Genomic DNA, 71438 nt, shown 5'->3' with positions numbered 1-71438 from the left:
GAATACTCCACAGGGACCCTCCACATAAGCAGAGGGTACTCCACAGGGGCCCTCTACATGAGCAGGGGGTAATCCACAGGGGCCCTCTACATAAGCAGTGGTGGGAATACTCCACAGGGGCCCTCTACGTGAGCATGGGGTACTCCACAGGGTCCCTCTACGTGCGCAGGGGTACTCAAAAGGGGCCCTCTATATGAGCAGGGGCAGGAATACTTCACAGGAGCCCTCCACATGAGCAGGGGGTACTAAACAGGGGCCCTCTACATGAGCAGGGGTGGAAATACTCCACAGGGGCCCTCTACATGAGCAGGGGGTACTCCACAGGGGCCCTTCACGTGAGCAGGGCTGGAAATACTCCACAGGGGCCCTCTACATGAGCAGGGGGTACTCCACAGGGGCCCTCTACGTGAGCAGGGGTGGAAATACTCCACAGGGGCCCTCTACATGAGCAGGGGGTACTCCACAGGGGCCCTTCACGTGAGCAGGGCTGGAAATACTCCACAGGGGACCTCTACATGAGCAGGGGGTACTCCACAGGGGCCCTCTACATGAGCAGGGGGTACTCCACAGGGGCCCTCTACGTGAGCAGGGGTGGAAATACTCCACAGGGGCCCTCTACATGAGCAGGGCGTACTCAACAGGGACCCTCTACATGAGCAGGAGTGGGAATACTCCACATGGACCCTCCACATGAGCAGGGGGTACTCCACAGGGGCCCTCTACATGAGCAGGGGGTACTCCACAGGGGCCCTCTACATAAGCAGTGGTGGGAATACTCCACAGGGGCCCTCTACGAGAGCAGGGGGTACTCAACAGGGACCCTCTACATGAGCAGGGTGGGAATACTCTACAGGGGCCCTCTACATGAGCAGGGGATTCTCACCAGGGGACCACTACGTGAGCAGGGGTTACTCAACAGGGGCCCTCTACATAAGCAGTGGAGGGAATACTTCACAGGGGCCCTCTACGTGAGCAGGGCGTACTCAACAGGGACCCTTTACATGAGCTGGAGTGGGAATACTCCACAGGGGCCCTTAACATGAGCAGGGGGTACTCCACAGGGGCCCTCTACGTGAGCAGGGGGTACTCCACAGGGGCCCTCTACGTGAGCAGGGGGTACTCCACAGGGGCCCTCTACATGAGCAGGGGTGCTCTACAGAGGCCCTCTACATGAGCAGGGATGGGAATACTCCACAGCGGCCCCTCTAGATGAGCAGAGGGTACTCCACAGGGGCCCTCTACATGAGCAGGGGGTACTCGACAGGGGCCCTCTAGATGAGCAGGGGGTACTCGACAGGGGCCCTCTAGATGAGCAGGGGGTACTCCACAGGGGCCCTCTACGTGAGCAGAGGGTACTCAACAGGGGCCCTCTACATGCGCAGGGGTGGGAATACTTCACTGTGGGGCCTCTACAGGAACAGGGGTGAGAATACTCAACAGGGGCCCTCTACATGAGCAGGGGGTACTCCACAGGGGCCCTCTACGTGCGCAGGGGTACTCCACAGGGGCCCTCTACATGAGCAGAGGCGGCCAAAAATCGGGCGAATTTTGCCCTCTAATGGCAAAATTCGCTCTATTTTTGGCCGCTACCGCCGAAAATCGCGCGATTTTTGGCCGCTAGCGGCGAAAATCACCCGGTTTTTGGCCGCTAGCGGCGAAAATCACCCGATTTTTCCCCGCTAGCGCCGAAAATCGCGCGAATTTTCACCGCTAGCGGCGAAAATCGCCCGATTTCTGGCCGCTTCTTGCGAAAATCGCCTGATTTTTGCCTGCTAGCGGCGAAAATCGCGCGGGTTTTGGCCGCTAGCTGCGAAAGTCGCGCAAGTTTTTCCCGCTAGCGGCAAAATTCGCCCGATTTTTGGCCGCTAGCGGCGAAAATCGCCCGATTTTTGCCCGCTCGCGCCGAAAATCGCGCGACTTTTCCCCGCTAGCGGCGAAAGTCGCGCGGATTTTGCCCTCTAACGGCAAAATTCGCCCTATTTTTGACCGCTACCGCCGAAAGTCGCGCGATTTTTGGCCGCTAGCGGCGAAAATCGCCCGGTTTTTGGCCGCTAGCGCTGAAAATTGCCCGATTTTTGCCCGCTAGCAACGAAAATCGTGCGAATTTTCCCCGCTAGCGGCGAAAATCGCGCGGTTTTTGGCCGCTAGCGGCGAAAATCGCCCGATTTTTCACCGTTAGCGGCGAAAATCGCCCGATTTCTGGCCGCTACCTGCGAAAATCGCGCGATTTTTGGCCGCTACCTGTGAAAATCGCGCGATTTTTGGCCGCTAGTGGCGAAAATCGCGCGATTTTTGGCCGCTAGTGGCGAAAATCGCGCGATTTTTGGCCGCTAGAGGCGAAAATCGCCCGATTTCTGGCCGCTACCTGCGAAAATCGCCCGATTTCTGGCCGCTGCCTGCGAAAATCGCCCGATTTCTGGTCGCTGCCTGCGAAAATCGCCCGATTTCTGGCCGCTGCCTGCGAAAATCGCCCGATTTCTGGCCGCTGCCTGCGAAAATCGCCCGATTTCTGGCCGCTGCCTGCGAAAATCGCCCGATTTCTGGCCGCTGCCTGCGAAAATCGCCCGATTTCTGGCCGCTGCCTGCGAAAATCGCCCGATTTCTGGCCGCTGCCTGCGAAAATCGCCCGATTTCTGGCCGCTGCCTGCGAAAATCGCCCGATTTCTGGCCGCTGCCTGCGAAAATCGCCCGATTTCTGGCCGCTGCCTGCGAAAATCGCCCGATTTCTGGCCGCTGCCTGCGAAAATCGCCCGATTTCTGGCCGCTGCCTGCGAAAATCGCCCGATTTCTGGCCGCTGCCTGCGAAAATCGCCCGATTTCTGGCCGCTGCCTGCGAAAATCGCCCGATTTCTGGCCGCTGCCTGCGAAAATCGCCCGATTTCTGGCCGCTGCCTGCGAAAATCGCCCGATTTCTGGCCGCTGCCTGCGAAAATCGCCCGATTTCTGGCCGCTGCCTGCGAAAATCGCCCGATTTCTGGCCGCTGCCTGCGAAAATCGCCCGATTTCTGGCCGCTGCCTGCGAAAATCGCCCGATTTCTGGCCGCTGCCTGCGAAAATCGCCCGATTTCTGGCCGCTGCCTGCGAAAATCGCCCGATTTCTGGCCGCTGCCTGCGAAAATCGCCCGATTTCTGGCCGCTGCCTGCGAAAATCGCCCGATTTCTGGCCGCTGCCTGCGAAAATCGCCCGATTTCTGGCCGCTGCCTGCGAAAATCGCCCGATTTCTGGCCGCTGCCTGCGAAAATCGCCCGATTTCTGGCCGCTGCCTGCGAAAATCGCCCGATTTCTGGCCGGTAGCGGCGAAAATCGCGCTATTTTTGCCCGCCAGCTGCGAAAATCGCGCGATTTTTGGCCGCTAGCGGCGAAAATCACTCGGTTTTTGGCCGCTAGCGGCGAAAATCGCGCGATTTTTGCCCGCCAGCTGCAAAAATCGCATTGTTTCTGGCCGCTAGCGGCGAAAATCGCGCGATTTTTGGCCGCTAGTGGCGAAATTCGCACGATTTTTGGCCGCTATCGGCGAAATTCGCACGATTTTTGGCCGATAGCGGCGAAGATTGCGCGGTTTTTTGCCGCTAGCGGCGAAAATTGCGCGGTTTTTGGCCGGTAGCGGCGAAAATCACGCGATTTTTGCTCAACTGCTGAGAAAATCGCATGGTTTTTGGCCGCTAGCGTCGAAAATAGCGCGGTTTTTGGCCATTAGCGGCAAAAATCGCGCGATTTTTGCCCGCCAGCTGCAAAAATCGCATTTCTGGCGGGCAAAAATAGCGCGATTTTCGCCGCTACCGGCCAAAAACCGCGCGATTTTTGCCGCTAGCGGCCAAAAACCATGCGATTTTCGCAGCTGGCGGGCAAAAATCGCAATTTTTTGCCGCTACCGGTCAAAAATAGCGCGATTTTCGCCGCTAGCGCCCGAAAACCGTGCGATTTTCGCCGCTAGCGCCCAAAAACCGTGCGATTTTCGCCGCTAGAGGCCACAACGGCGAAAACCGCGCTATTTTCGCCGCTAGCGGCCAGAAACCATGCGATTTTTGCAGCTAGCGGAGAAAAATCGCGCGAATTTCGCCGCTACCTGCCAAAAACCGCGCGATTTTCGCCGCTAGCGGCCAAAAACTATGCGATTTACGCAGCTGGCGGGCAAAAATCGCGTGATTTTCGCCGTTACCGGCCAAAAACCGCGTGATTTTCGCCGCTAGCGGCCAAAAACAGTGCGATTTTCACAGCTAGCGGGGAAAAATGGCGCGATTTAAGCCGCTACCGGCCAAAAACCGCGCGATTTAAGCCACGAGCGGCCAAAAATCGTGCGAATTTCGCCGCTAGCGGCCAGAAACTATGCGATTTTTGCAGCTGGCGGACAAAAATAGCGCGATTTTCGCCGCTACCGGCCAAAAACCGTGCGATTTTTGCCGCTAGCGGCCAAAAACCGTGCGATTTTCGCCGCTACCGGCCAAAAATCGACCGATTTTCGCCGATAGCGGCCAAAAAAAGGGCTATTTTCGCCGCTAGCGGCCAAAAATGGGGCGATTTTCGCCGCTAGCGGCCAAAAACCGCGCGATTTTCGCCGCTAGCGGCTAAAAACTATGCGATTTTCGCAGCTGGCGGGCAAAAATCGCGATTTTCGCCGCTAGCGGCCAAAAACCGTGCGAATTTCGCCGCTAGCGGCCAAAAATCGCGCGATTTTCGCCGCTAGCGGCCAGAAACTATGCGATTTTTGCAGCTGGCGGGCAAAAATCGCGCGAATTTCGCCGCTACCTGCCAAAAACCTCGCGATTTTCGCCGCTAGCGGCCAAAAACCATGCGATTTTCGCAGCTGGCGGGCAAAAATCGCGTGATTTTCGCCGCTACCGGCCAAAAACCGCGTCATTGTCGCCGCTAGCGGTCAAAAACCGTGCGGTTTTCACAGCTGGCGGGCAAAAATCGCGCGATTTAAGCCGCTACCGGCCAAAAATTGCGCGATTTAAGCCGCTAGCGGCCAAAAATCGTGCAAATTTCGCCGCTTGCGGCCAAAAATCTTGCGATTTTCGCCGATAGCGGCCAGAAACTATGCGATTTTTGCAGCTGGCGGGCAAAAATAGCGCGATTTTCGCCGCTACCGGCCAAAAACCGCGCGATTTTCGCCGCTAACGGCCAAAAACCATGCGATTTTCGCAGCTGGCGGGCAAAAATACCGCGATTTTCGCCGCTACCGGCCAAAAACCATGCGATTTTCGCAGCTGGCGAGCAAAAATCGCGATTTTCGCCGCTACCGGCCAAAAATAGCGCGATTTTCGCCGCTAGCGGCCAAAAACCATGCGATTTTCGCAGCTGGCGAGCAAAAATCGCGATTTTCGCCGCTACCGGCCAAAAATAGCGCGATTTTCGCCGCTAGCGGCCAAAAACCGTGCGATTTTCGCCGCTAGCGGCCAAAAATCGGGCGATTTTTGCCGCTAACGGCCGAAAACCGCGCTATTTTCGACGCTAACGGCCAGTAACCATGCGATTTTTGCAGCTGGCGGGCAAAAATCGCGCGAATTTCGCCGCTACCTGCTAAAAATCGACCGATTTTCGCCGCTAGCGGCCAAAAAAAGGGGCTATTTTCGCCGCTAGCGGCCAAAAATTGGGCGATTTTCGCCGCTAGCGGCCAAAAATCATGCAAATTTCGCCGCTAGCGGCCAAAAGTCATGCAAATTTCGCCGCTAGCGGCCAAAAATCGTGCGAATTTCGCCGCTAGCGGCCAAAAATCGCACGATTTTCGCCGCTAGCGGCCAGAAACTATGCGATTTTTGCAGCTGGCGGGCAAAAATCGCGATTTTCGCCGCTACCGGCCAAAAATCGCACGATTTTGGCCGCTAGCGGCGAAAAATCGTGCAAATTTCGCCGCTAGCGGCCAAAAATCGTGCGAATTTCGCCACTACCGGCCAAAAATTGACCGATTTTCGCCGATAGCGGCCAAAAAAAGGGCTATTTTCGCCGCTAGCGGCCAAAAAATGGGGTGATTTTCGCCGCTAGCAGCCAAAAACCGCGCGATTTTCGCCGCTAGCGGCTAAAAACTATGCGATTTTCGCAGCTGGCGGGCAAAAATCGCGATTTTCGCCGCTAGCGGCCAAAAACCGTGCGAATTTCGCCGCTAGCGGCCAAAAATCGCGCGATTTTCGCCGCTAGCGGCCAGAAACTATGCGATTTTTGCAGCTGGCGGGCAAAAATCGCGCGAATTTCGCTGCTACCTGCCAAAAACCTCGCGATTTTCGCCGCTAGCGGCCAAAAACCATGCGATTTTCGCAGCTGGCGGGCAAAAATCGCGTGATTTTCGCCGCTACCGGCCAAAAACCGCGTCATTGTCGCCGCTAGCGGTCAAAAACCGTGCGGTTTTCACAGCTGGCGGGCAAAAATCGCGCGATTTAAGCCGCTACCGGCCAAAAATTGCGCGATTTAAGCCGCTAGCGGCCAAAAATCGTGCAAATTTCGCCGCTTGCGGCCAAAAATCTTGCGATTTTCGCCGATAGCGGCCAGAAACTATGCGATTTTTGCAGCTGGCGGGCAAAAATAGCGCGATTTTCGCCGCTACCGGCCAAAAACCGCGCGATTTTCGCCGCTAACGGCCAAAAACCATGCGATTTTCGCAGCTGGCGGGCAAAAATACCGCGATTTTCGCCGCTACCGGCCAAAAACCATGCGATTTTCGCAGCTGGCGAGCAAAAATCGCGATTTTCGCCGCTACCGGCCAAAAATAGCGCGATTTTCGCCGCTAGCGGCCAAAAACCATGCGATTTTCGCAGCTGGCGAGCAAAAATCGCGATTTTCGCCGCTACCGGCCAAAAATAGCGCGATTTTCGCCGCTAGCGGCCAAAAACCGTGCGATTTTCGCCGCTAGCGGCCAAAAATCGGGCGATTTTTGCCGCTAACGGCCGAAAACCGCGCTATTTTCGACGCTAACGGCCAGTAACCATGCGATTTTTGCAGCTGGCGGGCAAAAATCGCGCGAATTTCGCCGCTACCTGCTAAAAATCGACCGATTTTCGCCGCTAGCGGCCAAAAAAAGGGGCTATTTTCGCCGCTAGCGGCCAAAAATTGGGCGATTTTCGCCGCTAGCGGCCAAAAATCATGCAAATTTCGCCGCTAGCGGCCAAAAGTCATGCAAATTTCGCCGCTAGCGGCCAAAAATCGTGCGAATTTCGCCGCTAGCGGCCAAAAATCGCACGATTTTCGCCGCTAGCGGCCAGAAACTATGCGATTTTTGCAGCTGGCGGGCAAAAATCGCGATTTTCGCCGCTACCGGCCAAAAATCGCACGATTTTGGCCGCTAGCGGCGAAAAATCGTGCAAATTTCGCCGCTAGCGGCCAAAAATCGTGCGAATTTCGCCACTACCGGCCAAAAATTGACCGATTTTCGCCGATAGCGGCCAAAAAAAGGGCTATTTTCGCCGCTAGCGGCCAAAAAATGGGGTGATTTTCGCCGCTAGCGGCCAAAAACCGCGCGATTTTCGCCGCTAGCGGCTAAAAACTATGCGATTTTCACAGCTGGCGGGCAAAAATCGCGATTTTCGCCGCTAGCGGCCAAAAACCGTGCGAATTTCGCCGCTAGCGGCCAAAAATCGCGCGATTTTCGCCGCTAGCGGCCAGAAACTATGCGATTTATGCAGCTGGCGGGCAAAAATCGCGCGAATTTCGCTGCTACCTGCCAAAAACCTCGCGATTTTCGCCGCTAGCGGCCAAAAACCATGCGATTTTCGCAGCTGGCGGGCAAAAATCGCGTGATTTTCGCCGCTACCGGCCAAAAACCGCGTGATTGTCGCCGCTAGCGGCCAAAAACCGTGCGATTTTCACAGCTGGCGGACAAAAATCGCGCGATTTAAGCCGCTACCGGCCAAAAATCGCGCGATTAAAGCCGCTAGCGGCCAAAAATCGTGCAAATTTCGCCGCTTGCGGCCAAAAATCTTGCGATTTTCGCCGATAGCGGCCAGAAACTATGCGATTTTTGCAGCTGGCGGGCAAAAATAGCGCGATTTTCGCCGCTACCGGCCAAAAACCGCGCGATTTTCGCCGGTAACGGCCAAAAACCATGCGATTTTCGCAGCTGGCGGGCAAAAATAGCGCGATTTTCGCCGCTACCGGCCAAAAACCGCGCGATTTTCGCCGCTAGCGGCCAAAAACCATGCGATTTTCGCAGCTGGCGAGCAAAAATCGCGATTTTCGCCGCTACCAGCCAAAAATAGCGCGATTTTCGCCGCTAGCGGCCAAAAACCGTGCGATTTTCGCCGCTAGCGGCCAAAAATCGGGCGATTTTCGCCGCTAGCGGCCAAAAATCGGGCGATTTTTGCCGCTAACGGCCGAAAACCGCTCTATTTTCGAATCTAGAGGCCAGAAACTATGCGATTTTTTAAACTGGCGGGCAAAAATCGCGCGAATTTCGCCGCTACCTGCTAAAAATCGACCGATTTTCGCCGCTAGCGGCCAAAAAAAGGGTCTATTTTCGCCGCTAGCGGCCAAAAATGGGGCGATTTTCGCCGCTAGCGGCCAAAAATCATGCAAATTTCGCCGCTAGCGGCCAAAAGTCGTGAAATTTCGCCTCTAGCGGCCAAAAATCGTGCGAATTTCGCCGCTAGCGGCCAAAAATCGCGCGATTTTCGCCGCTAGCGGCCAGAAACTATGCGATTTTTGCAGCTGGCGGGCAAAAATCGCGCGAATTTCGCCGCTACCGGCCAAAAATCGCACGATTATGGCCGCTAGCGGCGAAAAATCGTGCAAATTTCGCCGCTAGCGGCCAAAAATCGTGCGAATTTCGCCGCTACCGGCCAAAAATCGACCGATTTTCGCCGATAGCGGCCAAAAAAAGGGCTATTTTCGCCGCTAGCGGCCAAAAATGGGGCGATTTTCGCCGCTAGCGGCCAAAAACCGTGCGATTTTCGCCGCTAGCGGCTTAAACTTTGCGATTTTCGCAGCTGGCGGGCAAAAATCGCGATTTTCGCCACTAGCGGCGAAAAACCGTGCGAATTTTGCCGCTAGCGGCCAAAAATCGCGCGATTTTCGCCGCTAGAGGCCAGAAACTATGCGATTTATGCAGCTGGCGGGCAAAAATCGCGCGAATTTCGCCGCTACCTGCCAAAAACCTCGCGATTTTCGCCGCTAGCGGCCAAAAACCGTGCGATTTTTGCAGCTGGCGGGCAAAAATCGCGTGATTTTCGCCGCTACCGGCCAAAAACCGCGTGATTGTCGCCGCTAGCGGCCAAAAACCGTGCGATTTTCGCAGCTGGCGAGCAAAAATCGCGATTTTCGCCGCTACCGGCCAAAAATAGCGCGATTTTCGCCGCTAGCGGCCAAAAACCATGCGATTTTCGCAGCTGGCGAGCAAAAATCGCGATTTTCGCCGCTACCGGCCAAAAATAGCGCGATTTTCGCCGCTAGCGGCCAAAAACCGTGCGATTTTCGCCGCTAGCGGCCAAAAATCGGGCGATTTTTGCCGCTAACGGCCGAAAACCGCGCTATTTTCGACGCTAACGGCCAGTAACCATGCGATTTTTGCAGCTGGCGGGCAAAAATCGCGCGAATTTCGCCGCTACCTGCTAAAAATCGACCGATTTTCGCCGATAGCGGCCAAAAAAAGGGGCTATTTTCGCAGCTAGCGGACAAAAATGGGGCGATTTTCGCCGCTAGCGGCCAAAAATCATGCAAATTTCGCCGCTAGCGGCCAAAAGTCATGCAAATTTCGCCGCTAGCGGCCAAAAATCGTGCGAATTTCGCCGCTAGCGGCCAAAAATCGCACGATTTTCGCCGCTAGCGGCCAGAAACTATGCGATTTTTGCAGCTGGCGGGCAAAAATCGCGATTTTCGCCGCTACCGGCCAAAAATCGCACGATTTTGGCCGCTAGCGGCGAAAAATCGTGCAAATTTCGCCGCTAGCGGCCAAAAATCGTGCGAATTTCGCCACTACCGGCCAAAAATTGACCGATTTTCGCCGATAGCGGCCAAAAAAAGGGCTATTTTCGCCGCTAGCGGCCAAAAAATGGGGTGATTTTCGCCGCTAGCGGCCAAAAACCGCGCGATTTTCGCCGCTAGCGGCTAAAAACTATGCGATTTTCGCAGCTGGCGGGCAAAAATCGCGATTTTCGCCGCTAGCGGCCAAAAACCGTGCGAATTTCGCCGCTAGCGGCCAAAAATCGCGCGATTTTCGCCGCTAGCGGCCAGAAACTATGCGATTTATGCAGCTGGCGGGCAAAAATCGCGCGAATTTCGCTGCTACCTGCCAAAAACCTTGCGATTTTCGCCGCTAGCGGCCAAAAACCATGCGATTTTCGCAGCTGGCGGGCAAAAATCGCGTGATTTTCGCCGCTACCGGCCAAAAACCGCGTGATTGTCGCCGCTAGCGGCCAAAAACCGTGCGATTTTCACAGCTGGCGGACAAAAATCGCGCGATTTAAGCCGCTACCGGCCAAAAATCGCGCGATTAAAGCCGCTAGCGGCCAAAAATCGCGCGATTAAAGCCGCTAGCGGCCAAAAATCGTGCAAATTTCGCCGCTTGCGGCCAAAAATCTTGCGATTTTCGCCGATAGCGGCCAGAAACTATGCGATTTTTGCAGCTGGCGGGCAAAAATAGCGCGATTTTCGCCGCTACCGGCCAAAAACCGCGCGATTTTCGCCGGTAACGGCCAAAAACCATGCGATTTTCGCAGCTGGCGGGCAAAAATAGCGCGATTTTCGCCGCTACCGGCCAAAAACCGCGCGATTTTCGCCGCTAGCGGCCAAAAACCATGCGATTTTCGCAGCTGGCGAGCAAAAATCGCGATTTTCGCCGCTACCAGCCAAAAATATCGCGATTTTCGCCGCTAGCGGCCAAAAACCGTGCGATTTTCGCCGCTAGCGGCCAAAAATCGGGCGATTTTCGCCGCTAGCGGCCAAAAATCGGGCGATTTTTGCCGCTAACGGCCGAAAACGGCTCTATTTTCGAATCTAGAGGCCAGAAACTATGCGATTTTTTAAACTGGCGGGCAAAAATCGCGCGAATTTCGCCGCTACCTGCTAAAAATCGACCGATTTTCGCCGCTAGCGGCCAAAAAAAGAGTCTATTTTCGCCGCTAGCGGCCAAAAATGGGGCGATTTTCGCCGCTAGCGGCCAAAAATCATGCAAATTTCGCCGCTAGCGGCCAAAAGTCGTGAAATTTCGCCTCTAGCGGCCAAAAATCGTGCGAATTTCGCCGCTAGCGGCCAAAAATCGCGCGATTTTCGCCGCTAGCGGCCAGAAACTATGCGATTTTTGCAGCTGGCGGGCAAAAATCGCGCGAATTTCGCCGCTACCGGCCAAAAATCGCACGATTTTGGCCGCTAGCGGCGAAAAATAGGGCTATTTTCGCCGCTAGCGGCCAAAAATGGGGCGATTTTCGCCGCTAGCGGCCAAAAACCGTGCGATTTTCGCCGCTAGCGGCTTAAACTTTGCGATTTTCGCAGCTGGCGGGCAAAAATCGCGATTTTCGCCACTAGCGGCGAAAAACCGTGCGAATTTTGCCGCTAGCGGACAAAAATCGCGCGATTTTCGCCGCTAGAGGCCAGAAACTATGCGATTTTTGCAGCTGGCGGGCAAAAATCGCGCGAATTTCGCCGCTACCTGCCAAAAACCTCGCGATTTTCGCCGCTAGCGGCCAAAAACCGTGCGATTTTTGCAGCTGGCGGGCAAAAATCGCGTGATTTTCGCCGCTACCGGCCAAAAACCGCGTGATTGTCGCCGCTAGCGGCCAAAAACCGTGCGATTTTCGCAGCTGGCGAGCAAAAATCGCGATTTTCGCCGCTACCGGCCAATAATAGCGCGATTTTCGCCGCTAGCGGCCAAAAACCATGCGATTTTCGCAGCTGGCGAGCAAAAATCGCGATTTTCGCCGCTACCGGCCAAAAATAGCGCGATTTTCGCCGCTAGCGGCCAAAAACCGTGCGATTTTCGCCGCTAGCGGCCAAAAATCGGGCGATTTTTGCCGCTAACGGCCGAAAACCGCGCTATTTTCGACGCTAACGGCCAGAAACCATGCGATTTTTGCAGCTGGCGGGCAAAAATCGCGCGAATTTCGCCACTACCTGCCAAAAATCGACCGATTTTCGCCTTTAGCGGCCAAAAAAGGGGCTATTTTCGCAGCTACCGGCCAAAAATGTGGCGATTTTCGCCGCTAGCTGCCGAAAATCGTGCAAATTTCGCCGCTAGCGGCAAAAAATCGTGCGAATTTCGCCGCTAGCAGCCAGAAACTATGCGATTTTTGCAGTTGGCGGGATAAAATAGCGCGATTTTCGCCGCTACTGGCCAAAAACCGCACGATTTTCGCCGCTAGCGGCCAAAAACATTTCGATTTTCGCAACTGGCGGGCAAAAATCGCGATTTTCGCTGCTACCCGCCAAAAATAGCACTATTTTCGCTGCTAACGGCCAAAAATAGCTACAAAGTAGCGAAATTTTGGGCTAAAAAGTAGCGAAAGTAGCGAAAAAAGTAGCGAAAGTAAGGAAATTTTGGGCAAAAGAGTAGCGAAAGTAGCGAAAAAAGTAGCGAAAGTAGCGAATTTTGGGCTAAAAAGTAGCGAAAAAGTAGCGAAAGTAGCGAAATTTTGGGTTAAAAAGTAGCGAAATTTTGGGCTAAAAAGTAGCGAAATTTTGGGCTAAAAAGTAGCGAAATTTTGGGCTAAAAAGTAGCGAAAAAAGTAGCGAAAGTAGCGAAAATTTGGGCTAAAAAGTAGCGAAAGTAGCGAAATTTTGGGCAAAAAAGTAGCGAAATTTTGGGCTAAAAAGTAGCGAAAAAAGTAGCGAAATTTTGGGTTAAAAAAGTAGCGAAAGTAGCGAAATTTTGGGCTAAAAAGTAGCAAAAGTAGCGAAATTTTGGCGTAAAAAGTAGCGAAAGTAGCGAAATTTTGGGCTAAAAAGTAACGAAAGTAGCGTAAAAAGTAGCGAAAGTAGGGAAATTTTGGGCTAAAAAGTAGCGAAATTTTGGGTTAAAAAAGTAGCGAAAGTAGCGAAATTTTGGGCTAAAAAGTAGCGAAAATAGCGAAAAAAGTAGCGAAATTTTGGGCTAAAAAGTAGCGAAAAAAGTAGCAAAAGTAGCGAAATTTTGGGCTAAAAAGTAGCGAAAGTAGCGAAAATTTGGGCTAAAAAGTAGCGAAAGTAGCGAAATTTTGGGCAAAAAAGTAGCGAAAGTAGCGAAATTTTCGGCTAAAAGTAGCGAAAGTAGCGAAAAAAGTAGCGAAATTTTGGGCTAAAAAGTAGCGAAAAAAGTAGCGAAAGTAGCGAAAAAAGTAGCGAAATTTAAGGTAGAAAGTAGCGAAAAAAGTAGCGAAATTTGGGGCTAAAAAGTAGCGAAAGTAGCTAAAAAAGTAGCGAAAGTAGCGAAATTTTGGGCTAAAAAGTAGCGAAATAAGCGAAAAAGTAGCGGAAGTAGCGAAATTTTGGGCTAAAAAGTAGCGAAAGTAGCGAAAAAAGTGGCGAAATTTTGGGCTAAAAAGTAGCGAAAGTAGCGAAATTTTCGGCTAAAAAGTAGCGAAAGTAGCGAAGAAAGTAGCGAAAGTAGCGAAATTTTGGGCTAAAAAGTAGCGAAAAAAGTAGCGAAAGTAGCGAAATTTTGAGCTAAAAAGTAGCGAAATTTTGAGCTAAAAAGTAGCGAAAAAGTAGCGAAAGTAGCGAAATTTTGGGCTAAAAAGTAGCGAAAAAAGTAGCGAAAGTAGCGAAATTTTGAGCTAAAAAGTAGCGAAATAAGCGAAAAAGTAGCGAAAGTAGCGAAGTTTTGGGCTAAAAAGTAGCGAAATAAGCGAAAAAGTAGCGAAAGTAGCGAAATTTTGGGCTAAAAAGTAGCGAAAGTAGCGAAAAAAGTAGCGAAAGTAACGAAATTTTGGGCAAAAAAGTAGCGAAAGTAGCGAAAAAAGTAGCGAATTTTGGGCTAAAAAGTTGCGAAAGTAGCGAAAAAAGTAGCGAAATTTTGGGCTAAAAAGTAGCGAAATTTTGGGCTAAAAAGTAGCGAAAAAAGTAGCAAAAGTAGCGAAATTTTGGGCTAAAAAGTAGCGAAAAAAGTAGCGAAAGTAGCGAAAATTTGGGCTAAAAAGTACCGAAAGTAGCGAAATTTTGGGCAAAAAAGTAGCGAAAGTAGCGAAATTTTGGGCTAAAAAGTAGCGAAAAAAGTAGCGAAAGTAGCCTAATTTTGGGCTACAAAGTAGCGAAAGTAGCCCAATTTTCGGCTAAAATGTAGCGAAAGTAGCCCAATTTTCGGCTAAAAAGTAGCGAAAGTAGCCCAATTTTCGGCTAAAAAGTAACGAAAGTAGCCCAATTTTCGGCTAAGTAGCCAAATTTTGGGAAAGTAGCCCAATTTTCGGCTAAAAAGTAGCGAAAGTAGCCCAATTTTCGGCTAAAAAGTAGCGAAAGTAGCCTAATTTTGGGCTAAAAAGTAGCGAAATTTTGGGCTAAAAAGTAGCGAAAGGAGCGAAAAAAGTAGCGAAATTTGGGGCTAAAAAGTAGCGAAAGTAGCGAAAAAAGTAGCGAAAATAGCGAAATTTTGGGCTAAAAAGTAGCGAAATATGCGAAAAAGTAGCGAAAGTAGCGAAATTTTGGGCTAAAAAGTAGCAAAGGTAGCGAAAAAAGTAGCGAAAGTAGCGAAAAAATTAGCGAAAGTAGCGAAATTTTGGGCTAAAAAGTAGCGAAAATAGCGAAAAAAGTAGCAAAAGTAGCGAAATTTTGGGCTAAAAAGTAGCGAAAGTAGTGAAAAATTGGGCTAAAAAGTAGCGAAAGTAGCGAAATTTTGGGCAAAAAAGTAGCGAAAGTAGCGAAATTTTCGGCTAAAAAGTAGCGAAAGTAGCGAAAAAAGTAGCGAAAGTAGCGAAATTTTGGGCTAAAAAGTAGCGAAAAAAGTAGCGAAAGTAGCGAAATTTTGAGCTAAAAAGTAGCGAAATTTGGGGCTAAAAAGTAGCGAAAGTAGCGAAAGTAGCGAAATTTTGGGCTAAAAAGTAGCGAAATAAGCGAAAAAGTAGCGGAAGTAGCGAAATTTTGGGCTAAAAAGTAGCGAAAGTAGCGAAAAAAGTAGCGAAAGTAACGAAATTTTGGGCAAAAAAGTAGCGAAAGTAGCGAAAAAAGTAGCGAATTTTGGGCTAAAAAGTTGCGAAAGTAGCGAAAAAAGTAGCGAAATTTTGGGCTAAAAAGTAGCGAAATTTTGGGCTAAAAAGTAGCGAAAAAAGTAGCAAAAGTAGCGAAATTTTGGGCTAAAAAGTAGCGAAAAAAGTAGCGAAAGTAGCGAAAATTTGGGCTAAAAAGTACCGAAAGTAGCGAAATTTTGGGCAAAAAAGTAGCGAAAGTAGCGAAATTTTGGGCTAAAAAGTAGCGAAAAAAGTAGCGAAAGTAGCCTAATTTTGGGCTACAAAGTAGCGAAAGTAGCCCAATTTTCGGCTAAAATGTAGCGAAAGTAGCCCAATTTTCGGCTAAAAAGTAGCGAAAGTAGCCCAATTTTCGGCTAAAAAGTAGCGAAAGTAGCCCAATTTTCGGCTAAAAAGTAGCGAAAGTAGCCCAATTTTGGGCTAAGTAGCCAAATTTTGGGAAAGTAGCCCAATTTTCGGCTAAAAAGTAGCGAAAGTAGCCCAATTTTCGGCTTAAAAGTAGCGAAAGTAGCCTAATTTTGGGCTAAAAAGTAGCGAAATTTTGGGCTAAAAAGTAGCGAAAGGAGCGAAAAAAGTAGCGAAATTTGGGGCTAAAAAGTAGCGAAAAAAGTAGCGAAAATAGCGAAATTTTGGGCTAAAAAGTAGCGAAATAAGCGAAAAAGTAGCGAAAGTAGCGAAATTTTGGGCTAGAAAGTAGCAAAGGTAGCGAAAAAAGTAGCGAAAGTAGCGAAAAAATTAGCGAAAGTAGCGAAATTTTGGGCTAAAAAGTAGCGAAAATAGCGAAAAAAGTAGCAAAAGTAGCGAAATTTTGGGCTAAAAAGTAGCGAAAAAAGTAGCGAAAGTAGCGAAAATTTGGGCTAAAAAGTAGCGAAAGTAGCGAAATTTTGGGCAAAAAAGTAGCGAAATTTTCGGCTAAAAAGTAGCGAAAGTAGCGAAATTTTGGGCTAAAAAGTAGCGAAAAAAGTAGCGAAAGTAGCGAAATTTTGAGCTAAAAAGTAGCGAAATTTGGGGCTAAAAAGTAGCGAAAGTAGCGAAAAAAGTAGCGAAAGTAGCGAAATTTTGGGCTAAAAAGTAGCGAAATAAGCGAAAAAGTAGCGGAAGTAGCGAAATTTTTGGCTAAAAAGTAGCGAAAGTAGCGAAATTTTGGGCTAAAAAGTAGCGAAAGTAGCGAAATTTTGGGCTAAAAAGTAGCGAAAAAAGTAGCAAAAGTAGCCAAATTTTGGGCTAAAAAGTAGCGAAAATAGCCCAATTTTGGGCTACAAAGTAGCGAAAGTAGCCCAATTTTGGGCTACAAAGTAGCGAAATTAGCCATTTTAGGCTAAAAAGTAGCGAAAGTAGCGACATTTTGGGCTAAAAAGTAGCAAAAGTTGCCCAATTTTGGGCTACAAAGTAGCGAAAGTAGCCCAATTTTGGGCTACAAAGTAGCGAAAGTAACCCAATTTTGGGCTACAAAGTAGCGAAATTAGCCTAATTTTTAACTTCAAAGTAGCGAAAGTAGCGAAATTTTGGGCTAAAAAGTAGCGAAATTTTGAACTAAAAAGTAGCGAAATTTTGGGCTAAGAAGTAACGAAAGTAGCGAAATTTTGGGCTAAAAAGTAGCGAAAGTAGCGAAATTTGGGGCTAAATAGTAGCGAAAGTAGCGAAATTTTATGCTACAAAGTAGCAAAAGTAGCCCAATTTTGGGCTACAAAGTAGCGAAAGTAGCCCAATTTTCGGCTAAAAAGTAGCAAAAGTAGCCCAATTTTCGGCTAAAAAGTAGCGAAAGCCCAATTTTCGGCTAAAAAGTAGCGAAAGTAGCCCAATTTTGGGCTAAAAAGTAGCGAAAGTAGCCCAATTTGGGGCTAAAAAGTAGCGAAAGTAGCCCAATTTGGGGCTAAAAAGTAGCGAAAGTAGCCCAATTTGGGGCTAAAAAGTAGCGAAAGTAGCGAAATTTTGGGCTAAAAAGTAGCGAAAGTAGCCCAATTTTGGGCTAAAAAGTAGCGAAAGTAGCCCAATTTGGGGCTAAAAAGTAGCGAAAGTAGCAAAATTTTGGGCTACAAAGTAGCGAAGGGCAGGGGGTACTCCACAGGGGCCCTCTACATGAACACGGGTGGGAATACTCCACAGGGGCGCTCTAGATGAGCAGGGGGTACTCCACAGGGGCCCTCTACATGAGCCCCCTGCTCATGTAGAGGGCCCCTGTGGAGTACCACAGGGGCCCGCTACGTGAGCAGGGGTGGGAATACTCCACAGGGGCCCTCTACGTGAGCAGGGGGTACTCCACAGGGGCCCTCTACATAAGCATTCATGTAGAGGGCCCCTGTGGAGTACCACAGGGGCCCGCTACGTGAGCAGGGGTGGGAATACTCCACAGGGGCCCTCTACGTGAGCAGGGGGTACTCCACAGGGGCCCTCTACATAAGCAGTGGTGGGAATACTCCACAGGGGCCCTCTACGTGAGCAGGGGGTACTCAACAGGGACCCTCTACATGAGCAGGGTGGGAATACTCTACAGGCAGCCGGTAATGCAATAAAAGAGGTACTCTCACTCGGTACCAGAAAGTGCTTAATATTTATATTTGTGAAGGTTAATAACGTTACATAATATAAAAATATATTAGATCTTGAATGAAACACGAACATAAAGACAAAATATAGTCATTTCAAAATCAAAATATAAAAGAACATTTTGTAATTGACCTTTTGTGCACTTCTTAACGTTACCCCTTAATATAACGTTTTCTCTTCATATCACAATGAAAGAAAATGTAATATAAATGTAGTGAAACTCTTTATTTTTTATCTACATTGTCCGTGGGCTATGACACCTCAGCACAGTGAGGCAAAGTCTGCTAAAACGTCTGATGACACAGTTTACATCTGGTCAGGTTTACATTGGAAGGTGATACTCCACAGGTTCCCTCTACATGAGAAGGGGGTACTCCACAGGGGCCCTCTACATGAGCAGGTGTGCTCTACAGAGGCCCTCTACATGAGCAGGGGTTGGAATACTCCACAGGGGCCCTCTTCATGAGCAGGGGTGGGAATACTCCACAGGGGCCCCTCTAGATGAGCAGAGGGTACTCCACAGGGGCCCTCTACATGAGCAGAGGGTACTCCACAAGGGCCCTCTACATGAACACGGGTGGGAATACTCCACAGGGGCCCTCTACATGAACACGGGTGGGAATACTCCACAGGGGCCCTCTAGATGAGCAGGTGGTACTCCACAGGGGCCCTCTACGTGAGCAGAGGGTACTCAAGAGGGTCCTTCTACATGCGCAGGGGTGGGAATACTTCACTATGGGCCCTCTACAGAAACAGGGGTGAGAATACTCAACAGGGGCCCTCTACATAAGCAGGGGGTACTCCACAGGGGCCCTCTACATGAGCAGGAGTGGGAATACTCCACAGGGGGAACAATACACGAGCAGGGGAGGGAATACTCCGCAGATGCCCTCTACGTGAGCAGGGGGTACTCCACAGGGGCCCTCTACGTGCGCAGGGGTACTCAACAGGGGCCCTCTATATGAGCAGGCGCAGGAAAACTTCACAGGAGCCCTCCACATGAGCAGGGGGTACTAAACAGGGGCCCTCTACGTGAGCAGGGGTGGAAATACTCCACAGGGGCCCTCTACATGAGCAGGGGGTACTCCACAGGGGCCCTCTACGTGAGCAGGGGTGGGAATACTCCACAGGGGCCCTCTATATGAGCAGGGGTACTCAACAGGAGCCCTCTACATGAGCAGGGGTGGGAATACTCCACAGGGGGGCCCTCTACAGGAGCAGGGGTGATAATACCCCACAGGGACCCTCTACATGAGCAGAGGGTAATTCACAGGGGCCCTCTACATGAGCAGGGGGTACTCCACAGGGGCCCTTTACATGAGGAGTGGGAATACTCCACAGGGGGCCTTCTACATGAGCAGGGGTGGAAATACTCCACAGGGGCCCTCTACATGAGCAGGGGATACTCACCAGGGGACCGCTACGTGAGCAGGGGTTACTCAACAGGGGCCCTCTACATGAGCAGGGGGTACTCCACAGGGGCCCTCTACATGAGCAGGGGTATTCCACAGGGGCCGTCTACATGAGCAGGGGTGGGAATACTCCACAGGGGGCCCTCTACGTGAGCAGGGATGGAAATACTCCACATGGGTCCTCTACATGAGCAGGGGATACTCCACATGGGTCCTCTACATGAGCAGGGGATACTCCACAAGGGTCCTCTACATGAGCAGGGGCAGGAATACTTCACAGGGGCCCTCCACATGAGCATGGGGTACTCCACAGGGACCCTCTACATGAGCAGGAGTGGGAATACTCCACAGGGACCCTCCACATGAGCAGGGGGTACTCCACAGGGACCCTCTACATGAGCAGGGGGTTCTCTACAGGGGCCTTCTACGTGAGCAGGGGGTACTCCACAGGGGCCCTCTACATGAGCAGGGCGTACTCAACAGGGGCCCTCTACAGGAGCAGGGGTGGGAATACTCCACAGGGACCCTCCACATGAGCAAGGGTACTCCACAGGGGCCCTCTACATGAGCAGGAGTGGGAATACTCCACAGGGACCCTCCACATGAGCAGGGGTACTCCACAGGGGCCCTCTACATGAGCAGGGGGTACTCAACAGGGACCCTCTACATGAGCAGGGGTGGGAATACTCCACAGGGACCCTCCACATGAGCAAGGGTACTCCACAGGGGCCCTCTACATGAGCATGGGGTACTCTACAGGGGCCCTCTACATAAGCAGTGGTGAGAATACTCCACAGGGGCCCTCTACGTGAGCAGAGGGTACTCCACAGGGGCCCTCTACGTGAGCAGGGGGTACTCCACAGGGGCCCTCTACATGAGCATGAGTGGGAATACTCCACAGGGGAAACTCTACATGAGCTGGGGTGGGAATACTCCACAGATGCCCTCTACGTGAGCAGGGGGTACTCCACAGGGGCCCTCTACATAAGCAGTGGTGGGAATACTTCACAGGGGCCCTCTACGGGAGCAGGGGGTACTCAACAGGGACCCTCTACATGAGCAGGGTGGGAATACTCTACAGGCAGCCGGTAATGCAATAAAAGAGGTACTACCACTCGGTACCAGAAAGTGCTTAACTTTTTTTAATATATATATTTGTGAAGGTTAATAAAGTTACATAATATAAAAATATATTAGATCTTGAATGAAACACGAACATAAAGACAAAATATAGTCATTTGAAAATCAAAATATGGAAGATTATTTTGTAATTGACCATTTAAGCACTTCTTAAAGTTACCCCAGAATTTTACGTTTTCTATTCATATCACTATGAAAGAAAATGTAATATTAATGTAGTGAAACTCTTTTATTTTTTATCTACATTGTCCGTGGGCTATGACACCTCAGCACAGTGAGGCAAGGTCTGCCAAAACGTCTGATGACACAGTTTACATCTGGTCAGGTTTACATTGGAAGGTGATACAAACTTAGATACTTATCACCAAGCCTTGCCTACCTGCCGAAGCTGTAAATCCCAAAACGTTATCGAATTTCAAAATCCAGCTCAATAAAATCATGAGGACAAATGGTGGGACCTCTGACACGCCGCCGGCTTTGTTCTCGTTGAGTAAATTCGGGTAAATACTTAGTTGGATCTGAAACGTAAGAAAAGTATAATATATAATCGTTTTGTAGGACAAGATGCCTGTGTATACATCTATTGGGTCTGAAACTTGAACAAAATATAGTTTTGTTGGGTACAGTTAATTAAGGCGCAGATAGGAACATCCCGTGCGTAGGTTCGAACCCTTATCACGGTCCTTGTGGATTTGTTCATTCATCAATCAAGCTTAATCCTAATAATAGTGCAATGTACAAGAACGGTAACAGATTACCATCTCCATAAACCTAGATTTGGCAAAACAATTCTTTATATTTTACATAACATACCTGTCAAAGAAATGTAACTAAATATATACCAGTAAGAGAGCATGGACACGTATATCAAAGGTATATTTGTGACAATATAAGGAGCACACATATAGTATATAACACTAAGCTACGTTTACAGATGGTTCGCTTACTGGAGACGAGGTTGATAGACCCCAACTCGTACAGGAGCAGCACAGCCAGTGATGGCAGCACCGGCAGGACATCGTCAGAAGAGCGGAATAGTATTAACAGCTTGATGGAACAACGGCTGTATCTTCTGACGGAGCACGTGGCCAGAATCGACAACAAACTGTCGAGCGTGCAGAAGTCGCTCGACACCAACAGCATCGTGGTGCCTCAGGACGAACTGGTGGCGGCAGCCTCGGAGAGTTACCGTGTGGGTGTTGACATTCCTAGAGTCCAGGCCCTCGATAAGGTGAGACCCTCACACCGCCGACACTTGTACCTTACAGCCCTCTCTTTCACACGCCCTCAACTTTCAAGATTAACACCTCAACGCCTACTCTCAACTGCCCCCTCTCAACTTGGACCCTTAACCCCCTCTGTAATACACACCTTCAACCTTCTGCTATCACCCCCTCACCCTCTTCCCTCTCGCCTTGTCCTATGATCTCTTCCCTCATCCTGTCTTCTGCGTGTTGCCCTTAGGTCCCAGCCCTTGGTCAGCTACAAGAGTCCATAGAGTCGGTGCGGGACTCCGTGACAGCGATGGACCGGCGCCTGCAGTTCCATATGGCTTACGTGTCCGGAGACCTGGAGCAGCTGGCGGGCTCTGTCAGGACCATTCACACTGCCATACTGGAGGATCAGAATCCCCCAGTTGACACCACCACGGAGGCTCCCAGGTGAGGGTGGATGGATGGAATGCTACATGATGTTCTCCATGTGAAGTGATAGTTTTTGGACAGTCTTATGTGACATTAAATGTATAGGGCTTATTATTGAGTGTTCCATGTGGCTTTGTTCATCAGTTTTTATCAGTGAGGGGTTATTCTCTAGTCCCCCAGCAGGTAACGTGTTATCCTCTAGTCCCCCAGTGAGTTACGCGTTATCCTCTAGTCTCCCAGCAGGTTACGAGTTATCCTCTAGTCCCCCAGCAGGTTACGAGTTATCCTCTAGTCCCCCAGCAGGTTACGAGTTATCCTCTAGTCCCCCAGCAGGTTACGAGTTATCCTCTAGTCCCCCAGCAGGTTACGAGTTATCCTCTAGTCCCCCAGCAGGTTACGAGTTATCCTCTAGTCCCCCAGCAGGTTACGAGTTATCCTCTAGTCCCCCAGCAGGTTACGAGTTATCCTCTAGTCCCCCAGCAGGTTATGAGTTATACTCTAGTCCCTCAGCAGGCAAAGAGTTATATTCTAGTAACAGTGTGGTATCTCTTGTACAGGAACGTGACGCGGGTGGCTCCCCGTACAAAGATCGACTCGCTGGTTGACCGGATGTCACCCATGGAGACTGTTTGGGAGAAGATGGAGGAAGTGAGTTGTTCCACAGTTGGGTTTAATAAATATTTATATACTTTTCTAGCCAGTCTTCGTAAGAATCACACTGAATTTACCAACTTTCTCAAATTACTTTTGCAATTATACCTTGAAAACCACGAATTATTATGATTGAAACATTTTAAGACGCTTTAATTGTACAGTAGTTTGATGATACACTAAACTGGCGAGTGTACATTGACACAACACGGCAGTGAGAATGTACATTGTCACATCATGGTAGAGTACATATGGTCATAAAACCGTGGTGAGTGTACAGTGTCAAAACACGGCAGTGAGTAGCTTATCACAGTGGTGGTAATTTGACTAAGCAAATGTGTCCAGGTGTGGGACGTGGTGGTGGGCACCAAGAGCTCGGTGGACGTGCTGGTGCCCAAGAGTGAGGCTCTACTTAACACCAGCCAGCGGCAGGAGCGGGCTATCTCCACCATCCAGTCAGACCTCACCGAGAAGGCCAACCGTATCATCCAGAACCTTGACCAGGTAGGAAGTCTGCACGCCCTTACCTGCATGTTTTCATTCATTAGTGATGGGTCTATATGGTGTTTCTGGGGCCTCTACCTTTCATTGGGTTCACTCCAAAAATTTGGGCTATGCAATGGATATGTATAGAGGGTAGAGAGAGAGGCTGGAAAACCAGAGAGTAGTGAACATCAACAACAGGAGAGGTCCCTCCTCGATGTAGCTGGTATCAAAGGCGTTGTCTCTGAAACCAAGCAAGTAATTGTCAAATTAAACAAATGTTCAAACTAGTTATATAACACCGTTTCTTTAGTTAGAAATACAGTAGTTCGTTGTTTAATTCATTTGCTTTTTGTAGAATGCCTTTAGGAAACGGATATTTGAATGGATATATTATATATCATATTATAATATATATTATTATATATCATAATAGATTATATGATGAATCCACAGTAATGTCCACTCTTCTCTCTGTGTACATGTAGCTAATGGTGGTTTTGCCCGATAAGGTGGAGCAGACGTTGAAGACGATGCCGCGAGAAGGCCATATGCATCGGGACCACATCAACCCCGTCACCCTTCTCCACCGCTCCACCAACACCCACCAGGTACAGGACGACACCCCCGTCGACGACCCCCCGGGCGATCTCGTGGACCAGGTAACAGAGTTTTCTACAAACTCTTACACTCACACATGCCTGTAGTCATTCTTTAATTAATTAACCCATCTAACCTTTCCCCTCAGCACGATGAAAGGAAATAACTTTACCGCAGGTAATATTTCTCCATCGGTTATGCTATCCACCTTTAACTTTCACTAACTCTTCGTCCTCAGAAGTATTTGTACAGATCATCTTCAGATATAATTATCATGGGGCAAGGGTAATAACATTTGGGTCTTAAAACTAACAGTGCTGAACTAATCCTCTAATTTTCCTGAGTCTGCATTTGGCATATTCTCCAAATTGCATAAGAATATTACTGACACGTTTTTTTCAATCATGTCCTCATAAACTGAGTTGAATCAGTGATATGGTTGCCTCTACTAGGCTCCCTCTCTCTCCAACCCCCCCTGTTCTCTTTAAACAGGGGGAGATTACTTTAAATCTAAAAGTAAAACGGCTCGTAATCATAATATTAACAATTATTGAGGACGATCAGTAAACAATCTGAACACATTATCAACCATACTTGCCACCAGAGGCTTGCAATTGTCAGTATTTCACAAGATAATCAAATGTTTCTTAAAAAAAATTTATGGAAATAAAGATTTTATTATCCATGGCCGGCTACATTAGTTATCAAAGTGATTGTTGTGTGTTTATACTATCATCTGAAATTAGTCAACACTACAATGACCTCGCAACCTGTAAGGTTGATGTTCCATACCCCCTTTGGTCCAAGTGGTTTAGCACCGTTCCTATGTTCCACCCCCACCCCCCCCCCACATATCCTGTCCTTGTATCTCTTTTAAATGCTATATTGCCATACATAGGCCTTTTTCGTAATAAATGCCTTGCCTTACACTGAGCATGTCAACAGAGCTTCCTGACGGAACACAACACCAGTGACATGGTAACGACGACGGAGCGACCGTCCACTCGGAGCCAGGTAGGACCCTCAGGCGTGGTCTTCCCATCCGTCCAGAAGAAACCCGTCACCATCAACAGCACCTTTGTCATAAACGATATGAATGAGCAAAGCATTAAGGTGGGTGTCACTGTCAAAAGATTTGTCTGCATGCAGACGAGGAGTCACAATAACGTGGCTGAAATATGTTGACCAAACCACACATTAGAAAGTGAAGGGATGACGATGTTCGGTCCGTCCTAGACCATTCTCACAATCAACTTGAGAATGGTCCAGGACGGACCAAAACGTCGTCGTCCCTTCACTTTCTAGTGTGTGGTTTGGTCAACATTTGTCTGCATGTAATCATGTTTGTCACGTAATAAAATTCTAATGATCTGATTATAAGAACGTTACATGTTTGACCTCTAAAAGTTCATTCTGTACAACCATGGTGAATATTTTATATTTCCTATGCTCTATGTGGAGAAGTCTGGTATGAAAGAACAATAATTTAAAATGTTTGTTTCAATCTTTTTCCCTGCAGCAAGGGTTCTCCTGTAATGACATGAGAGATAAGGGCATGAGAGAGAGCGGCTCCTACTATCTCAAGATCAGGGGCACTACTTATTGGTTCCTCAGGGTCTTCTGTGATATGGACACGGCTGGAGGAGGTTGGACAGTATGTATTCTCATCTCCCACCACTTACAACCTCTTTGTTTATTCTGCATTATATCGCTTAGTATAGGGTCACAAGCAACTGAGTCCCAGGAAGGACAAGAAGATTGAGTACATTTCTGTGCATTTAATGCTATTGTTCACCTAGTAGTAAATAGGTACCCGAGAGGTAGACTTGTGGGTCACAATCTGAGGAATGCCAATATTACACTAGGTTGACATTGATAAGCCTAACAGTCTGCCTGCCCTTGACAATGGTGAAAACCATAACAGCAAAATTACTTCTTTTCACTAAGAATAGTCCAATAAGAATTTGATGCAGATAACTCAATCTAAATTAATGCTTTAATTGAAGTCACAAAAGTCCATCATAATGAAATCTATTGCCATTTCAGGTGATTCAGCGACGCGACGACTATGGCGAGCCCCGTGAGACTTTCAACCGAGAGTGGAATGACTACAAGCATGGATTTGGCAATCCTGAAGCAGAATTCTGGCTCGGCAACGAGAACATCTACATGCTCACCAACACTGACAACTACATGCTCAGGGTCGAGCTCGAAGACTTTGATGGCAACAGAAGGTACGAGCATCAGCAGGCTTATACAGTATATATATACTGTATTACACTGAGCAAAATATATCCATAATTCACTTACTTAAAACCAAAGCTGGGAACATTTAATGACGTACCAATTATGGTACAGTACATAAAAGTATTGTTCATTGCACCACCCATAGCTCTGCTATTCAACAAATCTCTAGTGTCATACTTTTCCTAATATCCTTAAAAAAAACAAGAGTAATTCCACACCAATATAAAATCTACCAATACTATAAAAAAATATTTGAAAAAATTATATACAAACTATATACAATATTATATAAAAAAAAATCTAAAAAAATGCAGGTATAATCTCTAAAACCAGATATTATGTTCCCATTCTGCTCTCCTTTCACTATACTACTCACTAATCTATCCCTATCTTAACACATGCTATCTGTTTATTGGGGTTCAACCACTGCAAATTACCTCAAGCCCATCATCACCCCAGGAAAAATCTGTTATCAGAACAATATCAAACTCTGTCTTCAGACAACACACAGCCCCTCTGTTTAAATCCCTAAATATCCTGAACGTACTCCACATATTCTCTTGCGCTATTTACACATACAAAACCTTGTTCCTAAATGTTAATCCTGATCTGAAACACTTCCTTGATAGTTGTAATAGAACCCATGAGCACCACACAAGAAATAAATATCTTTCATATCCCTAGAGTCAGATTAAATCTGTGCAAACACTTCATGCAAATAAAAGGACCCAGTCTATGGAACTCGCTCCTTAATGAATTCAAAATCTTTTCAACTTATGCTTTATTCAAAAGCAAAACCAAACAGTAACTACTAATTTCATTCTCATAGTTTCCTACAATGTGCTTCAAAACTATCTTATGCTACCCACTCACCCAATTGTAGTACCAGTACTTAAGAAAAGCAACATCGCCTGTATAATAATACAATCAATTTTTATTGTAATTCTTTTGCTGAACTCAAATTCTGCTACAATGTACCTTTTAATTATTCTTACTTTTATCTGTTGGATTAAGGACCTGCCCAAAATGCTGTTAGTATGAATGAAGAACACCAATGTATTCTCACAACCCAATGTACTTGTACCTTGTTGTATATCAATATAATAAATAAATAATATAAATATAATCGGAAAACGCCTACTTTTTCAGGTACGCCGAATACTCAACCTTTAAGTTACACAGCGAGAAGGACAACTACAAGCTAGAGATCGGTGGGTACTCTGGCAATGCTGGAGACTCGCTCAACGACCCTTGGTATGGCTCCAACCTCAGCCCCTTCTCTACTGTCAACAGGTAACACATGCACTTCTTACCTCCCATACCAAAAGGTTTATGCTCCATCATGCTATATTATGTACAATCATGCTAAATCGATTTTGCAGGAATGAGTTGTGTCTTTGGCAAGCCATAGACATTAGTGTAGATGTCTCTCTGCCATCTGTGACTACTGACAATGACAAGGAGTAATTATTTGTTATTCTGTCACAATGACTGCAAGAAACAGAGGAAAGATCGTGCGATTTGCAACTTTTGCAGCATGATACAGGGTGTTAATTTGTGCACGACTACTAAACCTTTTATTTAACTTTTTACCAAACAATATGTCCTTAAATCAAACAATTACCAAAAGCGTTACCAAACCTGAGCATTAGTTTACACCCCTTATACTACCAACATGGTAGCTCAGAGTTGTATGTTACAGAGACGTGGACGCTTAACTGACGAAGGGATGGTGTGTACAGCAAGACTTGCTGAAGGTTGTTAGTGACTCGAGACTTCAGCAAAGCCACTGTCAGGGATATCACGGATACTGCCCGGTCATTACATTTATATTATATTATATTATATATTATATATAAAAGAGACCCATATTTATCCTCCATTTTCTCCATTGAAACCTTGTCAAGGTCTCACGCTATCTCCTAGCACGGCTCTCACCGAAGGGTGGTAACGAGAACAATATTTCCTCTACTGGAATGAATAATTACAAGACTGACACCTATGTAGAGACCCATATTTATCCTCCATTTTCTCTAGAAGGCTTGTCATGCAACTCTTCCCTTAATGTCTCCTTGCAAAATACTACAGATTTTAATGTTCCTGCTCAGGACAGCTTGTAATATAAATCACCATATCAAATAATATTTGTTTGTCCTTATAATCATTGTTCAGCTTAATCCTGACCTGATCATTTCTATGGTTTATGCGAGACAAATATTGATCTTCATCTGGAGTTGACAACTCTATCATCAGAATTTCTTAATGAGCTTGTGTAAAGTTGTGTGGTGTTCACCCCAACAGAGACAATGACCGTTCCAGTCTTAACTGCGCTTCTATGCTGAAGGGCGGCTGGTGGTGGCGCTCTTGCGGTAGAGGATTAAATGGTATCTACCTCACAGACCCCAATGACCTCACAGCAAGACAAGGTAAGAACCGCCAACTCCTAACACATTACTATCTGTGGTAAGAACCTAATACTAGTACAGTATCTGTAAGGTAAGAGCCCATCATTCGGCACTATTAGCATTTAAATATAATTTCCCTTTTTGACTATTTTCCTACCTTTACCACTTAAGAGTTCTTTTACATTCCAACTTTGAAGCCTCTATAAGAGAAGCAATCTTTTTGTTTTGTTGCCTTGTATACTAACTGATGTGTCTTTGACTCGGCAGGTATCGTGTGGTTCCGGTGGAGGGGATGGGATTATACGCTAAAGAAGTCCGTCCTTATGATTAGACCTAAAAGCAAGGAGGGAAAAACTACCTAGTGACAGTTGATGCTAGAAGAAAGAAAACGGAGAGACCAAATCAAGGGCAGAAGACACTGCAAGAAAAGATTAACTAATTATTACTTCTTTTAAGTGCTGTGAATGTGAAGTAGAAAACTAGTAATGGATACGTTTGTCAAATATCAATGATTTTGGGGGACCATTTCTCCATGACTGGGGTGATTGTAAGCAGAGACTTTTGACATTTTGTGATTGCCGCGTCATCTGCTCCACTGGGTATAAACAAAAATACAAAAATATATATATATATATAAATAGGGTGATGGTTGGTGCTGGGAATGTTCATTGGCTTGTTCATGAAGAGAAGTGTTACACTCAAAAACCTCAAACCAAAACGTTATATTGGACTGATGACTATTGAAATTGCTCTCTCCATTCGCTTTTGCCAAGCATTATAAATCACTACGAGTACTTTAAGAAAGAAAGCTATGTATATATTTTGATAGTTAAGTGCAATACTAAGATTCTTTCTAAAAATACTATATTTTTTAAGATAGGCAGAGAATAGTTATATAGCTTTACCTCCTACTTTATAAAGAAGAATACTGGTTTTGGATTAAGTGCTTTAAAGAACATGTCGGAGTCATCTTTCTTCACCTTGTCTGTCTACCCTGAGAAGAGGGATTCTGGGCGTGTGTCCAGGGTCTTGTCCACTCGTCAGTAGACTGGGAACAAACTTCTTGTTTCCTCAAGGTGGAAGGGGTTTGACTCCTGTATGTTGTATCAAGTATTACGGGACCTGCTCTGTTGTGTGTCTGTATGTAGTCTCCTGCATATATCTTCACTTAGATATTAGTTAGTGTAGAATTATTTATTTTTGGGTATCTCTGTTCGAAAAATCTTTTAAGTGTTCTTGTTCTGCTGGCCGGGCTCCCCCTCCCCCTTAACACACACACACACACACACACACACACACACACACACACACACACACACACACACACACACACATTATGGTAGTCCTCCCCAACTAGTTGAGAGACGGGACCAAAGAGCTGAAGCTCAACCCCTGCAAGCACAACTAGGCAAGTACCCACACACATACATATCGACATGCTTTTGAGGCCAAAGCCTCAAAAGGTGAGTGTGAACAGAGGAGAGAGATAATTATCGAGTAAACAACTGAGAGCAAGACATGACTACAAGACACATAAGCATAGATAAGTTGTGATAATGTAGTGTGTCCTTAGATACAATTATGCATCAGATATGAACATACTACCAAGGTATAATCAAGTGGCAATTAGCATCTACCATGCAACTATCAGAATAGGATTTACAAGAGATACAAAACAATCACGTGTGTTCGCAAAAGTGCTATGCATTGTTCCTCGGTGAATTAAGCCATCTGGTGATGTGAACGACAATTGAGAGGCACACAGTAATAATACTCCTGTATGGTGCTATGTATCACTACCAGAACCCCTTTTGAGTAGTATCTTGTGCAGTATGTAACCCTCCCTCCCTCTATAACTTAGCCTTCAAAGTTCCATAATATATCCTGAAGCCCTGCCTAACATATCGTCAAGTCACCTGTAACATGATATACTTCAGCTCCCAAGTAGCAGTGTTTCCCCCCTATGACATGAAATCCATTTTTCCCACCCTGTCCCCTCCATAATATGATATCCTCTAGGTCTCTTTCCCCCTCCCCCCACTCAGTAACATAATATCCTCCTGTACCCCTGTAACAAGATATTCTCCAATTTCCCTCCATAACATATCCTACAGCCCCCTTCATAACATATCCTGTTTCCCTCCCATAAGATATCCTATGGACCCCCTCTCTCCGTAACACGATATCAACAACCCTCTGTAGCACGATAGCCTCAAGTTGCCTTCCTACCATCTGTGATGTGATCTCCGGTCAATCAACTTGGACAATTTGGCCAAACTTGTCTACCTGTCACCACACTGTCTTTGATGGTACTTGTTTGTGTGTGTGTTCTCTCCACCTGCAATATGCATACTGGCCTGAACAGTCTATTTTCATCTATGCATAATTCGTGCATGGAGTATTGCATGTATTTGTATGTGCCCGGTCTATTGTTTGTACAGTATATGCCTCTTGTATATTAGTATGTGCCTGGCAATATGCGCAGTGAACTTGTCTGGATGATGATGTGTGTTTGGAAGGTGTTTATAATGCCAGCAGGTGACCAATACAATGCTTGCCACCGCTGGTCGGATAGGGAGATAGAGACTTCCTGATTTATATATTTATATATCTTGCCTGTACTGTATATTTTTTGCTTGTGTAGTACAGCATTGTAATCCTTGTATGTGCAGTATCATGTGTTCAATGTTTTTTGTAAGGACAGTCTTCTTCTTTACATTTATATTATCTTCATTCTCCATGTGTAACTTTCCTAAATAAAACAAGTTTATTTTTTAGACATGTTTCCTTGTTATATTTTGTTGAAAGGATTATCGGAAAGAATATGCCAAGGCCAGCTGATAAGGGATGGGCCTGCTAACTTAGAGGCTATATGTAATTTTTAGGGTTTTAGCGATGGCAACAGGAATTTTAAGTAAATGCATTTTTCTAAGTGGTGGCTGTTTAAAGCGTGTGCTGAGCGCCTGCCATTGTATGCCAAGTGATAGCTTTCATGTGTTGGCCAGTTATTTCATAATTAATATAAATAAAAATCAGGCAAACAAGGGTTTAGGGTGTGTTAAAATAGCAAACAATGAGTGTATAAGTACAGCATATCAGATAGGAAGAAAAAGAATCTTCAATAAGTATTGTAAACAGCATAAAGGTCTATTGGTATGTACTAGTAAAATGTCTTTAGTATAATCAGAATATTTGTTTTGTGCATGTATGAGGATAGTGTGTTAGGCCACTTAAATTGGAGTTCACCACAGTGATATAACTGGCAATGTTGGGCCATTAATCAGCTCATTCTCTAGAGTAACAACTGACAAAACACGGGATACTAAAACACACAAACCCAAACACCCGCCTAACCTACAAATAGTGTGGATGTTTGTGAGCCCACTAACAGTGAGGTCCACCGCCACACTGATTAGACAGGCAGTGATGGGCCACTAACAGTGTTGATTTCCACACTGCAATATCAAAAGCACTGTCAACATCAGAAAACAAAACCAAAAAAAAAAAAGAACAGCAATAAGATACTTTCTTGAAGTACACAAGTGTTCAAGATGTCATAGAAGTCAAGCCTGTCAAGCCAAGCATCTTTGTTAACCCCCCCCCCACTTCCTCCCTCCCCCAATCACTTGGGCTGGACGGTTGAGCAACGGTCTCGCTTCATGCAGGTCGGCGTTCAATCCCCAACCGTCCATGTGGTTGGGCACCATTCCTTCCATCCGTCCCATCCAAAATCCTTATCCTGACCTCTGTCTAAGGCTATATAGTCATAATGGCTTGGCAATTTCCCCCTGATAGTTCCTTCCTTGTCCCTCCCTCCTCCCCCCCCCCTCCTCTCATTTCTAGTCACCAGGTATCTTACAAATGTTCTTTAGCATCTTAGTTACTCAAAGCTCGTGCCCTGAAGTTAAACATCAGCTGTAATCCCTGATAAGATGACTTCTCATAGGTCACTGCCAATAAAACATTCTAATGGGTAATTTTAACAACGATGAGCCATTACAGAAAAAGTGAAATTTATTAAAAGTTCCAAGGTGTCAAAAGTGCCTTGAAAAGGGTGAGGGAGACTGTAATAAGGCTAAGAGGGGCTGTAGTGAGGTCGAGGTAGACTAGCGAGGCCAAAATTGACTGCAGTGAGACCGAGGGAGAGTGCAGCTTTGTCCAAATTTGAAAATTTTGTGTTGTTCAAAGCTTTTTACTTGATGGTTCAATCAGTATTCCAGGATCTGACACTGTACTGACATTTTCTGGGCTCATATAAGTCTGTCACTGGATACTTGTAATATTCCAGGGACCCCTTTTTCCTTTGGCATTATAGTGAACTTGTGGAAGCTAGAAATTAATTTAATCGTTTTCTTATAAAGAGAGCCATGTATTTGACAAATTTGTTGTGAAACTGGCTGGAAAGTATTGTTGCAATACTTGTAATGTGACTGCTAGTAACACCATCAAACATAGCTGTTTTATAAATGTGGTTGGACTACAGTGTGCCTATTACAACTGCAAAAGCATCCTCAGCATGATAACCTATGCTGAAAACATGACAACCTCAGCTCAAAACTTGATAACTTGCTTTTGTCAAATCATTAAGGTTTTTAGACATCACAGGAAGTTAACATATAATAACTAATTTTGTCAATGTCAAAATGGTTTCTTGGACCCAAAATGTGCTTATGTGCAACACGTAAACATTCTATCCTACATGTTCCACAAGACGTATTTTACCTGAAGTGTTTCACTGCCGTCTCGGATTGTATGTGCCGTAATGATAGGTACAGTTATCATTACTGGGTGAGCTACATGACAAGTGCAGTTATCACTACTGTCTGTGTGCGTTGAGTGGCAACAGGTGCAGTTACTATTGTTTGTGAGAGTTATGTGACAACAGATGGTTATCACGACTGTTTGTGACAGTTACGTAACAACAGGTGCCGTTATCACCAAAGTTTGTCAGATGGACGCCATGCTGTCTGTTGTGACAACTTTCATCTTGTAATAATAAAAGATTTATTAAGAAATTTATTGTATATTTATCCTGAGATCCCTCACTAATGACCATATTGTCATATAATGAAAATATGTCATTATAACAATGCCTTGTAAACAAACATGTATATTCATACACATATGCTAGACAGTCCAAAAGATAAATTATCCTAAATTTGTGTGACAGTGCAAATTACCCTTTTCTAAAGCACAGTCAGACTAACACTTTATCTCACCCCAAAACTAAAGTTACGTACCATATTTCACAATTCAGAATTCAAACAACCTTGCAACTCACTGATGAACTGTGCTCTCTTCTTCCAAGATACCTGCAACAATGAAAGAGAGGTGGCCGAGGGAGAGAATCTGTAATATAGATACCCATGGAGAGACGGGATGAAAACAGCTGAGCTGGTCTGTAGAACAAACAACGGACACAACCTTGATCTGACAGATATATATGGACACCTGAGAGATTGTGCCCACATACAGTACTGTATCTGAAATATGAGAAGAAGAATAAATCCCACATAATTTGAGTTAGGAAAAGTATGTCATATACAGTACTATTCTTAAAAGATTTTCCCCAATTTGCATTCGAGAGAACACAAGTTTAGGTGATGGTCTTTTCAAAGACCATCACCTAAAATTCTTTCCCTATACATACAGAACATAACTGGCCGACCTCTCGCAGTGGTAATAAGAGAACTCGACAAGTACCTTCAAAGGATACCTGATCAACTAGACTGTACTCTCGCATGTTAGGCTGTAAGAAGCCACATCAAAAAGCCTGGTGGATCAGACCAGCAACCAGGAGGCTTGGTCAGAGACTGGGCCACAGGGACATTGACCCCCTTCAACAGTAGGTTGTCAACTGTTCACTTGAGTCAGCCATACAAGTCCCTGTTAAATTTGGGTACAAGTGACAGTGAATAACCAAGTTTTCTTCCTCTTGAGGAGTGACGTACATGGTGCTATTGTGATACGTTCACTCCCATGAGTGCCACTGCCCAATAAATTTGCCCTTCGGAACAAAATTACACATTTAATGTGAAATCTTACCTTCACCCTCAGGGATGGTTTACCCCAGTGAAATCCAATCTCAAAACCAAACAAGACAAAACTATCCACTTATAAAGCCCAAGGAACAACCAACTGACTATGGAGGTCCAATTGATCTTCTTTATATGGCAATAGCTCTCCATCCTCTACAGACTTGTTCCTTCCTTCATGCACAGCAAAACATCAGCAGTGAAGTCCAACAGGAATTTGTACTTGGACCCAACCTGTTTTTGATATACTGTATGTACATGATCTTCCAGAAGGCATAGACTCATTCCTTTCAATGTTTGCTGATGATGAAAAAATTATGAGAAGAATCAAGACAGATGAAGATATGCAGAGACTACGAGATGACCTGGCAAGCTGGAGAAATGGTCTAGAAAATGGTTGCTACTAAGAGTACTACTAAGAGTCGCTACTAAGAGCTACATAAGAACTGCCTTTAGAAACTTATGTAAGAAATCATTCAAACCTTGTATACCACATGTGTCAGACCAATCATGGAGTATGCAACTCCAGTCTGGAGTCCATACCTAGTTAAACACATGACAAAGTTGGAGAAGAATTCAGAGGTATGCCTCCAGCCTAGTCCCAGAGATGAGAGGTAAGAGTTACAAGCAATGGCTACGGGAATTAAACCTCACGTTCCTGGAAGACAAGAATTAAGAGACACATAATCACTACCTACAAAATTTTCAGAAAAATTGAATGGGTGGACACAACAAACTATTTAGTATGAGCAGAACACGAACAAGGGGACACAGGTGGAAACTTAGTACTGTATTCAAATGTGTCACAGACACAATAGAAAATTTTTTCAGTGTTAGGGTAGTTAACAAATGGAATGCACTAGCCAGTGATGTGGTGGAGGCAGACTCCATACACAGTTTCAAATGTAGGGATGATAAGAGCCCAATAGGCTTAAGAACTTGAACACCAGTTGACTGGCAGTTGAGAGGCGGGCCCAAAGAGCCTAACCTCAACCCCCACAAGCACAACTAGACGAGTTCAACTGAGTATTGGTCAGATGTATTCTCTGTATATAGCATTCAGAAATGAATCCATGCCTATGATTCCATGTGCTGGTTAATGTAACTAATGATTGTGATATGACTCAATGTGTGTGTTTTTCTGGTACTTAGGTGCATATGTGCTCTCATATTTCTCACAAACACTAGCAGATGCCTTTCCTATGCAGTGTTTCTCTGAACCCCTTCACTATGCAGTATTGTTCTGGGCTCTTCACAATGCAACGATTCCCTAAATACAACACTGCTTTACAATGCAGTGTTCCGTCTGATCCCAACACACTACTGTACAGTGTTCCTCTAGGCTTCTTCGCTATGCAGTGTTCCTCTGAACCCTTTCACTATACAATATTCCTCTGGGCTCCCTTCATGCAGGTTTCCTCTGGTTCCCCGAATTTCTGAAGAGGCCTCTCTTTGGCAGATCATGGTTTTAGATGATCACTCTACTATTTCTTCATCCTAGTTCAACTTTAACGACGAGCGGAGGTCTGGACACCACCTTCGCCTGGAAACTGCTGGATCACATTCTGTTTTTGCGTTTTGGATTTGATACTGCCATTTTGCATCCCTATTCAACGGTCTGGATAATTCCTGGCGCACATATCGCCTTGGGTCACAGGAGTGTTGATAGGTTTTTTTCCCACATGTTATGGCTGGTTCTCACGGCGGGGTGAGTGTCCTGTGCCAGCTTTGCCGAGAGGTGCTGGGAGTTGGTGGGTCTTGGGCTCCTGGTGTGCCCTCAGTCATGGTGGGTGGCTGGCTTCTGCTCCGCCGGAGGACGCAGGATGACTTTTGCATTTTATTTGGGGGCCGAATATTTAGGTTTGCTACCCAGTGTTCTCTGTGTGATGGCGGGGATGGTGCTTGTCACCCTGAGAGACTCCTGGGGCTCCCCAATCATCTGCCTGTCTTCGGTTTTGCGATTAACCCTATACGGGTATGCCAAGGCACATATGATCCCACGATCGTCGTCGCCCCTAAATCAACAACAACAACTATTTCTTCATTGCAAAAAAGCATGTTCTGTAGTTTCTATGAGGCAAGTTTACCACGTGACATTGTCCTGCATTACCACTGTGACCTTTCATATTAAATTAGGCAACATTTGCATGATGTGTTTTTGTTGGGTGGAGTGGTCTCAGTGCAAGTAATGACCCTGCAGCCATCTGTATGGTCTCAGGGAGTGATAAAACACTATTACCTCCACATGGTGACTGCAGTGCTTGGGATGAGTCAACCAAGTGCTATTTTAGTGTTTTCTTATGCATTTTGTTTTCTTGAAGATGCTGGAAGATATTTCTTAAGTAATATTGAATTTACAAATTAATCTGATTACAGTTGAGCTATATATAGTCTTGCCATGTTTGAAGAAGACCTAAAGGTTGATATGTTAAGGAAGGTTCACTATAAACCTTGCTGGTTTCCCAAACTGATATCTCTTGCAGTGATAAGCCAATGTGTATATCAGTTCCCTCCCAGAGAGCCATTAGTGATAACATTTGTTAAATATGACTTATATTTATCAATCTTTTTACTCTGATATATAATAGTGACCAACAGATAACTAAAGTGACCAACAGATAATTATTATGAAGATCAATAGATACTTTACAATAGGGACCAACAAATAATATATAATAATTACAGACAATATAGAGATAATATCACACTATCAGTCTATATTTACCAAACCTGTAAAACAATGATGGGAGCGCGTTATAAGGTGCCCACATGCAAGACTTCCAGTTGGGAACATTATAGAAAACTCGGTCAATGTTAATCAGGATATTTAATCAAACACTGTCTTATGCTAGATGGAAAAAATAAAAAATCCATGATGACCACAAGAAGAATTTTGTGAGCTGTGACCAATAGCAGTAGCAATTACCAAGGTGTAATTACTGTACATACCTAAGTGTACTTACAAGATGAGGACTACCCTTGTGGTGTCTCGTCTTTAAGTACTCTTTGTCGTTTGACATTATGAAACTAGTACTGTACTGACAATTTTGGCCTCCACCACTTTCTCAGTTGTTCCAACTGTCTGCCATTCTGTTTGGAAAAGTGAACTTTCTAAAAAAAAAATCTGCAGCCTTGTTTCATTGGTTTGAACCTACGCCCTCTTGTTCTTAAAGTTGCAGTTTTCAAAAACATTTTGTGAAGACAACACTAAGAAAAATAAATTCATGTCAGTATTGTAGCCAATGTTCCCAGCAATGGATACCTTGATCATGTATTTCTCATTGTGTTCACTGTTGGTCACTGATGTAAACAGTCACTGCAGTCAGTATAGTTGGTCACTGCAATAAATTATTGATCACCTCTGCAAATAGTGTTGTAAACTGTTGTTCACTGCTGTAAACTATGTCACTACTTAAAACTAATGGTCACTGCTGTAAACTGTTGATTAATGTTATAAACTAATGGTTACTGCTGTAAACTGTTGGTCACTGTTGTACACAGTTGGTCACTTGGGGCCTAACAGCCGAGTGGACAGCGCTTTCAGATCTGTAGACATGAGGTTCCGGGTTCAATCTCCGGTGGAGGCGGAAACAAATGGGCAGGTTCTTTCACCCTTATGCCCCTGTTACCTAGCAGTAAATAGGTACCTGGGGGTTAGACAGCTGCTACGGGCTGCTTCCAGGGGTGTGTAACAAAAAGGAGGCCTGGTTGAGGACCAGGCCGCGGGGACACTAAGCCCTGAAATCATCTCAAGATAACCTCAAGATGGTAGACTTTTGGTCACTGCTGTAAACTGCTGTACAATCAGCCAGATACCTACTTCTGTACCACATACAGACTGACTACATGACTCAAGACCCTTCTATTTCCATTTGTACCATGCACTTTCAGCTTTAAATATCCAAAGGATTTTTCAGCATATTGCAAGGGTTGCAGGCATCTCATGTGAGATCCTCTCTGGATGTTGAGTAGCTGGTTACCAATGCATCAGTGGATGAGGTTATTAGAATGGTGATGGACAGAGTTTATCTGGATCCAGTCTGCACTTCTCTTAACATCCCAGAATGTATACTAAGGAAATTGTCCAAAGCATACACCAAAGAGGCACCCTTCTTGAACCCTGATAAGTCTCATGTACAAACAAGGTGGTGGTGTCATTATGGGTTCCTCCCTTTGTGTCTTGTTTGCATATTTTTACATGGATATTATTCAACAGAAAGTTCTTGTTGATGTGGACTTCAAACCCATTATCTACTGTAGGTATGTTGCTGACATTCTTGCAAGGGCCTGACATTGCGTGCTTGTTACAACTTAAGGCTATACCTGCTGGTGCATATTTCTTCAAGCAAAATTCCTTGCAACATTTCACTTACGAGATGAAGTGTGAAGGTAAGCTGCTTTTCCTAGATGTAACAGCCTTGGAAAGATGTGGTGGCTTTCACAATGCAGTCTATAAACTAAAGGAACTAACATAAGAACATGCCATAATGCTAGTAGTGAGTACACCGAGAGGAACGAATGAAGTGTTGTCAACGCCTATGTCAACCTGTATATGCCAAAGACATCATCAATAGAAAGAAAATAACTATACCCTCTCGCCCAGAGTGTTGTTGTGTGTAGTGCGAAGTAAGCATGAGGTGTAATAACCTAGCACTTGATAAGGTGAGATGCAGTGCCTGTGATAGGATGGGTGTGTGTATATATAGAGGGAGGGGTGTAGTGCAGGAACAGTCTGCTGGCACCATGAAGTTTGTCTTCCTCTCTATCCTGGTTGGGGTGGCACTGGCTGCCCCCAACAGAGTGCTCTTTCCCAGTGAGTACCATCACTTTAATCAATTCAATTCCCAAATTTGTTTTAAATTTTCCTATTAATGTACTGACTTTTTGCATTTAATTTTTTTTTTGTAAATACTGTATATTCAAAGTTGAGAGAAAACAATGATGATGTTTTGCCAGTATGGATTTTTCCAAAACTATTACACACACAGGACTAGCTGTCATGTGTATCCCTGTTAGATACACTACCTTGAGGTTACCTTGAGGTGCTTCCAGGGCTTAGCGTCCCCGCGGCCCGGTCATCGACCAGGCCTCCTGGTTACTGATCAACCAGGCTGGCTAGCTCTCATGTGTATTTCTGTTGGATACATTTAGAGAGTTGTTCTTTATCACTGGTAGATATAGAGGGCTAGTTGGCCTCAGATGTCTGGCCTCAACCCACCTTCAATTCACCTTGTCCCTTTATAAACAGGTAATGAAACGTTACTTTCGATAATATCTACTCTCAACCTGCAGCTTCTCTACATAACTGTCAGCTCTTTGGGTTTTGGTCAACACTTTAACTGTGCAAACTGATTTCATCTTGTTGACAATGTTATATAGTTGAGTGATCAGTATCATCTGGCTTTGCCACATATGACAGAAAAGCATCTTGCTTGTGCACGTACAGTACTGTATTCTCATCTTACAATTTAGCTAAACGGATTTATAAACGGCTAATTTAGCTATACTGTATATGTTTTCTCAAATATTTAGTTTAACCGATACACTATATGGAGGTGCTTGTTACAGAAACGGGAAAGGAGTGGACTCCAGCATCTCTCATCAATCCTGAGGAGCTGGGAGACTATTTTGAGGGAGACATTGTGGGACCAGTGCCAGCACTCCTCAAGAATGGGCTCATTGATGAAAAGTACCGATGGCCCAATGGTGTCGTCACTTATGAATTTGACAGCCTTTTCGGTGAGCCCTGCAAGTGATTTGAACTCTTGTTAAACTTATGAGACAGTCTCTGTATTTAATTCTTAATTTAGCCTTAAAGATCGAGAACAATCCACTCTGGTGGTGTCTATATTTTTATAAATTCTTGTGTTGTGTCAACTTGGACTTATCAGAGGCAATGGCAAAAGGAACATGTATACTAGCTTTAGCACTTGTGCCTACATGACTGATGTCACTCTGACTGTTGTCAGCTGAGGAGCTGAGAACCGTGGTGCAGCAGGCCATGGATGAATATGCTGTGCTGACAGACGGCTGCATCACCTTCGTGGAGCGGACAACAGAAGATGACTATGTCACTTTCACCCAAGAGTAAGTCATTGCTTGTTTAAGATGGAGCTTTGCTCTGCTGAACATGAACAAGAGAATAAAATTCCTCAAGCACAACCAACCAAATTCTGATTCCACTTTTTTCTCACCACAGCGACACTGACGGATGCCACAGCTATGTGGGGAAGATTGGCGGGAGTCAACAGATCAATTATCCGGAGTGGTGCTTGGAGCAGTATGGCTCTGTGCAGCACGAGATGTACCATGCCCTGGGCTTCCACCATGAGCAGTCACGCACCGACAGGGACGACTATGTCACCATCATGTGGGATCACATCTCGAGTGGTGCGCTCCTCTTTGATATCTGTGACTCTATGAAATTAACATCCTATTACATTTCAAATCAATATCATCTGTTGTACTGTATTTCCATGCCATGTGCATAACTCTTGCACCCCCATACTGTACCTTAGGCATAGCTTTTACACTTTCATCACATGAGCATAACCCTTTATTTCCAGGTCATGAGCATAACTTTAACAAGTATTCGGCCGACGTAATCAGTGGATTTGGGGAGAATTATGACTACGGCTCCGTGATGCATTACTCTGCCTACGCTTTCTCTGCCGACGGTGAAAAGACAATTGTCACCATAGTAAGTACAGTATAGAGAAACTTAACCCCACCATCATGTATAATGATGGTGACAGGTGTAGGGACCTCATGACACTGAATGAAGACATAATGCTGTGTCTGGTTCAATGAGAAAAATTCGACCTGCTCATATTCAAGACTCTTACGTAGCTGCAGTATCTAAAATGCAGTTAGTTAGCTTAGCTGGAGTACCTACTAGTCTTACACTCATAGTGTACACATCCCATACCTGTAGGCTATGTAGGCTGCTGCAGTACAACCCACTGACTACTGAAGAGCCATCAGTATTCATGTGGCCATTGATTATTTATAAAAGAATCAATACGATAGTGTCAAACATTCTTGCTTGAACAGCACTCATTTTTTACTATTCTTGGTAATGGATGTGTGTGTGTGTGTGTGTGTGTGTGTAACACCTGTATTACAGGGTGCAAAGAGAGAGAGTGGATCATCATTAGTTAATACACCACACACGACAAAATAGGAATATAGTATTCAATATGATGTTGACAGCACTTCTATTCAACCAGTAGGAATAAAAACTGTCTGCTGGTGCATTGACAGCACTTGCTGCCCTGCCAACACCACCAGTTCCCAAGTAGTGCAGATGATATTGAATTTCTCATGACGTTGATACAATTCTTTAGTTTAGCATATGTTTGAGAGTTTTAACTCTTTCCTTACAATGATGCATTGTGCATCTGGGGGCACTAAGAATTATCCTCATGGCTTAATGTTTTGTTTCTAATGCTGTCAACATAGTGCTTAGGAAATTTATAACGTGAAGGTTATAAGATGTAAGTGATGGGCATGGTAGTCAATTTGGGATCTACTGAACATCATTTACAACATTCTAGCATATTGACATTGATACTTGTAAGTTTTTAAAAGTTCCCATCACACAATCCCTACCTGATCTTGCAAGACCACACTAACGCCACCTTCCTTCCTCAGGATCCAGACGCAGTCATTGGTCAGCGAGAAAAACTCAGTGAAGTAGATATCAGAAAACTCATGAACATGTACAAGTGCTGAGTGAAGGTGACTGAAGGCATTGAGATATTGGGTTTGAGTATTGTTAGTCAAGTAGTTTAACAGTAAATGTACCTACCACCAGGGAGGTAAGAGCCAATGTAAACCAGTCAGGCTGTGGAAGCGAGGGGTCCATATACCACCAGTCAGGGTACATGAAGGCTCTTGTACCACTAGTCAAGATGTTGTATAGACTGCACATCACCAAGCAGTCAAGCTGTATAAACCACCAGTTGGACAAGTGTGTAAGGGAGGCTGGCACAGGTCACAAATCTATGGCCTTCAACATCTCTGGTTAATCACAAGATGATACCATTGCAAACTGTGTGGAAAGGAAGTCATGTAATATATTTAAGTCATAGTGACATATATTAGTCATATATTCTTTCATGAAAATAAAACATCGATTATCTCTTCTTTTTTTGTACTCTAATTGCCTTCCTTCAGCAAATGCAGACAATGAGTCACAGTAATGTGGCTGAAGATATAATTATCAAACCACACACCTTCATTCTTTCAGCAAAGAATAAAAGCTTATGTACTACTGTATCTATATTTTTCAACTCGGCATCTGACAACCTGGTAAAGGAAATCCTACCAAATTACGTAAGCGGTTTGGCAGGGGGTACACATCCTTAGCTTTATACACTACCAAAAGGGATTCTCTCGTATCCCTAGTGGTGTGACCAGCCCCATCTTAAGCCCACAAGCAATCCAGGAGGTGTCCCTCCTGGATATGGATACCTGGATATGGTCCCTGGAGGGACACCTCCTGGAGGTGTCCCTCCTGGTGATGGGGGGTTGTCACCCCCCATCACCCTGAGCAGCTTCAATGTGTCATGATACTGCACTAATACAATTTGTAATTATTTGACACAGTGGAGGTGACAACCCATATGTCAGCATAAAAGGCATGCATCTCAAAGTACAAACCCTTCATATGGCAGTGGCTCTCTGTCTTGCTGCCCCAACCCATACTTTATATAGGCGTATGCTCATATCAGAGCAACATAAGTGAACTATTACAATAATGAACAGCTGTACTTACCACAGACAGTGAAAAGTGTGTAGAGGTTTGGGAAATGGGGGATGTTATGGGAAGAGTTGCTCACACCAGCAGATAGGACCGTCCAACTTTCCAATTTCACTGGAGATGTATGTGCTTGATATTCATTTCCCATTTCAGCCTGTTTCATTAACATTGTAAGCGTACTTGGGGAGTGTAGCCACCTCATTTGATGCTTTCTTTCAAAATCTGGGGATATTGTTTGGCTGCATCCTTGTCTGCCGCCACTGCTTCACCAAACATGTTCATATTCTGCAGGTTACAATGATGTTTAAAATCACTCAACTAATGACAGCACTTTATGCTTGATCATCAAGAAGCTGATGGACATGTTCCCGCTTATATGATTTTGAATCCAAACACTTAATAACTTCTAAATTTCGTCAAAAACCACATATCTGCCTTTCACAATTTTTGCAGCACTTAACGGAGTCACACTTGGAACTTGTCCTTACACTGAAAGAGTTCTTAATAATTATTTTCATATCTGAAGGTGCCAAGCAAAGAGCAATGTGCACAGACTGTTCTGAAACATTAAACTGACCTAGCATTTGCATTTTCACCTCTTAACTGATGGTCTTCCTACCTTTCTTTAGTTGTGAGGCACCATGATCGCTTGATGGACTCCTTCCACTCGTTTGCTGCAACTGACAATATGAACTGGGGACTGACTGGTTATGAACAGGAACACTTCTATTACCATGTATTACCATGATCTGCCTAATGTCTCTAACATTCTGAAACCTATTTTGTTTGCTGATGATACTACCCTCATCTACTCTAACCCCAACCCACATACACTAAATAATGTTGTTAATAATGAACTAAAAAAAAGTCCACTTATGGATGTCAACCAACAAACTAATACTTAACATAGAAAAGACCTACTACATCTTATTTGGAAGCAAATCTACAAATGCAATTCAGCTTCAGATAGATAATGTAAACATTAGCAATAAAATTGATGGAAAGTTTCTTGGCCTATTCCTAGACAATAGACTCAACTTCAGCACCCACATACAACACATAACTAAGAAAGTCTCTAAAACAGTTGGGATCTCTCCAAAAACAGATATTATGTACCTAACTCTGCTCTCATCTCTCTATATTATGCACTAATCTATCCCTATCTTAATTATGGTAACTGTGCATGGGGTTCAACCACTGCAAACCACCTAAAGTCCATCATTACCCAGCAAAAATCTGCTATCAGAATAATAACAAATTCTGCTTTCAGGCAACATTCAGCCCCCTTGTTTAACACACTAAACATGCTAAATATAATCTCACTCCACAAATTCTCGTGTCAATTACATTTACAAAACCCTGTTCTTAAATGCAAATCCTGCTCTGAAACTCCCTGAACAGATGTAATAGGACCCATTATCACCACACCAGAAATAAATATCTCTTTGATATCCCCAGAGTCAAACTTAAATCTGTGTAAACACTCTATGCAAATAAAGGGACCCAGTCTATGGAACTCACTCCCTAATGAATTGAAAAGCTGTCCAACTTTTGCGTCATTCAAAAACAAAACTAAAAAGTACCTAATTTCATCTTCACAGTTTTTTACCTTTTGCATTAAAATTGCACTGTATCTATTGCTACCCAATCTGAACAGCTTTACCATTGTGATCATTGCTGTCTTCTTATATGTGCTATCAATCTGCTGTATGGTGTCTGTTAATCTTGTTTAAATTACCAATCAAGTTGTCAATGTAATCAGAGCTTTAATATACCAATGTGCTTTACTATACTTACTAATCTCTCTCATCTCATTTTTTTCTTGCAATGTATCTGTTATTTTATTAATTCTGCTAGAATTTACCTACTTAAAATTATCTGTTAGATTAAGGACCTGCCCGAAACGCTGCGTGTACTAGTGGCTTTACAAGATTGTAAATACTATGCTATGTATTCTCTCAAACCCAATGTACCTTCTTGTATATAAATAAATAAATGTAATATCCAGTGTAACCACCGTAAATGTAACCACCGAGCTCCACCTGTTGCATCAGAGTGGGACTACCACCAAGGTTCCACCTGTTGCATCAGAGCAGGACTACCACCGAGCTCCACCTGTTGCATCAGAGCGGGACTACCACCGAGCTCCACCTGTTGCATCAGAGCGGGACTACCACCGAGCTCCACCTGTTGCATCAGAGCGGGACTACCACCGAGCTCCACCTGTTGCATCAGAGCGGGACTACCACCGAGCTCCACCTGTTGCATCAGAGCGGGACTACCACCGAGCTCCACCTGTTGCATCAGAGCGATGGAACTTACAAAGAGAAGGCAAGCGGGTGTGGTCACCCACCATACGAGCCTCAGGAAATGCAGAACCAGCCTTCTCTGTGCCCCCACCCACCACAAAACCCAAGAAAGGAAGGAACTGTACAAGAACACCAAGGTTGACAGATAGATGGTACTCCAACGACCAATAGGAATTCCAAATTGCAAATGCCATAAACATCCAGATGAAGGGATGGTAGGAATATATATGGGTATCCATGTATGGAACACTCATACATGGGCTCTATCCACACATGGTGGATAGAGCCCACTAGGAACTGTTTAGTCTCACACACTACCTGAAGAGGCGCTTTACAAGCTACTACCCTCAACTGCCTTTGGTAACTGAAGCAGTTATTCAACATATAGGGAAGGGTTAGTGTAAGATAATGGACAAATATAACTTAAAATAATCATTTATGAAAATAATACCACCATTTCACCATTCCATTTGCTTTATTACTTTAAATATGAAGTAAATATTATTTATATACTTTTAAATATATATAGCATACAGTACATCCAGTCCCTCAAATTATTTAAAATTGTATTGAAAATAACAAAGAATTATTATTATTTTGTCAATCATATGTTTTCAATTAAATATGATCAATATTCTGAACACTATTTTAAACAAGAGGTGTCCCGAGTGTACTTTAATATGACCGCCCAAAAAGTGTGTAGTACAATGGTTTGGCCTTGCATGATGGATGGATACATGACAAGCCATTTACTTCCCCTGGCTGTTCAAAAGGTATACACAAGCCTTTTGCCCCCATAGATGGTGCTCCTGGCTCGGCAGTTTCTTCCCGCGCAGAATCCTTTTTTATAGCATCCTCACATTGTTCTTGCCCACAGAAAGGAGCCAAGATGATGTTGCCTTTGTCTAAATTGCTGGTAAAATCACTCCAACTGTTTACTTTTACTTTGTGCGAGTCAAGATCACTTCGTGCTCGTGATAGTAAATTGTTATGAATGGTGTCTAGAAGAGTTTGGGCTTCCACTCCAACGGTAGTTCTATTCAAGACTAGTTTTTCTGCGGTGTCACGACGTACAGCAAATACTTGACCAGTAGCAACCTCGCGTGGTCCCAGCTCTAATCGTAGGGGTACACCTTTTAGCTCCCAGTGATTGAACTTCCAAGCAGGAGTAACATTGTCGCGTAGATCACACCGAGCACGTACTCCTGCAGTGGTCAAATCGGAAGCTAATTTATTACAAGCATCCATGAGTTTTGATTTGTCTTGCTCAGATGATTTAGCAGTAATTCCAACCGGCATAATGATTGCCTGTACACAAGCCACTCTGGGCGGCAACACAAGTCCTTTGTTGTCACCATGAACCATTATCATTACTCCAATGGTACGGGTAGTCAATCCCCAGCTGTTTTGATAGCAGTATTGCTTCTGTTGGGTTTCTGGATCCTCAAAAATAATTTCAAACATTTTTGAAAAATTCTGTCCTAAATGATGAGATGTTGCTCCCTGAATGCCACGGCCACTTGCTGATATAAAGGCCTCCGTAGTAGTGGTAAAATCACCTCCGGCAAACTTTTCTTTCTCAGTTTTTTTGCCTTTCACAACTGGAACAGCCAAGAGATCTTCATACACTTGAGTATAAAACTCTAATATCTGATACACTTCCTCCTCAGCTTCTTCCTTAGTGGCAAAAGCAGTATGTCCTTCTTGCCACAAGAATTCCCGAGTCCTCAAAAATGGAGTAGGTTGCTTGAACTCCCATCGCACAACATTGTTCCACTGGTTTAGTTTCATTGGCAAGTCTCTGTGTGACTGTATCCATTTAGCAAAAGCAGGATACATCACAGTTTCTGATGTTGGACGAATAGCAACAGGCTCTGCCATCTCGCTTGATCCTGATCTTGTTACCCAAGCAACTTCTGGAGAGAAGTCTGCAATGTGAGTCTTTTCCTTCTCCAAAGCTTCTCGTGCAACAAATATGGGGAAATAAGAATTTTCAACCCCTAAGGTTTTTATTTTTTTATCCAAGAAATCTTTGATATAATCCCATATGGCATATGACCATGGCCTAAGGATGTAGCAGCCTGATACATTGTAGTATTCAATCATCTCAGACTTTGTTATTACTTGAGAATACCACTCGGCCAAATTCTGCTCTTTTTTCACCTCTAGTCCCAACCTTGTTTGTTTCTTAATATTCCCATCCTGCTTTGCAGGTCCTTTTACTTCATTCTTAACTGGTGATTGTTCCTTTGTCTTCCTATTCTCCACAGTTTTAGGTTTAACTTCACCACCACCTTCCTTCTTAGGTGAGGTCGTCTTACTACCCGAAGTTGCATCATCTTTGGAAAACTGTGACACATCAATATCAGGCTTCCAAGCAACACCTGAACATTCCTGGAATTGCTTTTTGAGAGATAAAAGCACATCAACTGCCTTTTTAACAGTATCTTTGTCAACCTTATTTGCTTTTAATTCTCTCACAGCATCCCCTTGTTGTTTGATCTGCATATGAAGATCAATGGCTTTAGCACCTGTGCCTACACTGGCAGTGCTAGCTGTAGTTCCATCACATTTTGAACTGAATTGTGTCATGTCAATATCAGGTTTCCAATCACTACTTGTAAGTTCTTTAAATTCTTTCTTCAGTGATAAAAGTATATCAACTTCCTGCTTCACAACATCTTTTTCAGCTTTACTGGTTTTCAAAGTCCTCACCTTGTCACCTTGTTCCTTAATTTTGTTGTGCAAGTCATGAGGCGAGTTTCCTCTGACAACAGATGGTGTAGGTGTTGTTGACGAGTTTCCACTGACAACAGATGGTGTAGGTGGTGTTGATGTATTAGCGCCAAGCTTAGATATGTCAATGTCAGGTTTCCACTCAACACCTGTGACTGTTTTAAACTTTTTCTTCAGATCCAAAAGAATATCAACCGCTTGTTTGATGGAGTCTTTGTCAGCTTTGTTGGACTTCAGGTTCCGAACAGTGTCCCCTTGTGTTTTAATCTGAGAAAGTATTTCTCCAGCATTCGTTCCTGCAACAGACACCGGAGCAGCAGATACTACAGCTGCAGCAGCAGAAGGAATAACAACATCCGGCTTCCATTCAATTCCAGTTGCATCATGGAAATCTTTTTTCATTTGCTTTAGAATCTCGACCTCGGCCATCACAACATTTTTATCTGCCTTGCTACTCTTCAACTGTCTAATCTTATCACCCTGATCCTTGATAGAATTTAATAAACTCTGTCCCAGAGACATACCAGATGCTCCCCCAACAACAGGTTTTATTTCATCCTGAGGACTTTTCTCTGCCTTTTTGCCTTGAGCACTCTTGGCCTTCTCTTTCTCACTCATGCCTGCTGATTTTTTGACCGATGAAGCAGTTTGCATATCCTTTGAATGACCATCTGGAATGAAGAAGAGTATGACTGGACTCTCACGGCAACTGCTCAGACTTACTGGCTTGTAAGCCTCATCCACTCTGAAAAATCCCTTCCTTTGCAGTTGTATAATGTCTCCAGCAACCAGATTTTGCAGCTCAGTATCACCAATCATTTTCACTTCAGCACGGGTGTTGTGTCCAATGAAATCTTTGAAGTTTTCATCTTTTCCAAGAACACTCTTAGTTATAAGATGATCAAAGTACACACAAACAACAGGTGTGGTGGGAGATTTTTCAGTATCAGCAAGCCAAGTGAGCTTTAGTGTCTTCTTGTAGTCTGTGTCATTAAGATTAGGTTCAGCATCAATAGACTCTATTTTACCATTTCCCTTGTTGATTTTCTTAATCCTAATATTTCCCCAATTGATGAAAGTAGCATTTTGCCCTTCCTTCAATTCAGCAGCATCTGCACTCTCAATTAGGACACGAGGCCCAATCCACACAGTTTTCATGCCAATAGACGAATCTTTAGGATGTTTCTGGGCCGTAGTGGCCTCCTCATTAATGCCATTGATAAGAACAGGTACTAAGTCACCTTGAAGGGCTGTATAACGAGGAGCATAACGATCAATCACCTTCTTATTGAAAGCCCAAATCTTGTCCCACTCCATGTTCACAACAGAACGAGACGAACCTTGTGAAATAATAAAATCTTTCAGTCCTTCCACAGTCATACCACGCCTCAAAATTCCTCTAACAGTTGGGAATCGGGGATCATCCCATCCATCAACAAGCCCTTCATCAACAAACCAAGTTAACTTTCGCTTTGAGAGAACAGTATTGTTCATGTTCAGACGTGAATACTCATAAATGTGCAACGTCCTTAGTCCAAGTTTCTCTATAAACCAATAGTATTGGTCATCACGGTCATGATACTCTGTTGTTCTGAGTGTGTGGGTGACCCCTTCTATACTATCTACAATAGGACAGGCAAAGTCATATGTAGGGTACACCTTGTACTTGTAGCCTGTCTTGACATGGGGTTCATTTTTACAGCGATAGATCGCAGGATCACGCATACAGCCATTGTCACTCTTCATGTCAATCCTGGCCCGCACACAGCAAGTCATGCCATAATCGGTTCCTTTCTTCATCTCCTCCCACATAGATAAATTTTTGTCTACGGAGTTGTTATAATTTTTACTTTCTTTCCTCTCTTCACGCTCTTTCTTCATAGTCTCACCATCAGTGTCATCACAATATGCATGGCCCTGCTTGATAAGTTGCTCACACATCTCTATCATGCGGTCAAAGTAATCCGAAGTGTGGGTGAAAACATCTGGCTTGATCTCTAGTAACTTCAAATCCTCCAAAATAACCTTCTCAAAGTCCAGTTTCTCTTTCTCTGGGTTGGTATCATCGAATCGCATCACCAATTTCCCCTGAAGAAAAAATAATAAAATACAGAGGTACAGTAAATCATTCAGCTTACAAAATACCTATCTCAATATTTAAATGACTCATTTCTGACATTCTAAGCAAGAAGATGGAACGAACACTACACCAAAACTGTGCTTACTGATATTACCCTCATTTATATGATATTCAGTAGTGTTCCTAACATTTTCTAAGAAATTCTAACCACCGCTTATCATTTTGAGCAAAGCAGACTATTTTCTAACAATATGGTTAAAAGTTATATTAATGGAAATCAGACCATAAAGCAAAGGAAGAGCAGGCATCAATTAAGGAAAACCATCTTAAGAACGTGTGCAATGAAAATTCCTTAAAAGTATTTTTTTTTTTAGATAACTGTGCTAGCGAGGTAAAAAAAGGTCTTCAATCCAGTCAGTAATTGCTGTCAAATGATTCATCTAACAAACTCCAGACCCCCCTCAAAGCCCTCTTTACCTCAAGTGACTGGCATGGGGTGTTCTCACAAGCTTCCAGGCGGCCCGTCAGGCCATCCTCACCGACCACCACCAGATGCCAACACTAAACACACACACAACAGTGTTCCTGTGACCTAAACCACTCCGCATACTTCTCCACAGATTATGCACACACAAAAACACGAATACAAGAGAGGTAACTGAAACAACAATTGTTCTGCTCAGAAAATAGCTCTTTAATGCTTGCTCAAAGCATTATTTATGCAATATGCTAACTGCTTGCTCCCTAAGGCCTTGCTAGATAGGCAGAGGAGAAAACTAAAATATAAAAGAGCATGGGACAAACTCACCTGCATTGCAGAGAGTTGCCAGAAGGATGCTGAGGATGATAGGTCATGCCTACTGACAAAGGCTTCCTGGCAGCCAGAGCACTAGAACAACTGCTCACAGATGAGATGTGCAAAGATCTAGGCTAACCATAATCCAAGTAAGGGTAGCCACTCTGGCCAGAGCAAAAATAACAAAACATATACAGGCGCATGAACTCTGCTAAAGCATGATCAACAGAAAAACAAAATGAACAACCCAAACACACTAAACAGAACAGAACCACACAGTAAATGCAGGATTAAAACCTGTATTGCTTACACATACAACTTCAAACAAGAATCCAAGGAATCACAAATAAGAAACTACCACTTAATAAACAGCTGAACCACCCAGAGGTGCACTGACCTTATGTACAAAACAAACATGCATTACAATCCACAAAGTCAAGTGCTGCAGTGGTGAAAGTATAAAGTGAAGAAAAGTTTCTCAAAAGGAGAAACCAACTCTTGTGCACTACCAAACAGGAACAAAGTGAACCAGATGGTCAATTAACTCATGTACAGCAGGAATGCCTAAGTACTGGTACAAAATTCCTGACAACTGCAAAGTGAAGAAACTCAAGAAAAAACATCCCCATTGATGAAAAGTACAAACCAACTACAAATGCAGAAGATAACTGGACACTGGTCACTAAAAGACCACACACACAAAGGGCTTGTCTACATATGAGAAGCTTTCATTGATACAGCATAAGCCCACTGCAACAATGGAAGCCATTTATAAATGCAACACACACCACTGACTAACTGGAAGTGCTGGTCTCTACATGCTCACATACTTGCAGTCAAGGCTACTTAGGATGAAATGCACAGTTGTTTTGCTAGAGAGTGCTATGTTGTGCTATCAGGCACTACCCCCTGATAGCAGTTGGAGGATAGTGACCTAACAGGCTGTTCGATATTTAGCTAGAGCACAAACTGATGATCTTCATGATACCAATTTGTTCCTGGAAAACTCTTGTCAACGTTCTAGGAAAGACTGAATATTCCCCAGTGTCTTATTAGTACTTGTGTGACCCACTGGGGATAGTTTGAAATGGTACCAAATGCATCAGAGCAAAATGTTGACATATCCAGCCAGGAGGCCTGACCGACAACCGAGCCACGGGGACGCAAGTCCCGGAAACACCTCAAGGTAACCTAAAGGCAAGGTACACTGACCGAACCAAATTTTAACCATAGCTCAGCAAAATCTTGTGTCAGAGTAACTGAGGCATACCTCAGAAATTAATATATTTAATCATATAACACAAAGTAAAACCCATAAAAATGTTTGAGTACTTCTTAAATGAAAATTCAAAGATAATGACCCAATGATGTAATTTCTTGAAACCACTGTAAATTTAACAAATTTTCAGGTTCAAAACTATTAGTGATATAATGAAAAGTTACACAGTATAATAAAATTAAATTCTAAAAGTACACATTCCAAATAAAACAAAATTCTGGGGTACTGTTTGCAACCAAGAAACTACCGTGATTTTTCCCCCAGGCATCAAGGTATGTTTGTGGAAATACTGGAGTAGCTATGATTGTCAGTTTTTAGACTTAAGATCGATCCAAGAGAATAGTGCTCTGCTGACAGTATCATAGGTGTCCCTCATCAAAAGCAGCCTCTTTCCAATTAACAACTAGGGACCGTAAAAAAGTGCCATGTCCCCACAAAACAAAAGGCATTGTGAACCCAATACTAGTACCATGTTACAAGGAACCACATAAGTGGTGGAAAACTCAAAGGGAATCAATATTCAATAGTGAAGCAATATACAAAAAGTGTTACAACATAAATATGTTAGTCTCCACTGGCCAGAAGTGCATTTATAATGAGAGGGTATGCGAGGAGGGCAGTGAGGCCACCCTTTTGACATGTAGGTGCTGCCAGATGGTGATGGTTGGGGTAGTTGAGTGGCAAATAAACAAATGATTAGCAAGAACTCTCCATGGTGGTCCCTGTGATACAAAGTTGTGCTTGAAAGGGCATTACCTATACCTGAATTGTACTTATTGAGGTTGGATTGAGTATTCTCCAATCTTCCCACCGAGTACTTTGCCTCAGGAAGTAAGCATGGGCTATAGCTCAGAAAAGATAAAACAAAAGCATAACATATCCTTACTGTAAATACCTAATAAACCGAGTTACAACAATTTTACCTTAAATGCCAACTGATAGTACTGATTCAGGAGAGCCGCTTTAGCATGGCCAATATGGAGATATCCGCTAGCTTCGGGGGGAAAACGGACAACAACCTCCCCCATCTTGGCTCCAGGAAGCTCAACAAACTTCCCTCCATCATCTTGTTTCTTAGCATTCGATGCTGACTTGTTAGGTGAAGCTGGAGAGGTCTTGGAGAAATCAAAGGCTTTTTTCACCTCCTCTGGAAGTGCTGCAATCACACTGCCAACCTACAAAGACAGCCAACAATTAATTGATTTGTTCATGCAAAATAACCATTGTTTTTCTTTACCCATATGTCACATGAGTGTTTTATTCATTACCTTTACTGTATATTCTTTAATAAAATCCTGCTTATAATCACCCTATATAACAAATTAACAGTTATTAAGGTAGGAATGGCCACAACTTGCTGTTAGAAATTTTTATTGGCTCATTCCTTGGGAATCGCTAAATGTTACATTCTGAAATTAATATGCATTCCGCGTGAGCCGATGGTACTTTCAATCTATTTCAAAGTTAAATTAAATAAAATATAACTCCTAAATATTTATGATCAAAACCAGAATTTTATCGTGTATTTCATGAACCCATGGACTGAACCACAGAAAAAATTAACCTTATAATATTTATCTTTTTTATTGGATACCATAAATACTCCAGTGTGGTTTACAGTACAGTATATTTAAAATGTTTCTAGAAGTTTTGCAGATTGTTCTATGCACTGTTGTGAGTACTATAGCAAAGGTCAGCAGAGGTAGTGTGGCACTTTGTGGGTCAGAGGGAGGTAGTGTGGCAGACAATGGGTCAATCCTCATTACAGAATCTGAGCCACCAGTTATAACATTTCACACGCAGGCGCACGCGCGCGCACACACACACACAGGTCCTACCATAAATACGGTACCTGAGCCTCCATGGAGTTATACCAACGTAGCACATGCACCGGGGCTTTATCATCATTCAACAGCTTGTGCCATGCTGCATTTTCTGAAAGAAACACATTACATTTTCCATTGTGCAAACAAACAACTTTTTTGAAGGCATAGAAAATAGAAGCAATGATGGCTTAAGTATCAAATAATAATTGATACAAAATAATAAAGACAAGGTCAGGCTTTGCATTTGTAGCCCCTGAAAATTTGATGAAGCCTCGACAAAGTGACTTAAAACTATCGATCTAACAGCAAGAGACACTCTTACAATGGAAACGCTTGTCTAAATATTTAATATACCACTTAGATAAATTACTTATTCACAGGTATGGAAAAAGGCTTAAGTAACAATTTTGTATAAGTTACACTATTATTTTAATTTTATTGCTTAACAATTTTCTGGCATGGTAACAACAAAGTCCTTAGCAACATATAAATAATATTCGCCAAATTTTTGCATTAGGTATACAATCTTGGTTTCATTTGTCTATAGGAAGTTTAACCAGATAGAGATAGATCTAGCCAACAGGATTACAGGATGTTATCCCTAAAATGTTGTCACGTGAATCCCCTGCATAGCAGTGGAACTGCCTTTCCTACTCAACCGCAATGCCTCAGTACTGGAAGTTCACCTCTACACCAGCTAAGATGAGTTGGGTCATCAGTCCTGCCACCTCTCCATACCCCCCAGGGCCTGGCACAGCCTGGTACGACTCGGATGCAAGCCAAGCGCCTCCGCTAACCAGTAGTTAGCCGCCTTTAACCTTCAGTAGTGCAGCCTCAAAACAAAGGCGCTGCCAGTCGCATACTAGCAGTTTGTTATCAGTGCATGTTACCACCTTGCATTGACATCAGCTCTGAGTCATCACCGCCAGACTATATAAAGGGCACCACCTTCATAGGAAACCACTCTCTCTCTTAGTGCTCTTATCACCTTAGCCTCCCGCAACATCGTTTGCGGCCAGCCTACGTCGTGTGCCGGATGCTGTGGTGGTATAGTAGTTGTCTTCAGCACCACCAGTACTTACTCATTTATTCTTTTCATTGTATTTCTTGCACAGATTATCATCTGTGATAAATAATTTCATCGGTGATAAATTTCATCTGTGTTCTTGCACACAGATGAAACGCCCATTTCATCTGATGGATAATATTCAGGTTCACTACTTTTCATATATTCTTCTTAATCATTAATATTATCCATCTTTAGCAAAGTCTTTGCCAGTTTGTGTGTGGGGTCACTAGTCGTTTGCACACAGGTGCTGCGTCACATTAAGCTCAAAGGCACAAGAGCACAAGACATTGTGGGCATCTATTAACTAATGCCCTAAAAAAGAGAAACTATGGCGCCCTGAATTTTGTTTCCAATACTGTATAGCGGAAAATTGCAAAGAGCATCTAAGAATTGAAAATGTACCCCACACATTCATCTAAATTTATAAACTAACTGCACCTGGTAATGTCCTGTATAGATGACAGGAGCAGTCGTGCATTTATCACCCGCAGATGAGAGTAGCAGTGTGAAGATTAATGGCTAAAAATGTAAAGCACAAAATGGTAGAAAATCTAGATAAATTTTCAACCAGAAACTAATTTAATAATGCTTACTATAAAGAGCAGCAAACACTTCAAAATCTGCAACAGTGATATGATTTCCCACCAGCACATCTGAGGGAGCCAGAGCCTTATCCAGCTGGGCTAGAGAGCCATTTATGTCCCCTCCACAAGACAATGGACCTGATGCTGTAGAAAGCCAGTGATCCACCTGAAAATTAAGTTCCAATATTAAATTTCATCAATGAAATATGTACAGTATGTCCCTAAAACAGACACCAGTGCTGCCATAATTAACAAACCAATTTAAACTAAATTAGTTTATACTATAGTTAAAAATATTGCCCACACTGATGTGAAGACAAAATTTCTAAGTTATTAGGTGAATAAACCCTAGAATGAGCACAATCACTTTCCAAAGGGGGTGGAACTTTGGACTTTGTACCAGGTAACAAGCAACACCACCCCCAAAAGAAAAAAATATTAAATCATATTAGGTTGTGGAACCGAGTGCACTTGCCAACAACGTTTCATGACTGCGAAGTAACGTTCAGTAGCCTACCTCAGTTCTATGGAGGATGTGGCAAGGATACAGTTCTAAGGAGGGGTTGACTCGGGCCACGTGTCTCGATATGCCGTGTGACGAAGTGACACTGAAGGTGTCGGTAAGAGCTAAATTGGTCTCTTTCCCAAACTCCACAGAAAGGCCAGCCTTAGAACACGTCAGAACTGCCCCTGTAATGGAAAGATAATAATTAACATGCCATAAATACAAAAAATATGTCTTAGTATGGACAGAACACAACACGACTAAATAATAATCAAAAGAAGGTGCCAAGCTGAGAAGGCTATGTAGACCACTCGACTAAGTACAAGTATAGTAACCTGATGGCGGATAATATTATACACATCACACAAGATTTAACAATAGTTTATAAGTTTCTTGTGTGACTTGACACCCAAGATCTTTGCTATATTATATACTAGACAAGCTGATCAACTGGGGATAATACTGTACTTCTACATCAGCCTGCATGCAGGCTTGTACAACAGCTTTTGTACACCTCACTAAACAGAAGCCCAAGCGAGAGATTGGGCAGCCGGGACATTGATACTTTGAACCAAGTTCAAGTTCGAAAGCTGAATCAGGTTGTACTAATACATTAGGATGCGTTGGGTTAGTTTAGGTTGGATTAAGTTTAAACATGGCAAGAATTCAATTATAAAAAATGCAATGCCCTGTATCTGTGTGCTAATCATTTGAATCGATGTTTACCTACCCGAGTTTGCCTGCGGGCCACTATCTCTCTAGCGGCCTCGACAAGGACAGGAAGCCGGCAGCTTGTCAAAGCTAACCAACCCCCCCCCCCCCCCTATTTGTCCTGATGACCATATGTCAACATCAAAAATTATTTAAAAACCCATTTTACATACTTGAAAATGTAAACAAAAAATCAATATATATATATATATATATATATATATACACCAATACGACCAGAAAAACGTGAGGTGAAAGGCGCGTGTTAAAAATGGAGCGACTTATCTAATTATAGTCCTGACACGTCCACCAACCATCACCATATCTCAAGAAAAATCTATATAAATTCCCCTAAGACTCATTACACTTAAATAAGCTATTGTAGCTATTGTAGCCTAAATAAGCTATTGTAGCCTAAATACGAAACCCGCGTTGGAATCCTAAAACATATGCAAGTGGGACAAGTGCAATGGGAGCTGCATGGGAAAGATGCAGCTGCCAGTCACACATATAACGTCCTAGTGGGTGTCCCAGGGCCCCATACACCCACTGGGAGTCACACCCATGTACCCAGGGAACATGGGTGTGATTCCACCCATGGCTCACCTAAGGGAGGGTCGGTTTTTGAGGCGATAACTTTCATTTTGGTGGAGTCTGCTGCCCCGTCCATGGCCGGCCACACACACCTTGCTCGTCAGGGTTGCCAGCTCCAACTTGCGGAAAGTAGCGAGTTGACGCTCTAAAAGTAGCGAATTTGTAAGAAAAGTAGCCCAATTTTTTTTAGTGATTGATACGGGTTTCAAGTAATATATTTTAATATATAGAGTACACACACTAGTATATCTACACACCCACTAAAAGAATATAGGTGGTAGGGGAAGAAAATATCAAAGTGTTCAGTGAGGATCCACAAGGTCTTCTCTGAGTACTCATTATTTTCTTCTCTGAGGCTATGGGTCCCTACACTTGCACCAGAGGTGGTACCCCTATATATATAACTGAAAACTCACACCCCATAGCCAGTCCCCAGGTTGAAAACCATCATGAAGACCCCCATCCATCGCCAGATCTCTAGTATCAGCCACTGATGCAGATAATGGCTCCAAAGAGCCTCCACTTACGACCAGTTGTGTAACCAGACCCCGACCAGTTGTGTAACCAGACCCCGACCAGTTGTGTAATCAAAAGCTTAACATGAACAAACCGAACAAAACCTCTGGAGCACAACCATGCACGAACCGAAGCCCGACCATGCACAACCATTAGCCCAAGCAACACCCCCGGAGCCCGACCAGTTAAGTAACCGGAGCCCGACCAGTTATTTAACCGGAGCCCGACCAGTTATTTAACCGGAGCCCGACCAGTTGTGTAACCGAAGCCCCACCAGTTGTGTAACCAGACCCCGACCAGTTGTGTAACCGCAAGCCTAGAATGAACGAACCGAACAAAATCTCTGAAGCACAACCATGCACGAATTGAAGCCCGACCATGTGCAACCCGAAGCCCAAGTGACATATCCCCATAGCCTGAACAGTTATGTAACCGGAGCCCGACCAATTGTGTAACTGGACCCCAATCAGTTGTGTACCCGAAGACCAACCAGTTGTGTAACTGGAACTCTACCAGTTGTGTAACTGCAAGCCTAGCATGAAAGACCCGAACAAAACCTGAAACACAACCATGCACGAACCGAAGCCCGACCATGCACAACCATTAGCCCAAGCAACACCCCCGGAGCCCGACCAGTTAAGTAACCGGAGCCCGACCAGTTATTTAACCGGAGCCCGACCAGTTATTTAACCGGAGCCCGACCAGTTGTGTAACCGAAGCCCCACCAGTTGTGTAACCGGACCCCGACCAGTTGTGTAACCGCAAGCCTAGAATGAACGAACCGAACAAAATCTCTGAAGCACAACCATGCACGAACTGAAGCCCGACCATGCACAACCCGAAGCCCAAGTGACATATCCCCATAGCCTGAACAGTTATGTAACCGGAGCCCGACCAGTTGTGTTACTGGACCCCAATCAGTTGTGTAACCGGAGACCAACCAGTTGTGTAACTGGAACTCTACCAGTTGTGTAACTGCAAGCCTAGCATGAACGACCCGAACAAAACCTGAAACACAACCATGCACGAACCGAAGCCCGACCATGCACAACCATTAGCCCAAGCAACACCCCCGGAGCCCGACCAGTTAAGTAACCGGAGCCCGACCAGTTATTTAACCGGAGCCCGACCAGTTGTGTAACCGAAGCCTGACCAGTTGTGTAACCAGACCCCGATCAGATGTGTAACCAGACCCCGACCGGTTGTGTAACCGCAAGCCTAGCACGAACGAACCGAACAAACAACATCTGAAGTACAACCATGCACGTACAGAAGCCCGACAGAGCACAGCCCGAAGCCTGATTATGCACAACCCGAAGCCAAAGTGACACCCCCATAGCCTGAACAGTTATGTAACCGGAGCCCGACCAGTTGTGTAACTGGACCCCAACCAGTTGTGTAACTGGACCCCGACCAGTTGTGTAACGAACCCCACCAAATGTGTAGCTGCAAGCCTAGCATGAACGACCCGAACAAAACCTGAAGCACAACCATGCACGAACCGAAGCCCGACCATGCACAACCCTTAGCCCAAGCAACACCCCCGGAGCCCGACCAGTTGTGTAACCGAAGCCCAACCAGTTGTGTAACCAGACCCCGACCAGTTGTGTAACCGGAGACCGACCAGTTGTGAAACCGGAGACCGACCAGTTGTGTAACCGGAGACCGACCAGTTGTGTAACCGGAGACCGACCAGTTGTGTAACCGGAGACCGACCAGTTGTGTAACCGGAGACCGACCAGCTGTGTAAGCGGACCCCGACCAGTTGTGTAACTGCAAGCCTAGAATGAACGAACCGAACAAAATCTCTGAAGCACAACCATGCACGAACCGAAGCCCGACCATGCACAACCATTAGCCCAAGTGACACCCCCGGAGCCCGACCAGTTAAGTAACCGGAGCCCGACCAGTTATTTAACCGGAGCCCGACCAGTTATTTAACCGGAGCCCGACCAGTTATTTAACCGGAGCCCGACCAGTTGTGTAACCGAAGCCCCACCAGTTGTGTAACCGGACCCCGACCAGTTGTGTAACCGCAAGCCTAGCATGAACGAACCGAACAAACAACATCTGAAGTACAACCATGCACGAACTGAAGCCCGACTATGCACAACCCTTAGCCCAAGCAACATCCCCGAAGCCCGACCAGTTAAGTAACCAGAGCCCGACCAGTTATGAAACTGGACCCCAATCAGTTGTGTAACCGGAGACCAACCCGTTGTGTAACTGGACCCCGACCAGTTGTGTAACTGGAACCACACCAAATGTGTAACTGCAAGCCTAGCATGAACGACCCGAACAAAATCTCTGAAGCGCAACCATGCACGAACCGAAGCCCGACTATGCACAACCATTAGCCCAAGCAACACCCCCGGAGCCCGACCAGTTAAGTAACCGGAGCCCGACCAGTTATTTAACCAGAGCCCGACCAGTTATTTAACCGGAGCCCGACCAGTTGTGTAACCGAAGCCCGACCAGTTGTGTAACCAGACCCCGACCAGTTGTGTAACCAGAGACCGACCAGTTGTGTAACCAGAGACCGACCAGTTATGTAACCGGAGACCGACCAGCTGTGTAAGCGGACCCCGACCAGTTGTGTAACTGCAAGCCTAGAATGAACGAACCGAACAAAATCTCTGAAGCACAACCATGCACGAACCGAAGCCCGACCATGCACAACCATTAGCCCAAGTGACACCCCCGGAGCCCGACCAGTTAAGTAACCGGAGCCCGACCAGTTATTTAACCGGAGCCCGACCAGTTATTTAACCGGAGCCCGACCAGTTATTTAACCGGAGCCCCACCAGTTGTGTAACCGGACCCCGACCAGTTGTGTAACCGCAAGCCTAGAATGAACGAACCGAACAAACAACATCTGAAGTACAACCATGCACGAACTGAAGCCCGACTATGCACAACCCTTAGCCCAAGCAACACCCCCGAAGCCCGACCAGTTAAGTAACCGGAGCCCGACCAGTTATTTAACCGGAGCCCGACCAGTTGTGAAACTGGACCCCAATCAGTTGTGTAACCGGAGACCAACCAGTTGTGTAACTGGACCCCGACCAGTTGTGTAACTGGAACCCCACCAAATGTGTAACTGCAAGCCTAGCATGAACGACCCGAACAAAATCTCTGAAACACAACCATGCACGAACCGAAGCCCGACCATGCACAACCATTAGCCCAAGCAACACCCCCGGAGCCCGACCAGTTAAGTAACCGGAGCCCGACCAGTTATTTAACCGGAGCCCGACCAGTTATTTAACCGGAGCCCGACCAGTTGTGTAACCGAAGCCCGACCAGTTGTGTAACCAGACCCCGACCAGTTGTGTAACCAGAGACCGACCAGTTGTGTAACCAGAGACCGACCAGTTGTGTAACCGGAGACCGACCAGTTGTGTAACCAGACCCCGACCAGTTGTGTAACCGGAGACCGACCAGTTGTGTAACCGGAGACCGACCAGTTGTGTAACCGGAGACCGACCAGTTGTGTAACCGGAGACCGACCAGTTGTGTAACCGGAGACCGACCAGTTATGTAACCGGAGACCGACCAGCTGTGTAAGCGGACCCCGACCAGTTGTGTAACTGCAAGCCTAGAATGATCGAACCGAACAAAATCTCTGAAGCACAACCATGCACGAACCGAAGCCCGACCATGCACAACCATTAGCCCAAGTGACACCCCCGGAGCCCGACCAGTTAAGTAACCGGAGCCCGACCAGTTATTTAACCGGAGCCCGACCAGTTATTTAACCGGAGCCCGACCAGTTGTGTAACCGAAGCCCCACCAGTTGTGTAACCGGACCCCGACCAGTTGTGTAACCGCAAGCCTAGAATGAACGAACCGAACAAACAACATCTGAAGTACAACCATGCACGAACTGAAGCCCGACTATGCACAACCCTTAGCCCAAGCAACACCCCCGAAGCCCGACCAGTTAAGCAACCGGAGCCCGACCAGTTATTTAACCGGAGCCCGACCAGTTGTGAAACTGGACCCCAATCAGTTGTGTAACCGGAGACCAACCAGTTGTGTAACTGGACCCCGACCAGTTGTGTAACTGGAACCCCACCAAATGTGTAACTGCAAGCCTAGCATGAACGACCCGAACAAAATCTCTGAAACACAACCATGCACGAACCGAAGCCCGACCATGCACAACCATTAGCCCAAGCAACACCCCCGGAGCCCGACCAGTTAAGTAACCGGAGCCCGACCAGTTATTTAACCGGAGCCCGACCAGTTATTTAACCGGAGCCCGACCAGTTGTGTAACCGAAGCCCGACCAGTTGTGTAACCAGACCCCGACCAGTTGTGTAACCAGAGACCGACCAGTTGTGTAACCGGAGACCGACCAGTTGTGTAACCAGACCCCGACCAGTTGTGTAACCGGAGACCGACCAGTTGTGTAACCGGAGACCGACCAGTTGTGTAACCGGAGACCGACCAGTTGTGTAACCGGAGACCGACCAGTTGTGTAACCGGAGACCGACCAGTTGTGTAACCGGAGACCGACCAGTTGTGTAACCGGACCCCGACCAGTTGTGTAACTGCAAGCCTAGAATGAACGAACCGAACAAAATCTCTGAAGCACAACCATGCACGAACCGAAGCCCGACCATGCACAACCATTAGCCCAAGTGACACCCCCGGAGCCCGACCAGTTAAGTAACCGGAGCCCGACCAGTTAAGTAACCGGAGCCCGACCAGTTATTTAACCGGAGCCCGACCAGTTGTGTAACCGAAGCCCCACCAGTTGTGTAACCGGACCCCGACCAGTTGTGTAACCGCAAGCCTAGCATGAACGAAGCGAACAAACAACATCTGAAGCACAACCATGCACGTACAGAAGCCCGACTATGCACAACCCGAAGCCAAAGTGACACCCCCATAGCCCAAACAGTTATGTTACCGGAGCCCGACCAGTTGTGTAACTGGACCCTAACCAGCTATGTAACCTCAAGCCTAGCATGAACGAACCGAACAAACCTAACCTAACCGGAGCCCGAGCAGTTGTGTAATCGCAAGCCTAGCAAGCAAATCTCTCACCCAACCCCCCACCATTGTGCTAAGTAGGGTTCCAAAAAGGTCCATTTTGGGGCCAACCCTTTTTGTCATATACATCAATGACAGACGAGACTATTACAAACCAAATCAAATTTGCAGATGATACTAAGATCTATGGTAAAATGGTAAGTGAAAGCCATATTGAAACCTTACAAAGAGATCTACATTAACTCCATAAATGGTCAGATGACTTTTTAATGTCGATAAATGCAAGACCTTGCATGTGGGGGCATAACAATCCACGTCACAACTATTAAGTTGACAGCACTACCTTTCAACAGATAGATGAAGATAAGCACCTTGGAGTCAGAATCCATCACGTGAGGCATAATAATACACAACACAACTACCAAATCATCAACATTATCTTGGCGTCAGAATCCACCTATCACTGACAGTAGTACAAACAGCCTCAGAGCGGCTGGGGAGGCAATAAGTGGGAGTGGCATTAAAAAAACAAACCAAACCCTGGGAATAATCATGCGTACCTTTACCTTCAAGGAAAGGAAAGTAGACCTTCAATTGTATAAGTTTCTAGTGCGCCCCCACATGAATTATTCATCCAGGCATGGAGACTTCATCTTCAGAAAGACATAGCAGCTCTGGAGACATGTCTTACCAGAGCTATGGAGCTATGTCTTACGACAAAAATCATACCAGAGCTTAATCATCTCTCGTATCAGGAACGTATCAGTACTAACACCACAAACCAGGCATGACAGGGCAGACTTCATAGAACCCTTTAACATACTAAACAATTTGGAGGATGTCGATCAGGACAATGTCCTCAAAAGGCCAGATGTTACGCAAACAAGGAGCAACGGGTTCAAACTCAACAAGCCAGAATGTTGGACAGGAAACAGGAGATGCTGTTTTACCCATAGGGTTGTAAACCCGTGGAACCGCCTACCCGCCGAAGCCGTAAACGCCAAAACTCTGCTGAGTTTTAATAAAATACAGCTGGAAAAGATCATCAGGACAAATGGGGGGACCTTAGACAAGCCGCCGGCTTACTGTCCTCATCGAGGCCACTAGTGTTAGTGGCCCTCAGGTAAATTCAGTTCCTGGAGAGGTGTCCCCGCTCCTTCCCGTTGGGAAGTTGTTCATTTATTCCAGTATTTGTACACTGGACTGTCGCTTGTCACTAAACTTAGTTTTTAAACTATTAACTTGAAATAATATTACCTTATACGCGAGAATAATTCTGAATTCGCACTGCAATAAAATTATCGAACGCGGGTTGGGCGCCGCATAGGCGAGCCTGGCCTGAGGACAGGCAACTGTAAATGCTTCACCCTCCACATACTTCAAGTGCAAATAATTGCCAACAGAACCTAAATACCAAACCTACTATACGCCTAATTAAACATAGAATATAAAATTAATTTATACACGATAAAAAACTATTTGTAATACATAGTACATGACAGTCGATAACAAATGCATTTTGGGAGGTGGAGGCGGGGGTCGACCGCTGCGTTAACGAGCCTAGCCTGACGACGGGGTGGTTTAACACTCTAGGGAAGTGTATTCTAAATAATATCCTACCCCATATAATGTTGGCAAATCATGATCCTCAAAATCTTCAACAATATCCGAGAAGGGACAGACTAGCATTAGTGGAATACAAACATTTGAATACGACAGAACCCGGATGAAAAAACAATGACCCTCGGAGACATTTAAAAAACTCGAGTGTTATAATAGCGAGCAAATGTATAATGTATTAAGCATTATAGGTGGAGGTAGACTGTATACCTGTATACTCATGTGTACCTCCCAACTGCTCAGATAGCAAAAAAAAATTATCAGCCTTACCTACACGGGAGCAACATGCTCACGCCCCCGCTGCTTCCTGACGACTGATCGAGTCAGCGTCAAGGAGCCGTTAGCGACCAACCAATCCCAGAGACCCTCTGCCTAAAATTATTTGAACGCTATATTGAAATTCCTAGCGTATATAGTGCCAGGAGTGTGTAAATTAATATTTATATGCATTATAGACCTTTCTAAAGTAATTTATAGATCTGAATAGAATATATTGTCTAACAAACGAATTATTTAAGTTAATATTTTAATTATGCCAGATATACAAGTCTCAACGCACACAAGTAGATTCGTTAGCGGATTTTTATTATTATTATTATTTTATTTATATATAAAAGAGTTCTTAAATTCTTGTAAAGTCACTAGCATGCATAGCGTTTTGGGCAAGTCCTTAATCCAATTTGTTTCCAGGGAATACGACCCGCCAAATCGTTTAACAACCTATTCTCTGCCGGGTGAACAGTTAAGGATTGTTGGCCGGCCAATCCTTCCCGGCCGGCAGGTCAAAGAGCCGGGCGCGTGCTTTACCACTACGCCACAGAGACTGCTCCGTGGCATAGCAGAATTTTGAATTTTGAAACTTGACTAACCTAGCTCAACCCAACCTAACGTATCCCAAATCAAACCAATCTAATCCAACCGAGCCTAATGCAGCCTAACCTTAATAACATAACCTAATACAGTCTAGCATAACAATACATCCGGTTTTAAAACATAAAATGAGTTTAGCAGAGTCTCGTGTCTGAAACGATTATTGTGTAACCAGAGCCCAACAGTTGTGTACCCACAGGCCTAGCAAACAAACACCTCACCTAACCAGACAAACACCCTCCTAACTCCCCCAAACACACAGAGAGCCCTACCAGAGTAGGGAGGGTCCACAGACGAGAACGTGGTTATAAGTATAGGTCCACAGGCATGGGCCCCACACGGGAGACATCTCCCGTCACGCAGGGTGCAGTCGCACCTCCACAGATCTCCAGTATCATCTATTGATACTGGAAATGGCTCAAAAGGGCCACCACTTATGGGCTATTCATGCCCAAGCCACCTTTTGGGTGGCTTAATCTCTCTCTCTCTCTCTCTCTCTCTCTCTCTCTCTCTCTCTCTCTCTCATGGGCCCCAGTGCCCATCATCTGGGTTGGGGGCCAACAGTGCATTGCTTTGCTCAGAGAGTATGTAATGTACGATTATGTTACGTTCTTGGGTAGATTAGATACACAGTGTTTAGTGAGTTTCATATTTATTTAGTAGTCCTGGATACAGCAGTGTCGTAGATGTTGAGACGAAGCCTGGAGCAGAGCAGAGAGCTGAGTGTGGCCGGAGTCGCGCAGCTCTATGTGGGAGAGCGTTGTAACTGGATGCGGTCCTAGTCTGCTGCCTGTTCTGTGTCGAAGCTGTAGCGTCTTGGAGACGATTAGAACTGTCTACGCCGAGTGCTACATTCTTGACTGGAAATTGTACTGGTTTTCTATTCTCAAATCGCTTGCTTATATACGGTGACTACACCTCACAATAAGATAGGAGGGTGGAAAAACTGTTTCCTGTAAATAGGAATAGGATTATAGCTTGTGTAGTTAGTGCTAATTAGTTATGCTATTAATTTAATTAATAATTATTACTTTAACGCGCGCGGCGATATGGACTGGACATACCCCCTCATGGGTCCGGCGTTTTCGGGTGACCGAGCGGCAACACTGAAAAGTGCATATTCTTTTCGCTGTCCTGACCTTAATTTTCGATGTACTGATTTCATTTTTGTACCAATGTATTCGCAATAGAATGATCTATAACAACATATGTATATGTCACCAAAGCATGAGTTAAATCACACAAAAAGCTAAAGAACTACATCGATCACTAGCGTGAGCTCCAAACAGCAACGAAATGTTTCTATTCTTTTCAAGGTTGTCAACTCCACACTTGTCCTACAGCGTTAAATTTGGTATCACTGTAATCGCAATTAAATTTCCTACACGGACATATACATATAAATGTAGAATCATGATCGCGGTCCACACAAAGAGTGTGTGAAGTGGGCGATTACCCTCGCCGTGTCAACAATACAATAGTCTTTCCACTAAGTTACAATACAATGCCGTTCTCCCAAATAGGCCATGTGCCTATTAAAGAAAACGGAAATTTAATGGCAAATATTTTCATACTAACCCCAAGTCGATCGAATATGAATTGGATTTTATACAAATATATTTTTTAATCGCGCGTAAATTTACGACGCTCTGGCAACTACTGGTCAAAATACCGCTATTTACGCGTCGTTTATTTACGACCCAGGCGCGCTAAAGTGTTTAATTAAGATGAGATATTGGAGCGAGTATAAGTTTACTCGCTACAAGTATAATGCTGCTATCTATCCTCACAAACCCAATTATGTACCTTCTTGTATATAAATAAATAAATAAATAAATGCCCTGGTGATTTTATCGAGCAATGTTTTATCATTTACGGCTTCGTCGGGAAGGTGGTTCCATGGTTTCCCTGAATTTACTCGAGGGTGGCCCTCGGGCAAATTCAGGTATCTCTCTCTAGTGGTCTGGACGAGGACAGGAAGGTTGTCTGGCTTGTCGAAGGCCCCTCCCATTTGTTTTGGGTATTTTATCAATCAATGTTTTGGCATTTACGACTTCGGCGGGTATGCGTTTCCACAACTTTATTATCCTATGGGTAAAAACAAATATTTTCCATCCTTCAGTGAGGCTTGTTGAGCTCGAAACCGTTGCTCCTTGTTCGTCTTACATCTAGCCTTTTGAAGAAGTGTTCTGGGTCAATATCTTCCAAATTGTTCAGTAATTTAAAAGTTTTGCTGAGAGCAATCCTGTCATGTCTGGTCCCTGTGGCCCTCAACCGTTCCTGGTATGAAAGTCGACTTAGTTCGGAAAATATTTTAGTCGCCCGGTGTTGAACTTTCTCCAAAGCAGATATGTCTTTCTGAAGATGAGGTCTCAATGCGTGGATATAATAATCCAAGTGGAAGCACGCTAGAGATTTATACAGTTGTATAACTACCTTTTCCTTCGTCAAAATTTCATTTGACTATTCCTAGGATTTGGTTTGCTTTTATAACTGCAGCTTCCACTTGTTGTACAGCTATCAGTGATTGGTGGATTCTAACTCCAAGATAATGTTGATGATTTGGTTGTTATGCCCCACACGAGTGAAAAAAAAATCTGTTTTCTGTCCTGTCCCGGCTTGTTGAAACTGAAATTGTTCCTTGTTGTTGTTATAGATTCAGCTACTCGGAACAAGTTTCAAGTAGCACGGGCTATGGTGAGCCCGTAACTTACCTGGCACAGGAGCGAGGCAAGTAGCACGGACTATGGTGAGCCCGTAGTGGACTTACCTGGCACAGGAGCGATGCTGTGTGTCCGTTGTTCCTTGTTTGTGATTGATTAATGAAGATTAAGCCACCAAAGAGGTGGCACGGGCATGAATAGCCCGTAAGTGGAAGATATTTTTGGAGTCAATGTGATCTTTGGTCGTGAAAGGATATACTGCGTGCTGTGCTCGCATTTAAATCGTCAGTCTGTAGCTGCTATCGCGGGGTGTCTGTTTGTGTTGCATTTCACCATAAATAATCATCATTGAGTTTCTTAACATTAATAGCCCAAATTAGCAAATCTTGCTTTTAAATTAGCCCAAAAAGTAGCAAGTAGTGAAATTAAATATTTGGGAGCGCGGAGCTCTCAAAAGTAGCCCAATTCGCTACTTGTAGCCCAATCTGGCAACACTGCGTCAAGCAGGGGCTACGAGCCTACTGCACTTGCACCTCGCTCCTCTCAGACAAAATCAAAATGAAAATGTTTATACAGATAACAGTACATATATAGAAGATGAATTATAAATATATTCTTGGGGCTGTAGATAGAGCTAGTACATACACTACCTAAGGCCACTAATATGCACAGCGTTTCGGGCAAAATTAATAGGCTGGTTGGGGTAGTTCATTACCTGAATTTACCTGAAGGGACCACTAACACTCGTGGTCTCGACAAGGACAGGAAGCCGACGGCTTGTCGAGGTTCCTGACACTCCTTCTCCCCTCCCATTTGCCTTGATTTTTAATTTATTATTCATCCCCTATACCCATTCTGCGAGTGTTAGTGTACCCCCATACCCTTTTTGTGAGCGGTAATTATGCACCTCATGGCCAAGGGGTATGATGTACCCCGTATATGTTCGATCCTGAGTGTGGTAGTGCATCCCATTCCCATCCTGATAGTAATAGTGCATCCCATAACCATTCTGATAGTAAGAGTGCATCCCATACCCATTCTGATAGTAAGAGTGCATCCCATACCCATTCTGATAGTAAGAGTGCATCCCATACCCATCCTGATAGTAAGAGTGCATCCCATACCCATCCTGATAGTAAGAGTGCATCCCAAACCCATCCTGATAGTAATAGTGCATCCCATACCCATCCTGATTGCGGTAGTGCATCTCATACCCATCCTGAGAAGAGCTTAGGCTTAGGAATTGAACCGCCAAAATGTTCTGTGTAAAGAATTACATTGTAGATCAGAAACTAGCTTCACATAATATCCCACGAGCTGCCCCACCTTCGTTATGGAGGGACTACGAGCCTAATATAGGAGGGTAGAAAAAGCCTAAGCTACTCTATTCCTTTGAGATGTATTTTATTGTCTCAATAAACGTACTTGAACTTGAACGTGTCTAATATAGCTGCTACTCGCGCGTTATGGAAGGGCTCGAGAAGCTGCCCCTCCCTAACGACAACAATGAAATGAACGAGGAACGAGGCTCGTTCATTAGTGGGATTACGAACCAACCAGCCGTAGCTACTCGTAGTAAAGGGGACTAAGAGCCTACCAACCACACCTCGCTCGTTAGGGAAGGGGGCTACGCACTTCAAGTATTATTTAGTAATAATAGTAGTATAATTTCTTTAATGATATGTATTTAACTTACCCAAAGTGCTTTGCAGTGTTGTATTAGCTATGCGAGGATCCAATTTCTACACACCAATATTTTGTAATAAACTCAATTGTACCGGCCAGTAAAAATTAAATAACAATCACTCGATAAATCAACACAGTAACTATATTATAGCCTTCAAGCTGCTGAAGAGTGGGTCAGAGAGTGAGGACGGGCGGGATCTCACCCTTCTTATAGCGCATGCTGATGCAATCCTCTGATAACCTTGCTCATAGTTATCAACTTGGGAAATATTGTGCAACATATGTTTTGGTTTCGGGTTAGGTTTAAGGCCTATCAACCTTTGGAGGATTAATAAAGCTACCACAACAGATAGCATCTTTACTGACCAATCAGCAAGTATAATTCCAACCAGCAAGTACTGTATAGTTTAGGCTTGAACATTATATACTTCAAGACTACGGTAAACATATCGGTTATATATTAAGAGAGAGGCAGGGTAAAACACCGCTCCTGTGTCAGGTAAGTCCACTACGGGCTCACCATAGCCCTTGCTACTTGCCCCGCTCCTGTGCCAGGTAAGTTACGGGCTCACCATAGCCCGTGCTACTTGGAACTTGTTCCGAGTAGCTGAATCTATAACAACAGCAGGGTAAAACCTCTCGGTAGTACAGTTGGGTTCGCCCTCGACTCACAATCGGGAATCCTGGGTTTGAATCCAGGGGGACAGAAATGGCGGGACAAGTTTCTTTTCACCTAATGCCTCTGTTCAACTAGCCGTAATAGGTACTCGGTAGTCAACCCGTTCTCACACCCGGCTGTTTAAAGCAGCGGACCAGACGCATTCATTAATTTTAATATACTGTGTATTAAAAATTGGTTCTCATATATAAATTAATATACTTATACATAAAAATTATATGCATAGCTTAGCGTAGGTTAGGTTAGGTGTTTAGGTTCTGTTGGTAATTATTTGTTTTTTTATTAGTTCGTGGGTGAAGCATTTATAGAATTGTGGTTCGAACAGATGGCGTGAGCGAAGCACTTGTTCCTGAAGTGTTCGGACGTCACCAGTTGTGAGTCGTGTGTAAACCGTTTTTCATTCATAAACAGGGGGTTTGGAGACTGGATTAAAGAGCTTGGATCTTTATATGCGAGAACGGGTTGGCGATAGTTGAACTGTTGTGGGGTTCCATCCCTGGGAGTCAGTAGTTTGACCTTGGGAGTGACCTCGACACCAGCAGAACAGGTAGGAGCAACAGTCAAAAAAGGCTAATCAAACCCTTGCAATAATCAAGTATACATTTGACTTTAAGAAAAAGAAGGTAGTTATTCAGTTGTATAAATCTCTGGTGCGCTCCCATTTGGATTATTGTATCCAAGTATGGAAATCTCAGCTTCAGAAAAACATAGCTGCTCTGGAGAAAGTGCAACACCGGACAACAAAAATCCTTCCAGAGCTAAGTCAACTCCCATATCTGGAACGGTTGAGGGCCAAAGGGCTAACAACACTGCAAACCAGGCATGACAGGGCGGATCTCATTTAAACTTTTAAAATATTAAACAATTTGGTGATTGTTGATCCGGAGAATTTCTTCAAAAAGGTCAGATGCAACACAA

At 44.7% G+C, this 71438-nt stretch overlaps 3 protein-coding genes and 1 long non-coding RNA gene across 7 annotated transcripts in view; 2 read left to right on the top strand and 2 right to left on the bottom strand.

The window, feature by feature from the left end:
- Nucleotides 1–28766, top strand: part of LOC123767148 (angiopoietin-2) — a 182351-nt gene extending 153585 nt beyond the window's left edge. The window contains exons 3-13 of the mRNA XM_045756684.2: nucleotides 21103–21399; nucleotides 21633–21829; nucleotides 22369–22459; nucleotides 22808–22966; nucleotides 23458–23607; nucleotides 24491–24658; nucleotides 25065–25199; nucleotides 25592–25779; nucleotides 26942–27085; nucleotides 28094–28218; nucleotides 28465–28766. Coding sequence (XP_045612640.1) covers nucleotides 21103–21399; nucleotides 21633–21829; nucleotides 22369–22459; nucleotides 22808–22966; nucleotides 23458–23607; nucleotides 24491–24658; nucleotides 25065–25199; nucleotides 25592–25779; nucleotides 26942–27085; nucleotides 28094–28218; nucleotides 28465–28559 — 1749 coding nt within the window. The 3' untranslated portion in view covers nucleotides 28560–28766. The remainder of the gene's footprint in view (nucleotides 1–21102; nucleotides 21400–21632; nucleotides 21830–22368; nucleotides 22460–22807; nucleotides 22967–23457; nucleotides 23608–24490; nucleotides 24659–25064; nucleotides 25200–25591; nucleotides 25780–26941; nucleotides 27086–28093; nucleotides 28219–28464) is intronic.
- Nucleotides 17609–21249, bottom strand: LOC123767149 (uncharacterized). The gene is made up of 2 exons (XR_006773924.2): nucleotides 21116–21249; nucleotides 17609–20686 (listed from the first exon to the last, which is right to left on the bottom strand). It is a non-coding gene; the product is annotated as an uncharacterized lncRNA (long non-coding RNA).
- A 10121-nt stretch (nucleotides 28767–38887) lies between the features above and the next one.
- Nucleotides 38888–42375, top strand: LOC123767150 (zinc metalloproteinase nas-4). The gene is made up of 6 exons (XM_045756686.1): nucleotides 38888–39045; nucleotides 39801–39971; nucleotides 40202–40319; nucleotides 40432–40622; nucleotides 40799–40932; nucleotides 41886–42375. Exons 1-6 carry the CDS (start codon nucleotides 38919–38921, stop codon nucleotides 41964–41966), a joined length of 822 nt encoding a protein of 273 aa, XP_045612642.1. The 5' UTR covers nucleotides 38888–38918; the 3' UTR covers nucleotides 41967–42375.
- Nucleotides 42376–45761: 3386 nt separating this feature from the next.
- Nucleotides 45762–70070, bottom strand: LOC123767151 (bifunctional glutamate/proline--tRNA ligase). Of its 4 annotated transcripts, none has more exons than XM_069304842.1 (7): nucleotides 69852–70043; nucleotides 57498–57630; nucleotides 56193–56365; nucleotides 55685–55841; nucleotides 54049–54131; nucleotides 53120–53371; nucleotides 45762–50129 (listed from the first exon to the last, which is right to left on the bottom strand). In XM_069304842.1, the coding sequence occupies exons 2-7, from the start codon at nucleotides 57559–57561 to the stop codon at nucleotides 45981–45983; spliced, it is 4878 nt and encodes a 1625-aa protein (XP_069160943.1). In that variant the 5' UTR covers nucleotides 57562–57630; nucleotides 69852–70043; the 3' UTR covers nucleotides 45762–45980. The 4 variants fall into 4 exon arrangements, with proteins under 4 accessions (XP_069160943.1, XP_069160944.1, XP_069160945.1 ...); XM_069304843.1 differs by lacking the exon at nucleotides 69852–70043 and adding an exon at nucleotides 64893–64910; XM_069304844.1 differs by lacking the exon at nucleotides 57498–57630 and having other exon boundaries at nucleotides 69852–70070.
- Nucleotides 70071–71438: the final 1368 nt, after the last annotated feature.

This window comes from Procambarus clarkii, chromosome 53 (genome assembly GCF_040958095.1).
Source record: "Procambarus clarkii isolate CNS0578487 chromosome 53, FALCON_Pclarkii_2.0, whole genome shotgun sequence".
NCBI lineage: Eukaryota > Metazoa > Arthropoda > Malacostraca > Decapoda > Cambaridae > Procambarus > Procambarus clarkii.
The sequence above is the reverse complement of the archived record's forward strand: the minus strand, read 5'-3'. Positions and strand labels throughout refer to the sequence as shown.

Excerpts from the sequence above, each read along its gene's own strand:
- LOC123767150 (XM_045756686.1), top strand. The coding sequence starts at position 38,919 with ATGGGTGTGTGTATATATAGAGGGAGGGGTGTAGTGCAGGAACAGTCT. Across the intron at positions 39,046-39,800 it reads CAACAGAGTGCTCTTTCCCA|AAACGGGAAAGGAGTGGACT; the intron begins GTGAGTACCATC and ends TGCTTGTTACAG. Across the intron at positions 40,623-40,798 it reads GTGGGATCACATCTCGAGTG|GTCATGAGCATAACTTTAAC; the intron begins GTGCGCTCCTCT and ends CTTTATTTCCAG.
- LOC123767151 (XM_069304842.1), bottom strand. The coding sequence starts at position 57,561 with ATGGACGGGGCAGCAGACTCCACCAAAATGAAAGTTATCGCCTCAAAA. Across the intron at positions 55,842-56,192 it reads ACATCCTCCATAGAACTGAG|GTGGATCACTGGCTTTCTAC; the intron begins GTAGGCTACTGA and ends CTTAATTTTCAG. Across the intron at positions 54,132-55,684 it reads AGTGTTTGCTGCTCTTTATA|AAAATGCAGCATGGCACAAG; the intron begins GTAAGCATTATT and ends TGTTTCTTTCAG.